The 72,089-nt window shown below is 46.7% G+C and overlaps 1 pseudogene; it reads right to left on the minus strand.

The window, feature by feature from the left end:
• Nucleotides 1-19,488: 19,488 nt before the first annotated feature.
• On the minus strand, nt 19,489-51,084 carry LOC139266203 (lactosylceramide 4-alpha-galactosyltransferase-like; annotated as a pseudogene).
• Between the last annotated feature and the right edge of the window lie 21,005 nt (nt 51,085-72,089).

The raw sequence follows: 72,089 nt of genomic DNA on the forward strand, positions 1-72,089 counted from the left end.
TTGTTCAAGGGACCGCCTATTAGGATGACATGCCCTACTTACCTTCTACATGTTAAAATAGACAGGGGAAATGGAAGGATTCTTGAAATTTTGAAATCTTGATCTGAAAATACTTGATAAAAGCCGACCAATTTAAAAAGAACTAAAACAGAAAATACTGGAAACAGGCAGCTGGTCAGGCAGCATTTGTGGAGAAAGAAAGAGAAATTGAGGGCTAAATTCGATAAGGCCCAAAATCGGGCACAGGGTTCGCGATCTGCCCATGCCCGCTGAAAGTGATGCAGACAGCACGTGAAATTGGTGCTGCCAGCTAATTAACATGATTGAATCACTGAGCCCAGCGCTGAACATGTAGCTGGTTGGCTCAGCACTCAGCAGGGGTCCCAATTTAATGGGAAGTATGATCGCTATTTAAAGGCAACCTGTAGTGTGAAATGCAGTCTGCACTTCTTAAAGGAGTGGTGCTTTCTGAAATAAGCACCTCATTGTTATTGTAACAAAGGAAAGTGGAAGGTAGCTGTGACTCAACAGGGCAGAGAAACGGCACCTGGGTTCTCCGATGCAGTACTGGTGGCCTTAGTGCAGGGGGTCGAGGTCCGCTACCCGCAGGTGGCCAGCAGACACACTAACACACTTCCTTTTACTCCGCAGGCCAAGAAGACGCATAAATGGCAGCAGCAGCAAACTGTCCTACTGGCAGGACTGACCCACTAGGGGTAGCGACACAGTGGTATACAATGGGGAGGGAGTGGTCCTGGGAGTCCTCAACAATGTCTCCGGACACCATGAAGTCTCATGGCTTCAGGTCAAGCATGTGTAAGACTACAGATCTGTAAGATTACAGCATTTTCACTGCTAATAACTGCTTTTTCACTATTTTTAATGACCCCCAGCAAAAATTGTCTGCAAACTGTGAAGAAAGCTACAAAAAGTGAAGAAAGCTTTGGTGAAAGATAAGAAATTACAAGACTTTTATTGTCTAAAGCTAGAAATGATAAGAAATTGTCGACAAACTGAAGAAAGCTGCAACGAAGGATTCATTTAAAGAATATTTCCTTTGTTTTAAAATGTACAGTTTACGTACACACCTTTGGGTTACTTCCAGGAAAAACGGTATAATTACGGGGCCTTGGGAAAGATAAGAACATAAGAAATAGGAACAGGAGTAGGCCATACGGCCCCTCGAACCTGCTCTGCCATTCAATAAGATCATGGCTGATCTGATCATGGACTCAGCTCCACTTCCCAGCCCGCTTCCCATAAACCCTTATCCCCTTGTCGTTTAAGAAACTGTCTATTTCTGTCTTAAATTTATTCAATGTCCCAGCTTCCACAGCTCTCTGAGGCAGCAAATACCACAAATTTACAACCCTCTGAGAGAAGAAATTTCTTTTCATTTCAGTTTTAAATGGGCAGCCCCTTATTCTAAGATCGTGCCCTCTAATTCCAGTCTCCCCCATCAGTGGAAACATCCTCTCTGCATCCATCTTGTCAAGCCCCCTCATAATCTTATATGTTTTGTTAAGATTACCTCTCAATCTTTTAAATTCCAATGAATAGAGGCCCAACCTACTCAACCTTTCCTCATAAGTCAACCTCCTCATCCCTGGAATCAACCTAGTGAACCTTCTCTGCACTGCCTCCAAAGCAAGTATATCCTTTCGTAAATATGGAAACCAAAACTGCACGCAGTATTCCAGGTGTGGCCTCACCAATACCTTATATAGCTGCAGTAAGACTTCCCTGCTTTTATACTCCATCCCCTTTGCAATAAAAGCCAAGATACCATTGGCCTTCCTGATCAATTGCTGTACCTGCATACTATCCTTTTATGTTTCATGCACAAGTACCCCCAGGTCCCGCTGTACTGCAGCACTTTGCAATCTTTTTCCATTTAAATAATAACTTGCCCTTTGATTTTTTTCTGCCAAAGTGCATGACCTCATACTTTCCAACATTATACTCCATCTGCTAAATTAAGGATGTCACAGCAGCGCATTTGGAAAGTGACATGATAGGTCCATGTCAGCATGGATTTGTGAAAGGGAAATCATGCTTGACAAATCTTCTGGAATTTTTTGAGGATGTTTCCAGTAGAGTGGAACCAGTTGATGTGGCGTATTTGGAGTTTCAGAAGGCTTTCGACAAGGTCCCACACAAGAGATTAATGTGCAAAGTTAAAGCACATGGGATTGGGGTAGTGTGCTGACGTGGATTGAGAACTGGTTGGCAGACAGGAAACAAACAGTAGGAGTAAATGAGTACTTTTCAGAATGTCAGGCAGTGACTAGTGGGATGCCGCAAGGTTCTGTGCTGTGGCCCCAGCTGTTTACAGTGTACATTAATGATTTAGACGAGGAGATTAAATGTAGTATCTCCAAATTTGCAGATGACACTAAGTTGGGTGGCAGTGTGAGCTGCGAGGAGGATGCTATGAGGCTGCAGAGTGACTTGGAGAGGTTAGGTGAGTGGGCAAATGCATGGCAGATGAAGTATAATGTGGATAAATGTGAGGTTATCCACTTTGGTGGTAAAAACAGAGAGACAGACTATTATTTGAATGGTGACAGATTAGGAAAAGGGGAGATGCAACGAGACCTGGGTGTCATAGTACATCAGTCATTGAAGGTTGGCATGCAGGTACAGCAGGCGGTTAAGAAAGCAAATGGCATGTTGGCCTTCATAGCGAGAGGATTTGAGTACAGGGGCAGGGAGGTGTTACTACAGTTGTACAGGGCCTTGGTGAGGCCACACCTGGAGTATTGTGTACAGTTTTGGTCTCCTAACTTGAGGAAGGACATTCTTGCTATTGAGGGAGTGCAGCGAAGGTTCACCAGACTGATTCCCGGGGTGGCAGGACTGACATATCAAGAAAGACTGGATCAACTGGGCTTGTATTCACTGGAGTTCAGAAGAATGAGAGGGGATCTCATAGAATACGTTTAAAATTCTGACGGGTTTAGACAGGATAGATGCAGGAAGAATGTTCCCAATGTTGGGGAAGTCCAGAACCAGGGGTCACAGTCTAAGGATAAGGAGTAAGCCATTTAGGACTGAGATAAGGAGAAACTGCTTCATCCAGAGAGTGGTGAATCTGTGGAATTCTCTACCACCAAAAGTTGTTGAGGCCAATTCACTAAATATATTCAAAAAGGAGTTAGTTGTAGTCCTTGCTACTAGGGGGATCAAGGGGTATAGCGAGAAAGCAGGAATGGGGTACTGAAGTTGCATGTTCAGCCATGAACTCATTGAATGGCAGTGCAGGCTTGAAAGGCCGAATGGCCTACTCCTGCACCTATTTTCGATGTTTCTATGTCCCGAGGCTCAGCGTCTGCATGCTGCTCAACAGTGTCCTGTGCCCTCTGGTGAGAAGTCTCCACTGCTGTCCTTGTACGCACCACCTGCTCTTGCTTACTTGTGAATTGTGAGATACCACGTGACAACTCTACTCTATGGTTCAAGTGACCCACTGAGGTGCGTATCTGCGCTGGTACTGGCTGTGCTTGGGGCTACTGATGCTGCATCCTCAGAGGCTGCAGGTTCCTCCGAGGAGTGATCTTCAGCCTTTGGCTGGACAGTCAAGGGGGCTGTTAATAGACCTGTGTGAGAATAAAGAGATGAATTAGAAGTGTTAAAAAAGAAAACGTAACTGTAATGTATTTGCTTCATGGATTTGTTGCTTAAGAATTCAGAGCAACACATTGCTAATAAGAACTAGTTGGTTTATTAGTAAAGGTGTAACCATCACACTACACATGACCAGTTTATCCACCTGGCTCAAAACCACCTGCCTCATCATGGATCCCATGAACCCAACTGGCTGGGGTTTTATTGTGTCACAACTCAACAGCTCTACAACTCTTTTGATTGGAGAAAAATAAACATTAACTCAAGTGCCCCCTGATCTGGGGGACATCCAAACACTTTCAAATTAGTGCCCTTTTTTTGGGTTTTTTTGTGTTTTTTTTTTCAACAGCTCTACAAAACTATGATCATACTCACAGGTGTAGACATTACAGTAACGTTGCCATTATGCACATTTTGACATTTCACTAGCTGCTAACATCAGTTAACATGAATGACTGTTGTATGCTTTGTGGCTTTATGAGATATAATTCTGTCACCAGGTTGCTGGGATGTCCCCCTCTCTCTGTCTCCCATCGCCAGCGTCTCTCGAAGTCCCGAGATCTCCAGAGCCCCCTCTTCTGCTGCTGTTAGATATGTGAAGACTTGCAGCGGGGTGTGGGGGGCGGGGGCATTTCTCTCCCTCTCTCTGGTGTTCTGAGCTCCTTTCTCCTGCAAGGAGGAAAATAAAAGTTTGAGTGAGACTGATGGAATGAGTGAAAGGAATGGATGGGTTACATCTGTAGCGAGTGATTATGAGGGAGTAGGGTGCCAGTGCCAAATGGTCTCATTCTGTGGTGTTACTTGCTATGATTGCATTACCATAAGGGTGAGTGTGAGGGGTGGTTAGTCAGATGGGGATGTGAGTATGTACATAGAGAGAGCGGGATGGGTGGACCTGGAAGTTATGTTGGTGTGAGTAATGGTGTGTGCAGAAGTGGGCTTCGGAAGGTAGAGTGATGGGGATGTGGTGACAGGCACATCAGGATGAAGGTAAGTGTGGCTTTGCACTCAATTTTCCTGATCTCATCAGATCATTGAATGTCTTCTTACACTGGGTCCAGGTCCTCTTCATGACCTTGCTGCTGCTGACCTCCTTTGCTATTTCCAGCTGGGCCATTTAGGTCTTTTGGGGAGGTCTCTTGCTGGGCGGAGGAATTCCCCGCATGGTCTTACTGCCTCGACCAGACTATGCAGCGATGCAGCGAGGCATCTGTAAAACGGGGTGCAGCCCTCTGCCTTTCGGTGTTCACAATTTTCACTTTGCACAACACCAATCTTTCCAAAGCTCCTTCCACACTCCTTTACCAATCTTCAAGTGAGTTGTGTGCCGGGTTGCTTTAAATATGGAAATTATAACTGCAAATGAGTCATCGATGATGTAATAGGGCCGCGAATCGTGCATGGCTGGTTTAATTGTGGCCATTACGCTAAACTCTGCAAAGTAAGCTGATCAAAGCATCGTGTTCCAGACCCTCTATGCGATCCACACGCACTCGACCCGACTCAGAAATAAAAATTCCCACCTATGTCTTGTTAAACTAATTTTTGTTTCAATAAAATGAATGGAAAGCTTCACTCCACTCAGTAGCTTGTTTAAGCTCTGAGGTCTCCTGGCATGCTCTCCTCCTTCCAGATGAGAGAGTTGAGGTCATGCATTCGTGCCAATAGTGCCTCTCCGCCATACTTTAGTGCCTCAGCGGGGATTCCATCTGCTCCCGATGCCTTGTTGTTCTTGAGCTGACAGGTGGCCTTTTCTACCTCATGCAGAGATGGGGTTTTGCTGAGATGGTGGCGGGTAGCATGCTGCGGGATGGAATCGAGGACACTCGTGTCAAAGGCAGAGTCTCGATTAACGCGGACGACGTTTGCGTCTGTGCACACTCAAAGGCTGAACTCCAAGTCATCGTCAACATCTTCACCGAGGTGTACGAAAGCATGGGCCTTACACTAAACATCCGTAAGACAAAGGTCCTCTACCAACCTGACCCCGCCACACAGCACTGCCCCTGGTCATCAAGATCCATGGCGCGGCCCTGGAAAACATGGACCACTTTCCATACCTCGGGAGCCTATTATCAGCAAGGGCAGACATCGACGACGAAGTTCAACACCGCCTCGAGTGCACCAGCACAGCCTGAGGAAGAGAGTGTTCGAAGATCAGGCCCTCAAATCTGGCACCAAGCTCATGGTCTACAGGGCTGTCAGGATACCCGCCCTCCTGTGTGACTCAGAGACGTGGACCATGTACAGTGGACACCTCAAATCGCTGGACAAATACCACCAACGATGTCTCCGCAAGATCCTGCAAATCCCTGGGAGGACAGACGCACCAACATCAGTGTTCTCGATCAGGCCAACATCCTCAGCATCGAGGCACTGACCACACTCGGCCAGCTCTGTTGGGTGAGCCACAAGACTCCCAATTCAAACGCTCTACTCGGAACTCCGACACAGCAAGCGAGCCCCAGGTGGGCAGAGAAAACTTTTCAAGGACACCCTCAAAGCCTTCTTGTTAAAGTGCAACATTCCCACCGACACCTGGGAGTTCCTGGCCAAAGACCGCCCCAAGTGGAGGAAGTGCATCCAGGAAGGCACTGAGCACCTCGAGTCTCGTCGCTGAGAGCGTGCAGAAATCAAGCGCAAGCAGCGGAAAAAGCGTGCGGCAAACTGGACTCCCCACCCACCCTTTCCTCCAACGACTGTCTGTCCCACCTGTGACAGAGACTGTAATTTCTGTATTGGACTGTTCAGTCACCTGAGAACTCACTTTTAGAGTGGAGGCGAGTCGATTTCGAGTGACTGCCTATGATGATGATGATGATGTTTAAGCTGAGCTTCACAACATCTGGGAGAAAACTCCACAATTCTCATCATTCCCACCTTTATATTATGTAGCAATACATTACCAGTAAAGCCAAATCTCACAAAATCGTCAGACGCGTAATTTCAACGAAATCTTAGCCCAACTCGCAATCTTGCGATTGAACAGCGAAATCACCTGTTTTTACACCTCGGGGAATGAGGCAGTGACGCTGGGCAGGAGTTCAGCAGCATGGCCGTACTCTGACTGGTCAGTGCGCGGCAGCATGGTCGCTCGGCATTGGCCAGGGCGATTGGAACGTTCCCCCGGGGCCGCGCGCACAGCGACTGGAACCTTCAGCAGCGGGAGTTGCATTCCTGGGCCTCGTGAAGCCAGTGCTCTCCTCACGCGCACCGAGCTATGGCTCGCGCTGCTGGGCACCCGGCCAGAGCCAGCTTTGGGCCGCATGGATCCCGCTCGGGGCTCTCTCTCGGTACACCCCCACCCACCCATCCCTGAGATCTCTCTCCGAGCTCACTCAACCGCCGCCCCCCCACCCCGCCCAGCTCTCCCCCACCCACCGAGCTCTCCCCCACCGCCCCCCCAGTTCTCCTATACCCACCGAGCTCTCCCCCACACCCCGCCCAGCTCTCCCCCACCCACCGAGCTCTCCCCCACTGCACCCCCCAGCTCTCCTCCACACACCGAGCTCTCCCCCACACCCCCCCAGCTCTCCTCCACCCACCGAGCTCGCCCCCACCGTCCCCCCAGCTCCCCCCCCACCCACTCCAGCTCTCCCCCACCCACTGAGTTCTCCCCCATCCCCCGGGCTCTCCCCCACCCACCGAGCTCTCCCCCAGCCACCGGCCTCTCCCCCCGCCGCCCCAAGCTCCCCCGCCCAGCTTTCCCCGCCCAGCACTCCGAATTCTCTGCCCTCAAGCTCTCTCCCCCACCCCCGAGCTCTCTTTCCCACCCCCAAGCTCTCTTCCTCCCCGCTGAGCTCTCTTCCCCACCCCCCAAGCTCTCTGCACCCCCCCCACACGGGCTCTTCCCCTCACCCACCCCGAGCTCCCCCCCGCACCAGCTCTCCCCTCCCAGCACTTCGAGCTCTCTGCCCTCGAGCTCTCGCCCCCCCGGCCGAGCTCTCTTCCCCCTCCCACCACGAGCTCTCTTCACCTATTTCCCGACCTCTCTTTGGCCCCCCACGAGTTCTCCCCCAGCCCTCGAGCTCTCTTTCCCCCCGCTTCGAGCTCTCTGCCCCACCATTCCCGAGCTCTCCACCCACCCACGAGCTCTCTCCCCTCCCCCTCGAGCTCTCTCTCTCCCCCCCAGTTCTATCCCCCTCGTCCTCCCCCCTCAAGCTCACTCCCACTCCCTCCCCCCCGAACTCTCTCCCTCCCCCGCATCCCACTCCCCAAGTTCGCTCCGCCCCCCGGAGCTCTCTTTGCCTCCCTCCCCCTTTTGTTCTCTCCCCCCACCCCAGCTCTTTGCTCTCCCCCCGCCGAGCTCTCTCCCCTCCTGCCCCCGAGCTCCGAGCTCTCTTCCCCCCCTGAACTCTCCCTCCCCCCGAGCTCTCCCCCACCCACTGAGCTCTCTCTGCCCCACCCCACCCGAGCATCCCCCCTGAGTTCTCTCCCCCCGGCCCCAAGCTTTCTAGTCCCCAGCACGGCCTCTTCCCCTCCCCGCCGCCCAGAGCTCTGCCCCCCGTCCCCACCAGCTCTACCCGCCCAGCACTCCGAGCTCTCTGCCCGCGAGCTCTCTCCCCCCCGCCGAGCTCTCTTCCGCCCCCCTCGAGCTCTCCCCCGCCCTCGAGTTCTCTTTGCCCCACTCCCGAGCTCTCCGCCCCCCAGGTCTCTTCCCATCGCCCTCCCCCATCGAGCTCACTCCTCCTCCCTCTCCCAAGCCCTCTTCCACTCCCCCATCCCGAGCTCTCTCCCTCCCCCTTGAGCTCTCCCCCCGCCCTCGAGCTCTCTCCCCGCCCTCGAGCTCTCTTCCCCACCCCTCCCGAGCTCTCTCCCCCCATCCCCAAGCTCTCCACCACGCCCCGAGCTCTCTCCCCTTCCCCTTGAGCTCTCTCCACACTCCCCTCGAGCTCTCTTAACCCCACTCCCGAGCTCTCCCCCCGCCCCACTCGCTCCCCCTCACCCTCCCCACTCAAGCTCACTTCCCACACCCCCTCCAGCTCTTTTTCCCCTTGAGCTCTCTCTCCCCCCACCCCCGAGCTCTCCCCCCGCCAGCTCTCTCCCCCTCGCCCTCTCCCCCGAACTCTCTCCCCCTTCCCCCCCGTGCTCTCTCCCCCTCCCCCCTCCCGAGCTCTCTCCCACTCCCTCCTCCCCGAACACTCTCCTCCCTCCCCTCCCGGAGCTCTCTCTCCTTCCCTCCCCCTTGAGCTCTCTTCCCCCCCACCCACCTCGAGCTCGTTCCTCCTCCTCCCCCCTCCCCGAGCTCTCTCTTCCCCACCCCCCGAGCTCTTCCACCCCCCCCAGCTCTCTCCGCGGCCCCCCCGAGCTCTTTCCCCCTGGCCGAGCTCTCTCTCCCCCTCCCCCGCCGAGCTTGCCACAGATGGAGCACTTGGTTTCCCTGCTCCACGAGCTGTTGCCTTTTCATAATTGGACAACGGAGCAAAGGTTCCGCTGGTCCCGTTCATTAATGTCAAAAGTGTAACTTTCCATTGCGCAGTGCGGACTCTGAACAGTAATGCTTTATATTTCGTTGGATTATTCCATATAGCTAGTATTGAATTTGTTCCTGCGTATCAAAGAAAGGACTCCCCTGAATTTCTCTTCATAAAAGATAAAGCTCAGCAAGTGGTAAGAAAAGTCGATGACACTGTAGGATATAGGACAAAATATGGAAAATATTCCCTGATAACTACATAATCCATGAACAAGAAGTTCCAGTTGGGTTACATCACTTGAATTATTATGAGATATTTCCACATATAACATGAAAGTATTGTGAAACTGGAGCTCTGTTGATATTTGTAAATAGCTAATAGTGGTATTTTTTGTGAGATACTCGTTTCTCTGAACACAGTTTTATCCGATATGACAATTGTTGGCTCAAATCTCTGCTGTGACAGCACATTGCGGATCCATTACAGCCTTCACGTTGGTAGATTCAGTGGCTCACTAGAAGTTTTAATGGCATAATCCATATTCTAAATTAATTGTACAGCTGCTTCATTCGTAAACTGCAGAAATTTATGTGATGCTGGTTATATTTTAGGAAACATAGACACATTGAAAATAGGTGCAGGAGTAGGCCATTCGGCTCTTCAAGCCTGCACCACCATTCAATATGATCATGGCTGATCATTTTTGCAACTTTAGTACCCTATTCCTGCTTTCTCTCCATATCCCTTGATCCCTTTAGCCATAAGGGCCACATCTAACTCCCTTTTGAATATATCTAACGAACTGGCCTTAACAACTTTCTGTGGTAGGGAATTCTCTGAGTGAAGAAGTTTCGCCTCATCTCGGTCCTAACTGGCTTATCCCTCACCTTTAGACTTTTTAGGAAACATAGAAACATAGAAAATGATGGTTCTGGACTTCCCCAACATCAGGAACATTTTTCCTGCTCCGAACCTGCCCAATCCCGTCAGAATTTTATTTGTTTCTATGAGATCCCCTCTCATTCTTCTAAATTCCAGTGAATATAAGCCTAGTCGATCCAGTCTTTCTTCATATGTCAGTCCTGCCATCCCGGGAATCAGTTTGGTGAATCTTCGCTGCACTCCTTCAAAACGGTACACAATATTCAAGGTTTGGTCTCACCAAGGCCCTGTACAACTGCAGTAAAACCTCCCTGCTCCTATACTCAAATCCTCTCTCTATGAAGGCCAACATGCCATTTGCCTTTTTCACCACCTGTTGTACCTGCACGCCAACTTTCAATGACTGATGTACTATGACACCCAGATCTCGTTGCACCTCCCCTTTTCCTAATCTGTCACCATTCAGATAATATTCTGCCTTCCAGTTTTTGCCACCAAAGTGAATAACCTCACACTTATCTACATTATACTGCATCTGCCATGCATTTACCCATTCACCTAGCCTGTCCAAGTCACTCTGCAGCCTCTTAACATCCTCCTCACACCTTACGCTGCCACCCAGCTTAGTGTCATCTGCAAACTTGGAGATATTACATTCAATTCCTTCGTCTAAATCATTAATGTATACTGTAAATAGCTGGGGTCCCAGCACTGAACCTTGCAGTACCCCACTGCCATTCTGAAAATGACCCGTTTATTCCTACTCTTTGCTTCTTGTCTGCTAACCAGTTCTCTATCCACGTCAATACATTACCCCAATACCATGTGCTTTAATTTTGCACACTAATCTCTTGTGTGGGACCTTGTCAAAAGCCTTTTCAAAGTCCAAATACACCACATCCACTGGTTCTCCCTTTTCCAATCTACAAGTTATATCCTCAAAAAATTCTAGAAGATTTGTCAAGCATGATTTCCCTTTCATAAATTATGCTGACTTGGACCGATCCTGTCCCTGCTTTCCAACTGCGCTGCTGTTACATCTTTAATGATTGATTCCAACATTTTCCTCACTACCAATGTCAGACTAACTGGTCTATAATTCCCTGTTTTCTCGCTCCCTCCTTTTTTAAAAAGTCGAATTACATTAGCTACCCTCTAATCCATAGGAACTGATCCAGAGTCTAAAGAATGTTGGATAATGGCCACCAATGCATTTCTCGGGCCACTTCCTTAAGTACTCTGGGAAGCAGACTATCAGGCCCTGGGGATTTATCGGCCTTCAGTCCCATCAATTTCCCTAACACAATTTCCTGACTAATAAGGATTTCTTTCAGTTCCTCCTTCTCGCTAGACTCTTGCTCCCCTAGTATTGCCGGAAGGTTATTTGTGTCTTCCTTCGTGAAGACAGAACCAAAGTATTTGGTCAATTGGTCTGCCATTTCTTTGTTCCCCATTATAAATTCACCTGATTCTGACTGCAAGGGACCTACATTTGTCTTCACTAATCTTTTTCTCTTCATATATCTATAGAAGCTTTTGCAGTCAGTTTTTATGTTCCCTGCAAGCTTACTCTCATACTCTATTTTCCCCCTCCTAATTAAACGTTTTGTCCTCCTCTGCTGAATTCTAAATTTCTCCCAGTCCTCAGATTTGCTGCTTTTTCTGGCTAATTTATATGCCTCTTTCTTGGATTTAACACTATCCCTAATTTCCCTTATTAGCCACGGTTGAGCCATCTTCCCTGTTTTATTTTTATGCCAGACAGGGATGTATAATTGTTGAAGGTTATTGATATGATCTTTAAATGTCTGCCATTGCCTATCCACCGTCAAGCCTTTGAGTATCATTCGCCAGTCTATCCTAGCCAATTCACGTCTCATACAATCGAAGATAACTTTCTTTAAGTTCAGGACCCTAGTCTCTGAATCAACTGTGTCTCTCTCCATCTTAATGAAGAATTCTACCATATTATGGTCAGTCTTCCGCAAGGGGTCTCTCACAACAAGATTGCTCATTAATCCTATCTCGTTACACAACACCCAGTCTAGGCTGGCCAGCTCTCTACTTGGTTCCTCAACGTATTTGTCTAGAAAACCATCCAGAACCAGGGGACACAGTCTAAGGATAAGGGGGAAGCCATTTAGGACCGAGATGAGGAGGAATTTCTTCACCCAGAGAGTGGTGAACCTGTGGAATTCTCTACCACAGAAAGTTGTTGAGGCCAATTCACTAAATATATTCAAAAAGGAGTTAGATGAAGTCCTTACTACTAGGGGAATCAAGGGGTATGGTGAGAAAGCAGGAATGGGGTACTGAAGTTGCATGTTCAGCCATGAACTCATTGAATGGCGGTGCAGGCTAGAAGGGCCAAATGGCCTACTCCTGCACCTATTTTCTATGTTTCTATGTTATACACTCCAGGAAATCCTCCTCCACCGTATTGCTACCAGTTTGGTTAGCCCAATCTATATGCAGATTAAAGTCACCCATGATAACTGTTGTACCTTTATTGCACGCACACAAAGCAGTCACCCAATCTATGCTTGGTCTCTCCAATGTGGAGGAGACCACATCGTGAGCAGCGAATACAGCATATTAAATTTAAAGAAGTACAAGTAAATTATTGTTTCACCTGGAAGGAGTATTTGGGACCCTGGATAGTGGGAAGGGAGGAGGTAAAATAGCAGGTGTTGCATCTCCTGCACTTGCACGGAAAGGTGTCGTGGGAAGGGGAGTGGCTGCTGGGGGTGACACCAGAATGGACCAGGTGTCACCGAGGGAGCGGTCCCTTCGGAACGCTGAGAGAGGAGGGGAGGCGAAGATGTGATTGGTGGTGGGAACACGCTGAAGGTGGCAGAAATGGTGGAGGATGATCCGTTGAACGTGGAGGCTGGTGGTTGAAAGGTGAGGACAAGGGGAACCCTGGCATGGTTCTGAGAGGGAGGGGAAGGGGTGAGAGCAGAGGTGCGGGAAATAGAACAGGCACGGTCGAGGGCCATGTTAACCACGGCGGAGGGGAATCACCTGTTGAGGAAAAAGGAAGTCATGTCAGAGGCACTAATGTGAAAGGTGGCGTCGTCGGAGCAGATGCAACAGATGGAGAAATTGAGAGAATGGAATGAAGTCCTTACAGGATGCGGGGTGGGAGGAAGTGTAGTCCAGGTAGCTGTGACAGTCAGTGGGCTTACAGTGGATACTGGTCGAAAGCCTATCCCCAGAGATAGAGATGGAGAAGTCGAGGAACATAAGAACATAAGAAATAGGAGCAGGACTAGGCCATACAGCCCCTCGAGCCTGCTCCACCATTTAATACAATCATGGCTGATCCAATCATGGACTCAGTTCCACTTTCTTGCCCGCTCCCCATAACCCCTCATTCCCTTATCGTTTAAGAAACTGTCTATTTCTGTCTTAAATTTATTCAATGTCCCAGCTTCCACAGTTCTCTGAGGCAGCGAATTCCACAGATTTACAACCTTCTGAGAGAAGAAATGACTCCTCATCTCAGTTTTAAATGGGCAGCCACTTATTCTAAGATTATGCCCTCTAGTCCAGTCCTAGTTTCCCCTATCAGTGGAAACATCCTCCCTGCATCCACCTTGTCAAGCCCCCTCATAATCTTATATGTTTCGATAAGATCACCCCTCATTCTTCTGAATTCCAATGAGTAGAGGCCCAACCTACTCAACCTATCCTCGTAAGTCAACCCCCTCATCTCCGGAATCAATCTAGTGAACCTTCTCTGAACTGCCTCCAATGAAAGCAAACTACCATGAAATGTAAAAACAGATAGTAAGAGTTTTTACAGGTACAAAAAAAGGAAGAGAGTGGCTAAAGTAAATGTTGGTCTCTTAAAGTATGATACTGGGGAATTAATACTGGGGAACAGGGAAATAGCAGAAACTTTGAACAAATATTTTGTATCGGTCTTCACAGTAGAAGACACTAAAAACATTCCAATAGTAGATAATCAAGGGGCTGTAGAGAGGGAGGAAATTAATACAATCACTATCACTAAAGAAGTAGTACTCGGTAAAATAAAACTAAAGCGGGCAAGGAGAGACCAATTGCTTTTGCTTCACGTGCTCTCAGTGCCAGTGAGTGGAATTATACGCAGATCAAAAAGGAAGCTTTGGCATTCATTTTTGGGGTCAAGAAGTTCCACAAATACTTGTTTGGTCCTAAGTTTACCATAGTCACTGACCATAAGTCCCTGACAGCAATCCTCCATCCAAAGTCCCAAATTCTGATCTTAGCTGCAACCCAAATGCAGAGTTGGTCTTTGTATTTGTCAGTATACACGTATGACAATATAAACGATCAGTGGATCACAGTAATGCTGATGATATATCCAGGTTGCCATCCCCATCACAAATTATACCCAATAGGGAAGAAGTGTTCTATTTTTCGTACATTGATGAGCTGCCAGTCACAGCTGCAGAGATTGGTAGCGCAACCTAGCGTGACCCAGTTATATCAAAGGTGTGATTACATAGCAATGGATCACCAAATCAGGTATCACTGCAAGATATTCATCCTTACTTCATTCATAGGAATGAATTGCCACTGGATAAAGATTGTATTATGTCGGGAGCAAGAGTAGTTATGCCAAATAAATTCAGGTCCAAATTGTTAGATCTTCATGACCAGCACCTGCAAATGTGCTTGACCAAGAATCTTGCATGCAGTTACTTATGGTGGGCAGGTTTAGATAAAAGAATAAATCGTCAGTCAGTTTATCACATGTCAAGAGGTAAGAAAGAAACCACCATCAGTACCATTACAGCCATGGAAATAGCCTCCCAGGGTGTGGCTAAGATTACATGCAGGTTTTGCTGAGCTAGAAGGACAGCAATTGTTCATTGTGATTGATAATCATTCGAAATGGATAGAGGTGTTTCCGATGCAGAAAATAACAAGAAAAACACTGGACAATGTGAAGATTGTTTTCTTCATATGGCCTTCCAGAAGAAATTGTGTCTGATAATGGGCTGCAATTTTGTTCAGAAGAATTTGCACAGTTCATGAGCAGAAATGGTGTGAAGCATATCAAAGTTTCACCATACCACCCTGCTTCAAATGGTGCAGCTGAGCACACAGTACAAATTGTAAAACGTGCCCTCATTTAACAAATATTGGATCCACGTCCAAGGAAACGGCAGTTGTCGTTGGACCACAAACTGGAAAATTTTCTAATTACTTATTGGAATATTCCTCATACAACTACTGGGTAGAACACCAGCGGAGTTTTTTTCTCAAATGACAGCGATGAACCAGGTTCTCATTGTTAAATCCAAACTTGGCACAGTCAGTAGAAGAGAAACAGTCAAGACAGAAATCAAGTCATGATAGAAGTAGAGTAAAAGACAGAAGTGCGAAATTGAATCAGAAAGTTAGAGTGAAGAATCAGCACCATAGTTGGTTAAAGTGGTTACCAGGAAGAGTAAAGAAGATATGTGGCCCTCGCACATACTTGTTCAAGATATTCAATTTGGCAGATGGAGTATAATGTTGGAAAGAGTGAGGTCATGCACTTTGGCAGAAAAAAATCAAAGAGCAAGTTATTATTTAAATGGAGAAAGATTGCAAAGTGCTGCAGTACAGCAGGACCTGGGGGTACTTGTGCATGAAACACAAAAGGATAGTATGCAGGTACAGCAAATGATCAGGAAAGCCATGGTATCTTGGCTTTTATTGCAAAAGGGATGGAGTATAAAAGCAGGGAAGTCTTGCTACAGCTATATAAGGTATTGCTGAGGCCACACCTGGAATATTGTGTGCAGTTTTGGTTTCCATATTTACAAAAGGATACACTGGCTTTGGAGGCAGTTCAGAGAAGGCTCACTAGGTTGATTCTGGGGATGAGGGAGTTGACTTATGAGGAAAGGTTGAGTAGGTTGGGCCTACAGAGATGAGGAGAAATTTCTTCTCATAGGGTTGTAAATCTGTGGAATTCGCTGCCTCAGAAACTGTGGAAGCTGGGACATTGAATAAATTTAAGACAGAAATAGACAGTTTTTTAAATGATAAGGGAATGAGGGGTTATGGGGAGTGGAACTGAGTCCATGATCGGATCAGCCATGATCATATTGAATGGCAGAGCAGGCTCGAGGGGCCACATGACCTACTCCTGTTCCTATTTCTTATGTTCTTATGTTTGATCATGGAAAAGTTAGGCTTGTTCACATTGATCATATTTTACCTACAGATGTGGAAGGAGTTGAAAGTTGGAATGATTCAATTTATTCTGATGAGTCAGATAGTCTTGCTGCAAGTACAGTACCAGTAGCAAATCCTAAATCAGATGTACTAGAAACAAGTCCAAGAGAAAGTTAGAATTTAAGTCTGAGTTGGAGTCAGGCAGACAAATAGTCGGATCGTATATAGAGTCCAAATGTAGATCAAGGTCAGCCCGGAGGAGAAAAACTCTAGTCGACTGATCCCTCTCGAGGACTACTGATGTAATAACTGCTAATGTATTAACAATAAAGCATATGATCTGACACAGTTCTGAAGGAGCCATCTTGTAAATCTGTCTGCTTATGGAGCTTGCAGGAGAAGAGCGCTAACAACAAAGAACTAGAGGTGGCCATTTAGTCTTCAGTCAATTAACTCTAGCAGAGGAGTAGGCCCGAGAGGTCTTTGGAGTTGCAGAGCTGCTGGCAATGGGAGATTTGAGAGCGGGGAAATTCTACCAACCTGGTGTCAGAATTGAATCTCATACAGCCACATGGCATGGCAAGCTTGAGGAACAGCATCTCATCTTTTGTTTAGGCACTTTACAGCCTTCTGGACTCAACATCGAGTTCAACACTTTCAGACCTTAACCTCTGCCCATACTTTGCCCTGTATATTTTCTCTTTCTTTGTTTCTCATGGCAGCTGATAATTATCCTGCCATTCACATGCTATTTAAACTAATCTTTTTCTAACTTCTGCTATTACCATCTCAAGTTGGCCCATCATCCCTTTTGTCTCTCTAATCTCACCTGCCTCCCCACCCTATCACAGACCTTCCCTTTTGTTCTTTCTTCCCCTCCCCCTTTCAATGCTCCTTAAAAATGTGTTCATTACCAACATTCACCAGTTCAGATGAAGGGTCATCGACCTGAAAAGTTAACTCTGCTTCTCTCCACAGATACTGTCTGACCCGCCGAGATTTGTATAATTTTCTGTTTTACTTAGAGAACAGGCTATTTTAGATCTGGTATTGTGCAATGAGAAAGGGTTTTTTAATAACCTTGTAGTAAAGGGGCCTTTAGGGAAGAGTGACCATAATAAGATAGAATTTTACACTCAGTTTGAAAGTGAATTATTTCAATCCAAAACTAGGGTCTGAAATCGAAACAAAGGAAACTACGTAGGTATGAGGGAAAAGTTGGCGAAGGTAGATTGGGGAACTACATTAAAAAGTATGATGGTGGAAAAGCAATGGCTAGCATTTATCAAATTAATACATAATTTACAACGAACACACAATCTTTTAAGACACCAAAGCCTCACGAGAAAAGTGATCCAACCATGGCTAACAAGAGAAGTTAAAGATAATGTTGCCAAAAAGATCAGTAAACCTGAGGATTGGGAGAATTTTAGAATTCAGCAAATGAGGACCAAAAATTGAGAAATAGTGGGAAAATAGAAAATGAGAGTAAACTGGAGAGAACCATAAAAACAGACTGTAAAAACTGCTATAGGTATGTAAAAAAGAAAAGATTAGCGAAAGTAAATGTGGGCCCCTACAGGCTGAGACAGGAGAAATTATAATTGGGATAAGGAAATGGCAGAAAAATTAAACAAACACTTTGTGTGTGTCTTCACGGAAGAAGACACGAAAAATCTCCTGAAATAGTGGAGTATCAGAGGTCAAGCGAGAATGAGAAACTGAAAGAAATTAGTATTCGTAAAACTATAGTACTGGAGAAAGCCAATAAATCATCTGGACCTGATGGCCTACATCCTTGGCGTTTTGAAAGAGGTAGCTATAGAGATAGTGGATGCATTGGTTGTCATCTTCCAAAATTCCATAGATTTTTGAACGGTTCCCACATATTTGAATAGCTAATATAACCCCGCTATTTAAGAAAGGAGGGAGAAAGAAAACTGGGAGCTACAGACCAATTTACCTGACATCGGCAGTAGGAAAAATGCTAGAATCTATTATTTAGAATGTGGTAACACTTAGAAAATAATAATAGGATTGGGCAGAGTCAACACGGATTTATGAATGGGAAATCATGTTTGACAAATCTGTTTGAGTTTTTTGAGGTTGTAAGTAGTAGAATAGTTAAGGGGGGGGGCAGTGGGAAACCAGTGGATGTGGCAGTTTTGGATTTTCAGAAGTTGTCACACAAGATGTTATTGAACAAAATTAGGGCTCATGGAATTGGGGTAATATATTAGCATGGATATAGGATTGGTTAATGGACAGAGAACAGAGTAGGAATAAACAGGCATTTTCAGGTTGGCAGGCAGTAACTAGTGGGATGCCGCAAGGATCGGTGCTTGGGCTCAGCCATTTTCAATCTATATCAATGATTTGGATGAGGGGTCCAAATGTAATATATCCAAGTTTGCTGATGATGCAAAGCTAGGTGGGAATGTAAGTTGTGAGGAGGATGCAGAGAGGCTTCAAGGGGATATAGACAGGCTAAGTGAGTGGGCAAGAACATGGAAAATGGAATATAATGTGGAGAAATGTGACGTTATCCACTTTGGTAGGAAAAATAGAAAAGCAGAGTATTTTTTAAATGGTGAGAGATTGGGAAGTGTTCATGTTCAGATGGATCTGGGTGTCCTTGTACACAAATCACTGAAAGTTAACCTGCAGGCACAGTAAGCAATTAAGAAAGCAAATGGTATGTTGGCCTTTATCACAAGAAGATTTGAGTATGAGGTATAGGTTCCTGTTGAGACTGCACCTGGAGTATTTGTGCACAGTTTTGGTCTCTTTACCTAAGGAAGGATATACTTGCCATTGAGGGAGTGCAATGAAGGTTCACCAGACTGATTCGTGGGCTAGGGGAATTGTCCTATGAAGAGAGATTGAGTATATATTCGCTAGAGTTTCGAAGAATGAGAGGTGAGATCATTGAAACATACAAAATTCTTACAGGGCTTGACAGTGTAGATGCAGGGATGATGTTTCCTCTGGCTGAGGAATCTAGAACCAGGCGTCATAGTCTCAGAATAAGGGGTCGAGCATTTAGGACTGAGATGAGGAGGAACCTCTACATTCAGAGGATGGTGAATCTCTGGAATTCTCTACGGAGAGAGCTGTGGAAGCTCATTCTATGAGTATATTCAAAACAAAGATCCCTAGATTTTTGGATAATAAGGGAGTCAAGGGATATGGGGATAGGGCAGGAAAGTGGAGTTGAGGTAGAAGATTAGCCATGATCTCAGTGAATGGCGGAACAGGCTCAAGGGGCCGAGTGGCCTACTCCTGCTCCTAATTCTTATGTTCTCATGAAAAGAGGGCGATCTTGATGAGGCAGCAATAATTTTGATGAGACTCTGACTGCTTATGCAGCCGCAACGTCTGAAAATGTACAAAGAATGGAGGATTACATCTCCAACATGATCACCACCATCTCCAACAGGCAATGGTGATGATGTGCTGTTCCATGGGAAGGATGGCCACCTGCATGAAGCAGCAAATGTACCAGCCACACGAGAATATGCTTGCTGTGGACAACAGATGGCAGATACTCATTGATATCATCTCTTGAAGGGAATTAGACGTAGATTTGGGCCTTCATCACCCCACTGATATACAGGAAGGGGCTCTCCAGCTCATTCCCATTACTGTGCAGAGGGAATATTGGTAGGGAGTTCCAGGTTTTTGACACAGCGACAATGAAGGAACGGCAATATACTCCAAGTAAGGCTGGCGTGTAACTTGGCGGGGAGCTGGAGAACCTGATGTTTCCATGTGCCTGCTTCCCTTGTCCTTCGAATTAGTAGAGGTCATGGGTTTGGGACGTGCTGTCAAATAAGCCTTGGCGAGTTGCTGCAATGCATCTTGTAGATTTATTTTTTATTCCTTCCAAGATGTGGGCATCACTGGCAAGGCCAGCATTTATTGCCCATCCCTAATTGCCGTTAAGAAGGTGGTGGTGAGTGCCTTCTTGAACTGCTGCGTCTTTGTGGCAAAGATACTCTCAGTGCTATCAGGGAGGGAGTTCCAGGATTTTGATCCAGCAATAATTACAGAATGGCGATATACTTCCAAGTCAGGATGGTGTGCAGCTTGGAAGGGAACTTGCAGGTGCTGTACTTTTCCTTGCAGGTGGTAGAGGTTGCAGGTTTGGAAGGTGCTGCTGAACAAGCCGTGGTAAGTTGCTGCAGTGCATCTTATAGATGGTAAACACTGCAGCCACGGTCTGCCAGTGGTGGAGGGAATGCATGTTGAAGGTAGTGGATGGGGTGCCAATCAGCGTCAAGCTTCTTGAGTGCTGTTGGAGTTCCATTCATTCAGGCAAGTGCAGAGTATTCCATCACACTCCTGATATGTGCCTTGTAGATGGTGGAGTCAGAAGGTGAGACACTCACCCGCTCTAGTTGTCACAGTATTTATGTGGCAGGTCTAGTTACGTTTCTGGTCAATGGTGAACCCCAGGATGTTGATGGGAGATGCGACGATGGTAATGCCATGGAATCTCAAGGGAAGGTGGTTAGACTCTCACTTATTGGAGATTGTCATTGCTTGGCACTTATGTGGGATGAATGTAACCTGCCACTTATCAGCCCTAGTCTGAATATCATGCAGGTCTTGCTTCATGCGGGCATGGACCGCTTCATTTTCTGAGGATTTGCAAATGGAACTGAACACTGTGCAACCATCAGCGGACATCCTGTAAGACTTGTCTTAATAAATAGGTTTTAGCCTATATGATTTATGTATTTTCTTTCCACTTTACAAAGTTTGGACTCCTGAGACAGAACAACACAGACAAAGGATGTTTCTTCACTCATCCCTATCCCCATCCCTATATACTTAGAATAATCAAAAGAGATATAAGCAATCACAATAGCATCACATGCACAATAATTTCTAATTATTAGCCCGCACCAAACAATCCCAGTAAAGTACTTCTTAATAGTTAAAACTGCCTATTCCCTAAATGATGACTAGAAAGCAAGACTCTCACACAAGACTTAACTCCAGTCGTGGTCAACAATCAGAAATTAGTTCCCTGATTCTCTTGGTAACTGACCAGGTCACCACTCACTTGACTGCAATGTTGACCTCATGTGTTACAGCCATTTTAAACTGTTTTATTGGATGGTTGCCCACCGTGTACATAATTGTCTAGGTTTAAAACAAAGGGATAGTTTTTCACAATGAACAGGTCTTTCATTCTCTTAGCTCCTTGTTGCAGCTCATTCACAGCTCCCAGACAATGTCTTTTTGTAGTTGTGAGATGTTAAAACTCATGAGAAAGTCTTTTGAATTCACAAATCTTTCTGGGTCACTAAATAATAGTCAAGCCATGTTTTAGCCACCTTGGAGCAGTTTGCTAGCACATTTATTAGCAGAAAATGAGATGAAAAAATGCTGGCCTACCCCTTATCTTAAGACTGTGTCCCCTGGTTCTGGACTTCCCCAACATCGGGATCATTCTACCCGCATCGAACCTGTCCCATCCCGTCAGAATCTTATATGTTTCTATGAGATCCCCTCTCATCCTTCTAAACTCCAATGTATAAAGGCCCAGTTGATCCAGTCTATCCTCATATGACAGTCCAGCCATCCCGGGAATTAGTCTGGTGAACCTTCGCTGCACTCCCTCAATAGCAAGAACATCCTTCCTCCGATTAGGAGACCAAAACTGAACACAATGTTCCAGGTGAGGCCTCACCAAGGCCCTGTACAACTGCAGTAAGACCTCCCTGCTCCTATACTCAAATCCCCTAGCTATGAAGGCCAACATACCATTTGCCTTCTTCACCACCTGCTGTACCTGTATGCCAACTTTCAATAACTGATGAACCATGACACACAGGTCTCGTTGCACCTCCCCTTTTCCTAATCTGCCGCCATTCAGATAATATTCTGTCTTCGCATTTTTGCCCCCAAAGTGGATAACCTCACGTTTATCCACATTATACAGCATCTGTATGCATTTGCCCACTCACCTAACCTGTCCAAGTCAACCTGCAGCCTCCTAGCGTCCTCCTCACAGCTCACACCGCCACCCAGTTGAGTGTCATTTGCAAACTTGGAGATATTACACTCAATTTCTTCATCCAAATCATTGATGTATATTGTAAAGAGCTGGGGTCCCAGCACTGAGCCCTGCGGCACTCCACTCGTCATTGTCTGCCATTCTGAAAAGGACCCGTTAATCCCGACTCTCTGCTTCCTGTCTGCCAACCAGTTTTCTATCCACGTCAGTATATTACCCTCAATACCATGTGCTTTGATTTTGCACACCAATCTCTTGTGTGGGACCTTGTCAAAAGCCTTTTGAAAGTCAAATACACCACATCCACTGGTTCTCCCTTCTCCACTCTACTAGTTACATCCTCCAAAAATTCCAGAAGAATTGTCAAGCATGATTTCCCTTGTATAAATCCATGCTGACTTGGACTGATCCTGTCATTGCTTTCCAAATATGTTGCTATTTCATCTTTAATAATTGATTCCAACATTTTCCCCACTTCTGATGTCAGGCTAACCGGTCTATAATTACCCACTTTCTCTCCCTCGCTTTTTAAAAAGTGGTGTTACATTAGCTGCCCTCCAGTCCATAGGAACTGATCCAGAGTCGATAGACTGTTGGAAAATGATCACTAATGCAACCACTATTTCTAGGGCCACTTCCTTAAGTACTCTGGGATGCAGACTATCAGGCCCCGGGGATTTATCGGCCTTTAATCCCATCAATTTCCCTAACAAAATTTCCCGCCTAATAAGGATATCCTTCAGTTCCTCCATCTCACTAGACCCTCGGTCCCCTAGTACTTTCGGAAGATTATTTGTGTCTTCCTTCATGAAGACAGAACCAAAGTATTTGTTCAATTGGTCTGCCATTTCTTTGTTCACCATTATAAATTCACCTGAATCTGACTGCAAGGGACCTACGTTTGTCTTCATTAATCTTTTTCTCTTCACATATCTAGAGAAGCTTTTGCAGTCAGTTTTTATGTTCCCGGCAAGATTCTTCTCGTACTCTATTTTAATTAAACCATTTGTTCTCCTCTGCTGAATTCTAAATTTCTCCCAGTCCTCAGATTTGTTGCTTTTTCTGGCCAATTTATATGCCTCTTCCTTGGGTTGAACACTCTCCTTAATTTCCCTTGTTAGCCACGGTTGAGCCACCTTCCCCATTTTATTTTTACTCCAGACAGGGATGTACAATTGCTGAAGTTCATCCATGTGATTTTTAAATGTTTGCCATTGCCTATCCACCGTCAAGCCTTTAAGTATCATTTGCCAGTCTATTCTAGCCAATTCACGCATCAAACCATCGAAGTTACCTTTCCTTAAGTTCAGGACCCTAGTTTCTGAATTAACGATGTTACTCTCCATCTTAATAAAGAATTCTACCATGTTATGTTCACTCTTCCCCAAGGGGCCTCGCACAACAAGATTGCTCATTAGTCCTTTCTCATTACACATCACCCAGTCTAGAATGGCCAGCTCCCTAGTTGGTTCCTCATCATATTGGTCTAGAAAACCATCCCTAATACACTCCAGGAAATCCTCCTCCACTGCATTGCTACCAGTTTGGTTGGCCCAATCAATATGTAGATTAAAGTCACCCATGATAACTGCTGTACCTTTATTGCATGCATCACTAATTTCTTGTTTGATGCTGTCCCCAACCTCACTACTACTGTTTGGTGGTCTGTACACAACTCCCACTCGCATTTTCTGCCCCTTGGTATTCCGTAGCTCCAACCATACCGATTCCACATCATCCAAGCTAGTGTCCTTTCTTACTATTGCATTAATTTCCTCTTTAACCAGCAATGCCACCCCGCCTCCTTTTCCTTTCTGTCTATCCTTCCTAAATGTTGAATACCCCTGGATGTTGAGTTCCCAGCCTTGGTCACCCTGGAGCCATGTCTCCGTGATGCCAATTACATACCCGTCAACTGCTATCTGTGCAGTTAATTCGTCGACCCTATTTCGAATACTCCTCACATTGAGGCACAGAGCCTTCAGGCTTGTCTTCTGAACACACTTTGCTCCTTTAGAATTTTGCTGTAATGTGGCCTTTTTGTTTTTTGCCTTAGGTTTCTCTGCCCTCCACTTTTACATTTTTCTTTCTATCTTTTGCTTCGACCCCCATTCTACTTCCCTCTGTCTCCCTGCATAGGTTCCCATCCCCCTGCCATATTAGTTTAACTCCTCCCCAACAGCACTCGCAAACACTCCCCCTCGGACATTGGTTCTGGTCCTGCCCAGGTGCAGACTGTCCGGTTTGTACTGCTCCCACCTCCCCAAGAACTGGTTCCAATGTCCCAGGAACTTGAATCCCTCCCTTCTGCACCACTCCTCAAGCCACCTATTCATCTGAGCTATCCTGCGATTCCTACTCTGACCAGCACGTGGCACTGGTAGCAATCCTGAGATTACTACTTTTGAGGTCCTACTTTTTAATTTAGCTACTAGCTCCCTAAATTTGTCTCGTGGGACCTCATCCTGTTTTTTTAACCTTTTTCGCTGGTATCTATATGTACCACGACAACTGGCTGTTCACCCTCCCTTTTCAGAATGCCCTGCACCCACTCCGAGACATCCTTGATCCTTGCACTAGGGAGGCAACATACAATCCTGGAGTCTCGGTTGCGGCCGCAGAAAATTCTATCTATTCCCCTTACAATTGAATCCCCTATCACTATAGTTCTCCCATTCTTTTTCCTGTCCTCCTGTGCAGCAGAGCCACCCATGATGCCATGAACTTGGCTGCTGCTGCCCTCCCCTGATGAGTCATCCCCCTCAACAGTACCCAAAGCGGTGTATCTGTTTTGCAGAGTGATGACCGCAGGGGACCCCTGTACTACCTTCCTTGCTCTTCCTGTTGGTCATCCATTCCCTATCTGACTGTGTACCCTTTACCTGCGGTAAGACCAGCGCACTAAACGTGCTATTCATGTCATTCTCAGCAATGCGGTCCGTCAGGAGCTGCAGGCGGATGCACTTCCTGCACACATAGTCGTCAGGGACATCGGCGGCGTCCCTGATTTCCCACATAGTACAGGAGGAGCATAACACGTGTCTGAGCTGTCCTGCCATAACTTAACTCTAGATACACTTAAATTGGCAACAGCAATGCTAAAGGTTACTTACTGATATAGAAAAGAAAAAGAAAAACTACTTGCCAATCAATTACCCCCTTGGCTGTGACGTCACCTTTCGATTTCTTTCTACTTTTTTGCCTTCTCACCCTGCTGCAGCTGCAACAACGTTGGGCCTTTATAGGCCTCCCATGCTCGCCTCTCCAACACTGCTCGGACTCCTGATTTCCATTCAGTTTTACTATGGCTCCTTGATGCCACACTCAGTCAAATGCTGCCTTGATGTCAAGTGCAGTTACTCTCATCTCACCTCTGTAGAAACATAGAAACATAGAAATTAGGTGCAGGAGTAGGCCATTCGGCCCTCCGAGCCTGCACCACCATTCAATAAGAGCTTGGCTCATCATTCATCTCTGTACCCCTTTCCTGATTTCTCTCCATTTCCCTTTATCCCTTTAGCCGTAATGGCCATATTTAACTCCCTCTTGAATATATCCAATGAATTGGCATCAACAACTCTCTGCGGTAGGGAATTCCACAGGTTAACAACTCTGAGTGAAGAAGTTTCTCCTCATCTCAGTTCTAAATGGCTTACCCCTTAACCTTAGACTATTATCCCTGGTTCTGGACTTCCCCAACATCGGGAACATTGTTCCTGTATCTAACCTGTCCAGTCCCGTCAGAATTTTATATGTTTCTATGAGATTCCCTCTCATCCTTCTGAACTCCAGTGAATAAAGGCCCAGTCGATCCAGTCTCTCCTCATATGTCAGTCCTGCCATCCCGCGAATCAGTCTGATGAACCTTCGCTGCACTCCCTCAATAGCAAGAATGTCCTTCTTCAGATTAGGAGACCAAAACTGAACACAATATTCCAGGTGAGGCCTCACTAAGGCCCTGTACAACTGCAGTAAGACCTCCCTGCTCCTATACTCAAATCCCCTAGCTATGAAGACCAACATATCATTTGCCTTCTTCACTGCCTGCTGTACCTGCATGCCAACTTTCAATGACTGATGTACCATGACACCCAGGTCTCATTGCACCTCCCCTTTTCTTAATCTGGCGCCATTCAGATAATATTCTGTCTTTGTGTTTTTGCCACCAAAGTGGATAACCTCACATTTATCCACATTATACTGCATCTGTCATGCGTTTGCCCACTCACCTAACCTGTACAAGTCACCCCGCAGCCACTTAGCGTCCTCACAGCTCACAACGCCGCCCAGCTTAGTGTCATCTGCAAACTTGGAGATAGTACACTCAATTCCTTCATCTAATTCATTAATGTATATTGTAAATAGCTGGGGTCCCAGCATTGAGCCCTGCGACACCCCACTAGTTACTGCCTGCCATTCTGAAAAGGACCCGTTTATCCCGACTCTCTGCTTCCTGTCTGCCAAGCAGTTCTCTATCCACGTCAGTACATTACCCCAATACCACGTGCTTTAATTTTGCACACTAATCATCTGCGTGAGACCTTGTCAAAAGCCTTTTGAAAGTCCAAATACACCACATCCACTGGTTTTTCCTTGTCCACTCCACTAGTTACATCCTCAAAAAATTCTAGAAGATTTGTCAAGCATGATTTCCCTTTTATAAATCCATGCTGACTTGGACTGATCCTGTCACTACTTTCCAAATGCGCTGCTATTTCATTTTTAATAATTGATTCCAACATTTTCCCCACTACTGATGTCAGGCTAACCGGTCTATAATTACTTGTTTTCTCTCTTCCTCCTTTCTTAAAAAGTGGTGTTACATTAGCTACCCTCCAGTCTATAGGAATTGATCCAGAGTCAATAGACGGTTGGAAAATGATCACCAATGCATCCACTATTTCTAGGGCCACTTCTTTAAGTACTCTGGGATGCAGACTATCAGGCCCCAAGGATTTATCGGCCTTCAATCCCATCAATTTCCCTAACACAATTTCCCACATAATAAGGATTTCCTTCAGTTCCTCAGTTCCTCCCTCGGTCCCCTATTATTTCCGGAAGGTTATTTGTGTCTTCCTTCGTGAAGACAGAACCAACGTATTTGTTTCACTGGTCCACCATTTCTTTGTTCCCCATTATAAATTCACCTGAATCTGACTGCAAGGGACCGACGTTTGTCTTCACTAATCTTTTTCCCTTCACATATCTATAGAAGCTTTTGCAGTCAGTTTTTATGTTCCCAGCAAGCTTCCTCCCATACTCTATTTCCCCCCTCCTAATTAAACCCTTTGTTCTCCTCTGCTGAATTATAAAATCCTCCCAATCCTCGAGTTTGCTGCTTTTTCTGGCCAATTTATATGCCTCTTACTTGGATTTAACACTATCCTTAATTTCCCTTGTTAGCCACGGTTGAGCCACCTTCCCCATTTTATTTTTACTCCAGACAGGGATGTACAATTATTGAAGTTCATCCATTTGATCTTTAAATGTTTGCCATTGCCTATCCACCATCAACACTTTAAGTATCACTCGCCAGTCTATTCTAGCCAATTCACGTCTCATATTATCGAAGTTACCTTTCCTTAAGTTCAGGATCTGAGTCTCTGAATTATTTATGTCACTCTCCATCTTAATAAAGAACTCTATCTATTATGGTCACTCTTGCCCAAGGGGCCTCGCACAACAAGATTGCTAATTAGTCCTTTCTCATTACACATCACCCAGTCTAGGATGGCCAGCCCTCTAGTTGGTTCCTCGACATATTAGTCTAGAAAATCATCCCTAATACATTCTCCTCCACCGCATTGCTACCAGTTTGGTTATCCCAATCTATGTGTAGATTAAAGTCGGCCATGATAACTGCTGTACCTTTATTGCACGCATCCCGAATTTCTTGTTTGATGCTGTCCCCAATCTCACTACTACTGTTTGGTGGTCTGTACACAACTCCCAATATCTTCAATTGAGCTCTTTTGTCCATGTTTGGACCAAAGCTGTAATGAGATCTGGAGCCCAGTGGTCCTGGCAGAACTCAAACTGGGCATCAGTAAGCAGGTTATTTGTATGTAAGTGCCGCTTCATAGCACTGTCGACGACAGCTTCCATCACTTTGCTGATGATTGAGAATAATTGGTCGTGTTGAATTTTTATTACTTTTTGTGGACAGGACATACCTGGGCAGTTTTCCACATTGTCGGTTAGATGCCAGTGTTGTGTCTGTACTGGGAAAGCTTGGCTTCAAGCGCAGCCAATTCTGGATCACAAGTCTTCAGCTCGATAGCCGGGATGTTGTTGGAGCCAATTTCCTTTGCTGTATGTGCGCTCAGTCATTTCTTGATGGAATGAATTGAATTGGCTGAAGACTATCTTCTGTGATGGTTGGAACCTCAGGAGGAGGCCGCTAGGTTACATATTGTGGTGGAATACAATTCTGCAGCTGTTGGTGGCCACAACGCCTCATGGATGCCCAGTTTTGAGCATCTGTTCTGAATCTATCCCATTTCTTCTCTTCTTCTTAGGCAGTCCCCCGGAGTCACGGATGACTTGCTTCCACACTAATATGAGTTCTAAGGTAACTGATGAAATCAATGCAGGATCTACAGTCTCTGTCACAGGTGGGCACATGGTGGTTGAAGGAACGGCTGAATGGGATACTTGATTTGTCATACACTCCTTCTGTTGTTTGTGCTTGGCTTCCGCGTGCTTCCGACAAAGAGACTCGAAGTGTTCGGTACCTTCTCAGATGATTCTCCTCCACTTTGAGCCACCTTGGGCCAGGGATTCCCAAGAGTCTGTTGGGATGTTACATTTTTTCAAGGAGGCTTTGAGGGTGTCCTTGAAGCGTTTTCTCTACCCTCCTGGGACTCGCTTGCTGTGAGGGAGCTCGGAGTAGAGTGGAGTACTTGATTTGGGAGTCTAGCATCGGGCATGCGGACAATGTGACCCATCCATCAGAGCTTACCGAGCCTGGTCAATGCTTCGATGCTGAGGACGTTGGCCTGAGAGAGAACTGACATTGGTGCGCCTATCTTGCCAGTGGATTTGCACCATTTAGCACGGTGGATGTGCCACACAACACGATGGAGAGTGACCTCAGTGTGAAGATGGGACTTTGTCTCCACAATGACTGTGCGATGGTCACTACTATCATGGACAGATGCATCCATGACAGGTAGATTGGTGAGGACGAGGTCAAGTAGTTTTTCCCTCGTGTTGGTTCTCTCACCACCTGTCGCAGGCTGAGTGTGGCAGCTATGTCCTTCAGGACTCTGTCAGCTCTGTCAGTAGTGCTGCTACCAAGCCACTTTTGGTGATGGACATTTAAGTCCGCCACCCAGAGTACAGTCTGTGACCTTGCAACTCTCAATGCTTCTTTCAAGTGGTGTTCAATATGGAGGGGTACTGGTTCATCAACCGAGGTAGGGCAGTAGATGGTAATCAGCAGCAGATTTCCTTGCCCATGCTTGACCTGAATCCATGAGACTTCAAGGTGTCCAGAGACAATGTTGAGAACGCCCAGGGCCACTCCATCCCCATTGAATACCACTATGCCGCCACCCCTGGTAGGTCTGCCCTGCTGGTGGGACAGGTTGCTGCTGCCTCCAGTTATATGCCACCTTGGCCTGCAGGAAAAAGAGGGTGTATCAGTGAGGGTGGTGCTATGTGTTCGGGTGATGTGCCTGTCATGGTTGAATAGCTGGGAGTGTGTGCAATATCTGAGCTGTGGGTGTGAGTCTTGCAACAATGGTAAGTGTGTGAGGGTGAGATGAAGCAATGATTCTGAAATATAAATTGTGATTGATAGAGATTCTTGGTAGGTGAGTGATGAGGGTGTGGTGCATTGAGCAGTGTGTGAGGCTAGTGATGCACTTGGTTGGATATGGCATTTGAAGATGCATTCACTGACCTTGACCACTCGGGTGAGGTCATTAAATTTCTTTCGGCACTGGATCCAGGTCCTGGGGAAAGACTGGTGGCACTGACCACTTCAGCAATCTGCTCATACTACCTTCTTACAGTCAGACTGGAGGGTCTGCTGGCCACCTGCGGGTAGCAGACCTCGACCCCCTGCACTAAGGCCACCAGTGCTACACAAAGAACCCAGGTGCCCTTTCTCTACCCTGTTGAGCCACAGCTACCTTCCACTTTCCTTTGCTACAATAACAATGAGGTGCTTATTTCAGAAAGCACCACCCCTTTAAGAAGTGCAGACCGCATTTCACACTCCAGATGTCCTTTAAATAGCAATAACACTTCCCATTAAACTAGGCCCCCTGCTGAGCGCTGAGCCAACCAGCTACATGTTCAGCACTGGGCTCAGCGATTCAATCATGTTAATTAGCTGGCAGCACCAATTTCATGTGTTGTCTGCATCACTTTCAGTGGGCACGAGCAAATCGCGATCCCTGCGCCTGTATTTAGGCGTAATAGAATTTAGCCCTCAATTTTGCTTTTTTTCTCCACAAATGCCTGACCAGCTGCCTGTTTCCAGTATTTTCCATTTTAGCTCTTTTAAATTGTCGGTTTTTATCAAGTATTTTCAGATCAAGTTTTCAAAATTTCAAGTACCCCTCAATTTTCTCCCCCTATTCTATTTTAACTTATAAAAGGTAACTGGGGTATGTACTATGTGTGAATGCTGCCTTCCTGTGTTCATTTAGAGAATAAAAAAAATATTCTTTGCCTCCTCCTCTTTCTTGACTTGTCTGCAGACATTGACACGGTTGAGCACTCTATCCTTCTCCAATGCCTCTCCACCGTCGTCAGCTGGGTTGTACTGCACTCGCCTGGTTCCATTCTAATAATAGCCAGAGAATCACCTGCAATGGCTACTATTCCCGCTCTGCATCGTTAGCTATGATGTCCCCCAAGGATCTATCCTTGGCCCCCTCCTATTTCTCATCTACATGTTGCCCCCTTGGTGACATCATCTGAAAACACAGGGTAAGTTTCCACATGTATACTGCTGATACCCAGCTCTACCTCTCTACCACTTCTCTCGACCCCTCCACAGTCTCTAAATTGTCAGATTGCTTGTCTGACATCCAGTTCAGAGCAGAAATTTTCTCGAATTGAAAATCGGGAAGACCGAAGCCATTGATTTTGACTCCCGCCATGAACTCCGTTCCCTAGCCATTGACTCCATCCCTCTCCCCAACTTCTGTCTGAGGCTGAACCGGACTATTCACAACCTTGATGTCATATTTGATCCTGAAATAAATAAATCTTACCTATTTCCACCTCCATAACATTGCCCATCACTGCCCCTGTCTCAGCACATCTGCTGCTGAAACCCTCATCCGTGCTGTTGTTACCTCTAGACTTTACTAATCCAAAACACTTCTGGTTGGCATCGCACTTTGTAACCTATGTAAACTTGAGGTCATCTAAAACTTGGCATCCCGTATCCTAACTTGCACCAAATCCTGTTCAGCCATCACCCCTGTGCTCACTGACCTACATTGGCTCCTGGTTAAGCAACGCCTAATTTCAAAATTCTCATCCTTGTTTACAAATCCCTCCATGGCCTCGCCCCTCTCTATCTCTGGAATCTCCTTCAGCCTCACAACCCCCCGAGATATCTGCATTCCTCAAATAATGCCCTATGCAGTATCCCTGATTATAATTTCTCAAGCATTGGTGGCTGTGCCTTCTGTTGCATAGGCCCCAAGCTCTGGAACTCCATCCCTACACCTCTCCGCCTCTCTACCTCTTTTTCTCTAAGACACTCCTCAAAACCCACCTCTTCGAACAAACTTTTTGTCATCTGCCGTAATTTCTTCATATGTGGCTAGATGAGGCAGATAAGGTGATTAAGACAGCATATAGGATACTTTCCTTTATTAAGAGCAGGGAGGTTATCGTTCAAATTTATACAGGTGCAGTGTCGAGAATGCGGAGTTCTGGAATCCGGAATGTTCTGTAATCCATAATCCAGACCGATCGGTGGCAGGGTCATCCGGAATCCTTAAAATGTTCTGGAATCCGGACCCAATGACCCTGACGACCTCAGGGCCCCGCCGTTGCCTAACCTTGGGCCTTGCCTCACCGCCGCACGCCTCGCCTCACTGCCGCTGCCCTTACCTCGGGGCCTGCTCGCCGGCCCATCCAACGATCTCCATGGCAGGGCCGGACGGCCCAAACAACTCGTCGGCGGAAATCCCCTCCCCACTGCGCCCCTTTCTGATGTTCCGAAATCCAGAAATACTCAAACTTGGCTCCGGTGTTTCCGGATTCGTGATGACAGAAAGCAAATCGAAAGTCCGGAAAAGCCCAGAATCCTGAATGGCATTGGCCCCGAGTGTTCCGGATTTTAGACGCTGCGTCTGTAAAACACCAGTTAGGCCACAGTTAGAGCACTGCATACAGTTCTGGTCACCACATTACAAGAAAGATATAATTTCACTAGAGAGGGTACAAAGGAGATTGATGAGGATGTTGCTAGGACTGGGGAATTTTAGCTATGAGGAAAGATTGGATAGGCTGGGGTTTTATTCTTTGGAACAGGGAGGCTTGGAGACTTAATTGAGGTGTATAAAATTATGAGGGGGCCTAGATAGAGTGGATAGGAAGGACCTATTTCCCTTAGCAGAGAGGTCAATAACCAGGGGGCATAGATTTAAAGTAATTGGTGGAAGGATTAGAGAGGAGTTGAGAAGAACTTTTTTCGCCCAGAGGGTGGTAGGGGTCGGGACCTCACTATCCTCTGGGTGGTAGAGTCAGAAACTCTCATCAAATTTAAAAGTACTTGGATATGCACTCGAAGTGCTGCAACCTACAAGGTTACGGACCAAGAGCTGGAAAGTGGGATTAGGCTGGATAGCTCTTTTTCGGTTGGCACAGACATGATGTGTCGTAAATTTCTATGGTTGATTCAACAAATAGCAGATAAATTAGAAATAGAAATTAGAATTTGAAATCCCTCATTAAGACAACCATTTTGTAGGAAATATATATCAGGATTTACCTTGTTATGACTTGTGTTTATTAGCCAATGCACTAATTACTTTGGTTCAAATTGCCCAATATAAACCAAGTCAATTCACATTAAACATTTACATTAACGCTTTATTCTGGTTTCACAACTTTGCCTAGGAAGCTTCTAAATGGCACTGCTTAATTTGTTCAAGGGTAGTGTGCATCTTTCCCAACTTCAGAATTGCTTCAATTTCATTATGCTTCATTTTAGTTATCAATGACACATTATCAGTTACACAATAGAAGGTCCTGCCTAGGCACAATTCTGGTGGAAATACTGTGATAGCTCTGGCTTTTTACAGCGGTCCATCATTGGTAAACAGAGGAGAATACACGTGTGATATATTCCAGCAGTAAGTATACAGAGTAAGAGTGCTCTGGAATAATCCCTGTGTTATGCTATGATTTATTTAAATTTTGAGCAAAGAAGGTGCACTCCAGACAATGTAAGATTTGAAGTCTGCTCATGGGAATGATTGGTGACACTGATCCCAAGAAAATATCTAGCTTAAAAACTCAAGAACTATGCCTTGAGAGATGAAAAATTTTATCAGGACATAGCTGAAGGGTGACTTTGATGTGAATGTGGAAGAAGATAGCAGATTTAAGGAAGGCATCAGCCTGTTTGTGCCAACATCGTGCTCCCCAGCTGTTTCCAGCAGCAATTATCTGCTCCAAGTAGGAATGCTGGAAAGTGTATTCTCAGAACCTCTTACATGACTCCCTTGTAAACAGGGAAATCCAGAAATGTGGTCAGATGGAGCAACTGTGCCTGGATCCCATTGCTGTCCAGTTGCAAAGGAGATAAAGGTCTTTGTTCTCATCTACAATATGTCAGTCACCCTGTCTGATACATCTGTGGGTTGCAAATTGGCTGATTTTGAAGATTTTGTCTGTTAACCTGAAAGAAGGTGCAAGAATAACATTGAGCTTGGAGATTGTTATGTGCAGAATAACTCCACAAGACTGTATATTGTAAGCTCAAACTGTTGTGACCTTGGTCTCTTTAATGTAACTCCAGAGTGAGGAAGCAGCATGGTAAACTGCCTTTTATGCCTGCTTGCCCAGGGTGTGCAGGTGACCCTTGGGTCTCCCACAGGTGCGCCGCCTGGTGGCAAGTCTTATACATTGGTAATGTTTATATACATAGCATCATCCCCCCTCTCCCCCCCCCCCACCGCACCAAAGTCTTAGATACAAGTTATTTACAAGTTGAGGCGATCCGGGGCTCTGCGTTCCTGGGTTGTTGATCGCCTGAGTTGAAGTCTTGGCATGGGTGAATCAGTTATTGCTGCACTGCGGTGTGGCTGGTCTGATTGAACTGTCAGACATGGTGGGTTCATCCTCGTGATTGACTGCGAGGTTGATTGCTGGTTGGATGTGTGTGGGTGGATCATTGATGGTAATGTTCTGTTCAAACTGTTCTTGGTTGTCAGTGAACCGCAGTTTGGTCTGATCCAAGTGCTTTCTGCACGTTTGTCCATTCAAAAGTTTGACAACAAACACTCTATTCCCTTCCTTGGCTAACACAGTGCCAGCAACCCATTTGGGACCATGACCGTAATTAAGAACAAACACAGGGTCATTAACCTCAATGTCACGCGATACAGTCGCGTGATCGTGGTACACGTTATGCCGGTGACGCCGGGTTTCTGCATGATCATTGAGATCCGGGTGGACTAAGGAGAGCCTGGTTTTGAGTGCTCTCCATTAGCAATTCTGCAGGGGAACTCCGGTAAGCGAGTGGGGTTGTGTGCGGTAACTGAGCAGAATCCGAGATAACCGGGTCTGCAGGGAACTGTCCGCCACATGTTTCAAGCTCTGCTTGATGATTTGGACTGCCCGTTCCGCTTGACCATTGGATGCGGGCTTAAACGGCACAGACCTGACATGCTTGATGCCATTGCGGGTCATGAACTCGTTGAATTCTGAGCTGGTGAAACATGGACCATTGTCACTAACAAGGCAGTCGGGCAACCCATGGGTGGCGAACATGGCCCAGAGCTTTCAATGGTGACAGTGACATACATGACGACATTATTATACATTCAATCCATTTAGAGTAAGCGTCGCCTCTACTAGGACCATCTTTACTAGAAAGGGGCCAGCGAAATCTACGTGGACCCTGGACCACGGTTTGGAGGGCCGTGGGGCCTCCCTTGGTGCATTGCTCAACTGTGAGCAAGTGTTACATTGGTGTACACGTGACTCCAATTCCGAGTCAATGCCGGGCCACCAAATGTGCGACCTGGCGATCGCCTTCATCATGACTATGCTGGGGTGGGTACTGTGAAGGTTGTGTATAAACATTTCCCTGCCTTTTTTTGACAAAATTACATGATTCCTCCATAGGAGACGGTCCGAATGGATGGACATTTCATCCTTGCGTCGGTGGAACAGCTTAATTTCGTCTTGCATTTCCCCGGGAACCGCCGACCAACTCCCATTGAGGACGCATCTTTTTACTAGTGATAGCACGGGGTCCTGGCTAGTCCAGGTCCTGATCTGGTGAGCCATGACGGGTGACCCCTCGTTCTCAAAAGCATCCATTACAAGAAGCATGTCTGCAGATTGCGCCATTTCCACCAATGGTAGCTGACTGAGAGCATCAGCACAGCTCTTAGTGTCTGGTCATACGCAGATAATGTTAGTGCCCATCTTTGGATGCGGGACAAAGCATTGGTGTTAATATCTTTGCTTTCGGAGAACAGCGAAATGAGTGGCTTGTGGTCGGTTTCGAGCTCGAACCAGCGTCCAAGTAGGTATTGGTGCATTTTCTTAACCCCGTATACGCATGCTAATGCTTCTTTCTAAACCATACTGTCGGCTCTTTCTGGACGCATATGCAACCGGTTGCAGTTTGCCTGACACATTGGCTTGCTGTAACACACAACCGACCCCGTATGAAGATGCATCACAAGCTAGCACTAAACGTTTACACGGGTCATACAATACAAGTAACTTGTTAGAACATAGCAGGTTTCTGGCCTTGTTAAAGGCTGTCTCTTGAGATTTACCCCTGACCCAGTCATCACCCTTGCGTAGCAATAAATGCAATGGCTCCAGCAAAGTGCTTAACCCCGGTAGAAAGTTACCAAAATAGTTGAGGAGTCCCAGGAACGAATGCAGCTCCATCACATTCTGTGGTCTGGGTGCATTCTTGATGGCCTCCATCTTGGAGTCCGTGGATCTGATGCCGTCCGCCACAATCTTTCTCCCCAGAAATTTGACCTCTGGCTTCAGGAAAACACACTTGGAACGTTTCAGCCTGAGTCCCACTCTGTCCAGTCGCTTGAGAACCTCTTCCAGGTTGTGCAAGTGTTCAGTGGTGTTGCAGTCAGTGATCAAGATGTCGTCTTGAAACACCACAGTGCGCGGAACCGATTTCAGTAGACTCTCCATGTTCCTCTCAAAGGTGGCCGCAGCCGAGCGAATCCCAAAGGGATATCTGTGGTGTATGAACAGTCCTCTGTGCGTGTTGATGCATGTCAGTTTTTTGAAGGTTCAGCCAGCTCCTGTGTCATGTAAGCAGAGATAGATCCAGTTTGGTGAATGACTTCCCCCCCCGCCCCGACTGGCGTTGCGAACAGGTCATCCGCTTTTGGTAGCGGGTACTGATCCTTTAACGAGACTCAGTTGATTGTTATCTTGTAGTCCCCGCAGATTCTGACCGTCCCATCGCTTTTCAACGGCGGAACAATTGGACTGGCGATATGATTCCCTCTCGTTGAAGTCTGTCCAACTCGATTTCGACTTTCTCTCGCATCACGTATGGAACCGCTCGGCCCTTGTGATGACTGGGTCATGCATCAGGGACTAGATGGATCTGCACTTTGGCACCTGTGAAGTCGCCAATGCCTGGCTCGAATAACGACGGAAACTTGCTCAGCACTTGGGCGCACGAGGCGTCATCCACCGAAGATAGTGCTTTGATGTCATCCCAGTTCCATCGGATCTTTTCTAGCCAGCATCTGCCGAACAGCGTTGGGCCATCGCCTGGTACAATCCATAGTGGTAAATCATGCACAGCTCCATCGTACGATACCTTCACTGCCACACTGCCAATGACTGGTATGAGCTCTTTGGTGTAAGTGCGCAGCTTGGTATGGATCGGGCTTAATTTTGGCCTTTGTGCCTTGTTGCCCCACAGTTTCTCAAGTCTTCTGGCTCATAATTGACTGGCTCGCCCCCGTGACCAATTCCATGGAAACTGGAATGCCGTTTAATTTGACTTTTAACATTATCGGAGGTCTTTTGGTGGTGAAGGTGTGTACCCCATACACTTCCTCTTCAGCCTCTCTTACTCGTTCAGTGTGATCCATGCTGAATCGGTCATCTTCTGCTGACTCTGCCACGTGGTGAGTCGCAGCATGTCGGCACATTCGCTGGAGGTGCCCCTTTGTTCCACAGCCCTTGCACACTTAGTGCTTGAATCGACATTGATGGGTTCGATGATTATCCCCGCAGTGCCAACATGGTGTTAATGGATTCACATTCATGCCCCACAGCGGACTCTGAGTCATCCTAGGTCTGGCCTCTGCAGGCGTGTAGGCCCTGCCATGTACAGTTCTGCCTGCTGAAGGCGTTATTTTATGCATAGTACTTGCCAGTGCTGCAATGATATCTGTTTAGTGTTATCATTCGTGGACATGAAAGCCTGGGCTATCGTGATGGCCTTGCTCAGATCTAGGGATTCGGCAGAAAGCAGTTTGTGAAGAATGACCTCATGGCCGATTCCAAGCACGAAAAAGTCCTGCAACACTTCCCCCAAAAATCCAGCAAATACGCACGGTCCCGCAAGGCGTCTTAGGTCGGCAACATAGCTCACCACATCCTGACCCTTGGAGCGGTGGTGCGTGTAAAAGCGATACCTGGCCATCAGGATGCTCTCCTTCGGCTTGAGATGTTTCCGAACCAATGTGCACAACTCTTCATATGTCTTCTCCGTTGGTTTTGTTAGTGCTAGCAGATTTTTGATGAGGCCATATATCGTGGACCCGCAAATGGTGAGGAGAATCGCTTTGCACTTGACCGCGGTTTCTTCCTTTTCCAGCTCGTTGGCCACGAAGTACTTGTCAAGACGCTCAACGAAGGCTTCCCAATCATATCCCTCAATAAATCTCTCAAGAATACCAATGGCAGTCATAACTGCGTGAAAGTTCATGATCTGTTACTCGTTGCCAATTGTTATGTTCAGAATAACTCCACAAGATTGTATATTGTAAGCTCAAACTATTGTGACCTTGGTCTCTTTAATGTAACTCCAGAGTGAGGAAGCAGCATGGTAGACTGCCTTTTATACCTGCTTGCCCAGGGTGTGCAGGTGACCCTTGATAATGTTTACATACATAACAGAGATGACGTTGACTGCCGCTGGTACTGAAGTCTCAGTGATGAATGTTGACTGAAGGTCTCCCTGCAGCATACAGCACAACTGGCTAGGTTATTAGACTTGCACCATCGCTTCAGAACACGGGTTACCAGTCGAGGGCCTTGTTGACCCCAAATGTGTCCAACATAATGGACCACAAAACCTTCCATGCAGTCCCACGTAAAATAATGGTGGCTGTAAGTAAGTCCCATGCTCCATTACTGAAAAGTGCTCCTCTTTCTGTACAAATAAAATTGGCAAATGGCAAAGGCTTCATTGATATAATGTCAGTATCCAGGTAGATGCCACCGTATTTCCCTAACAGTGTTAACCTGCAACCGTCAGCCAGCACATGGATCCAATATCTTTCCAAATCTGGATTTACCTGTGGTATAATGGACAGAGTAAAATATAATCCATCATGTTCATTTTCACCATATTTAAACATTTCTTCTCGAATTTTTGGAACTCCTCCTTAAGCTAAAAACCATTCTCTGCCAACAAACCCAGTTTGCAGGGGCTCCAGGTATCATCGGAAGCCACTCTACAACCAAGATTTTAAGAGAGTGTTTGAATTAGTTTCCTCCCCAATGATGGGCCTGAAGCTGCACCCTTCCAATACCTAACGTGTTGTTAAGGAAGTCGAGAAAGAAAGAACCTGGCCATTGAGAGGATGCTGGGAATTGGAAGTAGGATGCCATCTGCCAGCCGAGAACATTCTGCTATCTCCTGTTATTGTCCCCTTCATTAATTGTCAATGATCGGAGCAGACCGGGAAGTGGAAGGAGCAGCAATGGTGGCCTGGCTTAGCAGGCTGAGCGGCCCCCGGCCTGCGAGCACCATCGGAGCCGGCTGGGAAGTGGAAGGAGCAGCGTGACAGCGTACCACACCAAGGAGCAGCACGTGCTGGAGCAGGAGAGCAACGGCAGTGAAGAGTGACATCACCAAGATCCAGATCGATGATTGGAGCATGGGCAGGTACAGTAGCAGTGGTGAGAGAATGTAGAGGGATGTGATTGGGACCTGGGAGAGATACGAGTCGGGGCCCAGAAGAGCCTACGGTCCAGGGGCAGCACGGGCCAACCCACACTGCAATATGTGTGTGCACTAGATTTTACACTTTTGTGCAGATCGCCCAAAAATGGGCGTTATTTCCGGCGTGAGTGGTAAAAATGGGTTTTCAGATCGCCGGCCTGTCATCTATTCTCAAAGCCCCTAATCTCCATTTTTGAAATTGGGCGTTAACACGAGCGATATGAAATGGGCGTTTGCGTTAAATCTCGCTGACCTTCTGTTGTAAAGTATCACCGTCCTTAGCAACAGCATTGAAACGCTCATTTCCCGCGATTCAGGAGGGCAGGGGTCATCATTAATTGCGCAGAAGAGGAGACAGAGAGAGAGGGAGCAGAGAGGGACTGAAAGCATGTGCGGGTGTGGTATGTGCTTGTTTGGCTGTTGAGGGAGATTCACCAGCAGCAAAAAGCCTACTAAGCACCAAGAACATAGTTGGCACCGAGTTTTTGTCCAACAAATAATATATAACATGGAAGGGATGGAGGAGGCCCTGGAGCTGGTAGCCAGGAACTCTGGTGGCAAAGGGCTCCCAATGGTCCCGGAGCGTGACACTGCACCCCAAAGTGCCGCACCCCCTTTGCCAATGACACGAGAGCCAGGAGCAACATCTTGCTTCTGGCTTGGAGCATATTCCCACCACGGAACCATCCTATCCTGTATACATCCAAGCAGTGGTCCGGCCATCATCACCCCCGCAATGAAGCATCGCCTGAGGAGCTCGTTGGCCAGGTGGCTTGGAGTCAGGAGGGGAAGGGATAGAAGTGGGGATGAGAAGCGGGGTGCAGGTGGGGAAGGGTTGGTTTTTACAGATATGCTTATAATTTCAGACAAATGTTCAGTTAAAATTTTTTTGCGCATTGGCTCAGATAACTGCACCGTTACACACTGGTGATTCCTGAACATCAAAGGGTATAATTACACTTAACTTCAATCAACTTAAATTTTAACTATCACCAAGATGATGCCCACCATTGATGTATGATCTGCACACCTAGCAGTGTGTCAGCCTTGTAAATACCACCAATGTTCTTTCAGGCAAAGCGTTAATTGATGAGTTCCTGACGTAAGAGTCTTGCAGCTATCATGTCACCACGGGCCCTTTCATGTGGTCTACAGGGGGGCGGGGGCATGGCTTCAGCGTCAGCCTCATTGTCTGGCCTGATGTCAGCGTCCACCTCCTCATCCTCCTCTTCCTCTCTCTGCTGAGGTGGACTGTCAGAATCTTCTGGCGATTCTTGTCCCCTCCTGATAGCCAAGTTGTGCAGCATGGAGCACACCACCATGGATTGAGCTACCTGCTCAGGGTGGTATTGGAGCTCGTCTCCTGAGTGGTCCAGGCATCTAAAGCGCTGCTTAAGCACTCCAATCATTTTTTCCACGATATTGCGAGTGGCTCTATGGCTCTCGTTGTATCACCTCTCATCTTCAGTGTGGGTGTCACGCATGGGGGCTCATCAGCCAGGTGGTGAGGCCATATCCTTTGTCACCAAGCATCCAGCATTGACCTTGTGACTGATTGTTAAACAAGTCAGATACAGTGCTCTCACGCAGTATGTGAGCATCATGGATGCTGCTCAGAAATGTAACTTTCACTGCCATAATAATTTGCTGATGGTTGACACTGAGTTGCACATTCAGGGAGTGGAATCTCTTGCGTTTCCTGAAAACCTCTGCATCCTGAAAAGGTACCCGAATCACGATGTGCGTACAGTCTATTGCTCCCTGCACCCTAGAACTCTCTCAGTCTGAGCCTCCCTGGTCATAGGGAAGCTGATAAAGTCCATTCTGCATGCGTACAGGGCTTCAGTTACCTGTCTAATGTAGCAATATGTGACATGCTGAGACATACCGCAAATGTTGCCAGCTGAGGCCTGAAAAGAACCCGACGTGTAGAACGATAGTGCCGCAGTAACTTTGACCTCGACGGACAGTGCAGAACTGATGGTGCTGGCAGGCTGCAGATCTCCCCTTATGAGCTGGCATACCTCAGTGATAACCACTTTGTGGAAATGCAGTCTCTGAAGGCAAGTGGCGTCAGGCAAGTTGAGGTAAGACTGCTTCTTCCTGTACTTGCGGGGGATGTAACATCTGGTCCTCCTCATCAGTCTGGCACGTCTTACATTGGGCACATAATGCTGTGGAGCATACCTTCTTCCATCTCGAGTCTGCAGCATGTAATTGGTCATCAACAGAGGATGAGAAAGGACAGGTTCCATTCGAATAGCTATCAATTTTTCCACTGATTGGTCATAAAGAACGAAAGTCCCAACGAAGACACCTATTAAATTCTAATCGTCCACAGTATGATAAAGATGTTTGTTAAGATGTTCACATCACCTCCAAAGACCTCCAGAGTACATCCGAATTCCCCGAGGTTGAAGCAGAGCAGCCTTTTAAATGATGCAACATGTGATTTAGAACATGGCGTCTATACCGCTGTGAGCAGTTCCGATTAATTCCACTTTTTCCTGGCGGTTTTTTGGGCGAGCGATATTGTGGGCGAGATGTGTGCGAGGTGGTGAAAGTGATGCTGGGCGTTATTTTCTGCAAATGTGATCTTTACGACAAAATAAAGTGGGCAGTAGGTATTAATAAATCTCAGAGTTAATTATGTGCCAAAAGGAACGCTGGGCGATATTATGGGCGTTGGTTTCACCCATTCTGATGATTCCGCCCAAAAAAAGTGGGCGGGCGGTATTATTTTTTCCTGGCGTTACGCACATGAGGAAAGTAACGCTCGGCAATAAGTGTCCGAAATATGGACGTCAGTTTTCATTTTGTGGCAAAATGGGTGATATCTGGACGTGATACGTCCTTTCAGTGGTAAAATGGACATTACATGCAAAAAAAGGTGTAAAATCTAGCCCTAGGCCCATGCAGCAGAGCTGGTCTCCAGTTGTCCTGGTTAATCCTTGCCACTGCACCAAGACCGAGCTCTGTCAAGCCCGTGTGGTGGTTGGTGTGCAACGGCCACCACACGTTAAAAAAATCCACACACAGGCATCTTCCACCCTTCAAAATTTAGTTTGGGACCTGGAATTTTAGGTCCTATATTGAAACACCTGTGAACTTTTTGACGTGGAAGCAAGTCATCCTCGATTCGAGGGACTGCCTGTGATGATGATGAATTGTCAATGACCCATATCATGAAACTCGCGCACCACAACTTAAAATGACCAGTCAGTTGCACTCATTGGAAAACAATTCTAACCTCTCTTCCTCTTTTCCCCTCCAAATGTGGTGCACAGTGAAGAACTAACTGGGTGAGGCTAGGTAAACAAAGTCAGCAAAACACTAATAAGCATGTCTACCACTTGTAGTGACTTCCCCTCACACACCACCAAAGTGCTGGAATTTCTTACCATCAATGACCAGGAGACAGCACAGCTCCCCTTGCTGCTCCCTCAGGATAGAGCAATGCCAGTAAATATTAGCTATCACCCTCACTCAATCTAAGGCTGTAATTTTCCCCAAAAAATAAACGGGTGGGTTTGGAGCGTGAGGACAGTTAAATTATTGAAAGTGAGATTCCCGACCAGATCCCACCTCCAACCCACCCAATTCCGGTTTTCTCAGAGGTGGGATGGGTGGCAGGCAGGTAACCCGCTCCCAGGGGCGGTATCTTAATTTAGTATTGTAAATGAGGCTGGAAGTCACTATTTACCCTGTCCATTTTAAATTTAACTGTCTGGGACGGGTCTTACCCAAGTTGTGAAACCTGGCAGTTAAACCATGGTGGGAAAAGTTATATCCAGGAGGTAAGTGTCATTATACCTGTTGTGTAGAGAGAAAGAATCAGACTGAACACTGTAAGCTCAAAGTAAAGTGTGACCGTAGTCTTTTATTGAAGGTCTCCAGAGTGCCTTCCAACCTTTGAAGCCTCCTTAACTACCTATGCTCCCAAGGGATTATGTGTCCCATGGGACTCCAGGGGATGAGCCCTCTGGTGGCTGTACAAAGTAAATACAAGTCCACATATATAACAATACCTCGCTCCTGGATCCAGGGACCTGACCGTACCCACCCCCGCGATCGGAGACCGTGCCACGAGACCTCCAACCTCACCATGAGGCCGCCCCACCCCCCCATCGATAATGATGGGATCTTCCCTGATCCTCTGCTCCCCTTATGCCCCCCGATCGCTGAGCCTCGTAACCCTAATCGCTGACACCCTCCCCCCCTCCCCCACTCACGGCGATCCCGAACCTTGGGACCCCCCCGGACTTTCATTCAGTGATAATTTGCCTGCTGCTCATTCCAGTTCTTAAAGGGGATGTTGTTTCAGGTAGTACCTGGTCATTGCTGGAGTTGACCGAGAGCTGCAAGGAAGATCTACGATGGCTGCTCCAATACCTCTCAGAAGGGCCACTTTGTTCAATGACCTGGCATTGGAGACATTGGTGGGGGCAGTGGAGAGAAGGAGGAATGCACTGTTCCCTCCATCTGAGATAAGTCCACTGCCACAGGTTTTAGAGACATATGGGCAGAGGTGGACATGGAGGTGTCAGCCAGCACTGAGTGCAGAAGCCCAACACAGTGCCGCAAGAAATTCAACAACCTCAGTTGGGTGGTCAGGGTGAGCACATGTTTGCACAACACTTACATACCAGCCTCTGAGCCTCTATCTGTGCACACACTGCAAACCAGCAGGCAACCACCAACTATCTGAACCTACTCACAGTCACATCCTCATTTCCTGCCATGCCCACATTCACAGATATTTAACCACGGCAGGCATATGTTCCACATACATAACTGGACTCTTATTCACACAGGTTCCTTTCTTTTGCAGGCCAAGATGGCACACAACAGAATGGAGCAGCAATGGACTGGAGGGGGGGAAGCTGAACTGTGCTAGCTGACTGACCTAGAGGAGCGAGTGCTGCGATTCATTGGTGGCAGGTGGTGGGCGGTGTGTCCGGTGGAGACGTCGAGCCTGCTGGGGGCAACAATGGTAGCTTTATCCCCTCTTCTCATCCCACTAGAAGTATTTATTACTTTTCAGTTCCTCATACTATCTGCCTTCCTTGCTGCAGTCCTGACCCTGCCCTCACTTTAACGTGACTCATGTGCCATTTATGCTATCGGATAGCCATGCAGCAGATGAACACCTTGTCCCTGAGCACCCCCAACCGAGTCACGACGGAGAAGAAGAGAGGAACGAGGATGACTGGGGGAGGAGGAGCCAAGCACTGCCTTACTGCTTCTCTAACCTGCAGCCACCAGCTTAGATACTGGCACTACGTGGCACTGAGAGGTTAGCTTAGTACAGGGATCTGCATTGGGTGAGGCACTGGGGCCTAGCAGGCTGTAGCACGATCAAGGGGAAAGAGAACCTCCGGAGCCATCCCCCAGGTGGGTGAACTTGCATGCGGGTTGTGCTTTACAGGACTCAGATGAAGATTTCAATGGGGAGGGTGATGGCCATGAACTCCGACATGATAGGTGCAATGGCCAGGGTGCCCGAGAGCCTGCCAGAAGTGGAAAGGAGTGTGCAGGCCTCTGCCTCTTGCATTATACACAGTTCTGAGCAAAGCATGGAGCCCATCTTTGCCAGTGTGCATACGATGGTGGACTCCCAGAGAGACTGTGCGGATCCAGACCTTGTGATGTGTGAAATGGGTGATGTCATGTATGTAACCTTTATGTAACTGTAACCTTCATGTAACAACACTGTACACTGTATACACCTAAGAAATACACCACTTGACCACAGGGGGTGAACTTGTGGGAGACGCTCCTCACCTCGTCATCCAGGTATTTAAAGGGAGGTCCCACACAGGATCTGCACTTCTTGGTCCTGTGAATAAAGGTACAGGTCACAGAGTGACCTTGTCTCCAGTATGTGCCTCGTGTTGATTTACAGTAGAGTGTAAGGATACAACATTTGCCGACGAGAAACGGGAATCAACGACTCATGAGAATGGCCACCGGTAGCAGAGAGGAACGGTATTGTGTTGGTGAGGACTGGGATGATTTCGTTGAGAGGCTCCAGCAGAGCTTTGTCACGAAGGACTGGCTGGGAGCGGCAGCGGCCGACAAGCGAAGGACCTAAGACATACGCGCTGATGAAAGACCTGCTCGCACCCGAGAAGCCGACGGACAAGACCTTTGAGGAACTCAGCAAACTGATCGGTGAGCATCTCAAACCAGCGAGCATTATACACATGGCCCGACACCGATTATATACGCACCAACGTCGGGAAGGGCAGAGCATACCGGACTTCGTTGCGGACCTTCGGCGCTTGGCCAGCCTCTGTAAGTTCATGGACACCTGCAGGGGGGAGATGTTACGGGATTTCTTCATTGAAGGCATTGGTCATGCTGGGATTTTTGGGAAGCTAATTGAGACGAAGGACTTGACCTTGGAAGCAGTGGCGTTGATGGCTCAAACCTTCATGGCAGGGGAGGAGGAAACCAAGATCATATACGCGCGCAATCCTGCTCCCAACGTGGCAATGGAGCAGGGAGTGAACATGGTAAACGCGACTCAGATCCTCGCAGACAGGCAAGGGCAATTCGACACCAACCAGGCAGTAACAGGGTGGGTCCTCAACACAGATAATGGCAGGTTGAACGGACATTTACAGCATCACAAGGGACAATACGGCCCGGGATGGGGCCATTGACACCCACTAACAGAGTGCTCGAGAGTAATCAAAGGGACAATCAGAGAGGAATGCCTGGTACCAGCTCTTTTGTTCACAACAATCTCAGCTCCTGCTGGAGGTGCGGGGGCAGATATGCTGCAAAAACCTGCAGGTTTCAACAATTTATCTGCAGAAACTGTAACTTCAGTGGACATTTAGCCAGAATGTGCAGGAAGCCCGCAGTGAGGCTGGTTTACGAAGCGGATGAACCACGACGGGTCTGCAAGGCAGGGTTATGCTTGGGACACAGCAATGGACGCTGAAGTTCAGCGGGTTCAGGTGGCAAACATCCACAGCTCATATACAAAGACACCACCTATAATAATGAGAGTACTGTTAAACGGCATCCCAGTATGCATGGAGCTGGACACAGGAGCCAGCCAGTCACTTATGAGTGTCCAACAATTTGAGAAACTATGGCCACTCAGAGCTAGCAGACCCAAACTAGAACGCATTGACATGCAATTACGAATGTACACCAAAGAGATCATTCCAGTCCTAGGCAGTGCAATGTTGGTGGTCACACATAATGGATCAGAGAACCGACTGTCACTCTGGATTGTCCCAGGAAATGGTCCCGCGGGGCGCTGGGGCGCTGGCTAACCGAGATGAACTGGAAATGGGGGGATGTGCACGCTATTTCATCTGTGGAGCAAAGTTCATGCTCACAGGTCCTGCAGAAATTTGAATCACTATTTCAACGTGGTGTCGGGACTTTCAAAGGTACCAAAGTAGTGATACGCATCACCCCGGACGCCAGACCAGTGCACCATAAAGCCAGAGCTGTGCCGTATGTGATGCGGGAGAAAATTGAGAGTGAGTTGGACAGGTTGTTAAGAGAGGGCATAATTTCGCCTGTTGAATTCAGTGACTGGGCAAGCTCCATCGTCCCTGTCCTAAAAACGGATGGCTCAGTCAGGATCTGAGGCGACTACAAGGGCACTATCAACCAAGTGTCACTACAAGACCAATACCATCTTCTGAGAGCGGAGGATCTTTTTGCCACGCTGGCAGGTGGCAAGCTGTTCACCAAGTTGGACCTCACTTCAGCCTACATGACCCAGGAACTGGCTGAAGAATCCAAGCTACTGACCACTATCAACATGCACAAGGAGCTGTTTGTCAACAACAGGTGTCCATTTGGCATTCGTTCAGCAGCCGCTATCTTTCAAAGGAACATGGAAAGCCTGCTCAAATCCATCCCTGGAACAATCGTACTTAAGGATGTTATCCTTATCATGGGTCGAGACACCGGGGAACACCTCCACAACCTGGAGGAGGTGCTACGCCGACTGGACCGGGTAGGCCTGCGACTAAAGAAGTCCAAGTGTGTGCTTTTGGCCCCAGAAGTCGAGTTTTTGGGCAGGAGGGTTGCCGCAGACGGGATCCGGCCTACCGAATCCAAAATGGAGGTGATCCATCGCGCGCCCAGGCCCTGCATCACACCGGAGTTGCGTTCATTTCTGGGACTATTGGACTATTTCGGAAACTTTCTGCCGAACTTAAGCACATTGTTGGAGCCGCTACACGTGCTCCTGCGTAAGGGTTGCGATTGGTTTTGGGGGGACTGTCAGGAACGGGCTTTCAATTGGGCGCGGAACCTGCTTTGTTCTAATAAGCTATTGACCCTGTACAATCCCTGTAAGAAATTGGTTTTATCATGCGATGTATCATCCTATGGGGTTGGGTGCGTGTTGCAGCAGAGTAATGATGAAGGCCAACTCCAACCTGTGGTTTATGCTTCCAGGTTGCTTTCCCAAGCAGAAAGGGGATATGGGATGGTTGAAAAGGAAGCACTCGCATGTGTCTACGGGGTGAAAAAGATGCACCAGTGCCATTTTGGCAGAAGGTTCGAGTTAGAAACGGACCACATCCCTGTTGTCCGACAGCAAAGCTGTCAATGCCAATGCATCAGCTCGCATACAGCGATGGGCTCTCATGCTGGCTGCTTATGACAACACCATACAGCACCGGCCAGGCACCGAAAATTGCGCTGACGCATTGAGCAGGCTTCCACTGGCCACCACTGAGGGGGCAGCGGAGCAAAGCGCTGAGATGGTCATGGCTACTATGCTTTCAACAGCGCAGGCTCCCCCATCACAGCCCACCAGATCAAAACATGGACAAACAGAGATCCCCTCCTATCCTTGATTAAGAAATGTGTCCTTACTGGGGATTGGGCACCCGCACACGGAGCATGCCCTGAAGAGGTCAGACCGTTTCACAGACGGATGGATGAACTCGCCATCCAAGCCGATTGCCTACTATGGGGCAGCCGGGTAGTCATGCCCCAGAAGGGAAGGGAAGCATTCATCAGGGAACTCCACAGCGAGCACCCAGGCATTGTGCTAATGAAGGCCATTGCCCGGTCACATATATGGTGGCCGGGAATTGATTCAGACCTGGAACACTGTGTTCGCAGGTGCACGACGTGTGCCAAGCTGGGCAATGCCCCCAGGGAGGCCCCACTCAGCCCGTGGACCTGGCCCAACAAGTCATGGTGACGTATTCACATAGACTATGCGGGCCCGTTCATGGGGAAAATGTTCCTCATTGTTGTTGATGCGTACTCGAAATGGATCGAGTGCATCATATTGAATTCGTGCATGACATCCACCACAATGGACAGTCTGCGTGTGGTCTTTGCGACCCACGGCTTACCGGACATCCTGGTTAACGACAACGGCCCGTGCTTCACTAGCTGTGAATTCTGGGAGTTCATGTCGAGTAATGGCATCAAACATGTCAGGACAGCACCGTTCAAGCCGGCTTCCAATGGCCAGGCTGAACGTGCGGTCCAAATCATAAAACAAGGCATGCTCCGGATTCAAGGACCCTCCCTTCAATGCCGCCTATCGCGTCTCCTGCTGGCCTATAGGTCCCGACCGCATTCGCTCACGGGAGTCCCGCCAGCGGAACTACTCATGAAACGCACACTTAAAACTCAGCTGTCCCTCATTCATCCAGTCCTGTCAGACATTGTTGAGGGCAAGCACCAGTCCCAAAATGAGTGCCATGACCGTAACTCAAAGGGGCGATGTATAGAAATCGATGACCCTGCATTTCTTCTTAATCATGCATTGGGGCCCAAGTGGCTTGAGGGTACTGTAATTGATAAAAAGGGGAATAGGTTCATAGTGGTCAGACTTAACAATGGACAGATATGCCGCAAGCATCTGGACCAAGTAAAAAAAAGGTTCAGCATGGACACTCAGGAACCTGAGGAAAATCATGAGATGCTGCCCACATCACTGCCAGTGAACGAGCAACAAGAACCTTCAGCAACATGCACAGTCCCCACGGCCAGCCCGGACGAGCCGGAATCACCACAGGTGACAAAGACGCATGCCAAGGCTCAACAACCAGAGCCCCAACTGCGGCGCTCCAGGAGAGAGCGTCAACAGCTTGAAAGACTCAATCTTTGACCCAAAGACGTTTGGGGGGGTGGTGATGTCATGTATGTAATCTTTATGTTACTGTAACCTTCATGTAACAACACTGTACACTGTATACACCTTAGAAATGCACCACTTGACCACAGGGGGTGAACTTGTGGGAGACACTCCTCACCTGGTCATCCAGGTATATAAAGGGAGGTCCCACGCAGGGTCTGCACTTCTTGGTCCTGTGAATAAAGGTACAGGTCACAGAGTGACCTTGTCTCCAGTATGTGCCTCGTGTTGATTTCCAGTAGAGTGCAAGGATACAACAGGTGATGTGGCATTTTCCATTGTGGCAAAGGCGGAAACAACGCAACATCTTGGTGCTGCAATGGAGTCAGTGGTTGCTCGCATGGAAGCTCAGACTGCTCTCATGCAGCGTCAGCTTGATGCCATCACCGCTGGGTCCACCACAGTGGACCGGGGATCACACGGTGTCGCAGCAGCCCAGGAATCTGTCCTGCAGCAGATTGGTGGGGATGCTGAGGTGCTGCCCCAGGGAGTGACAGTGGGTCAGTAGAGCAGGAACCTACTGTCCTCTCTCAGGATGACAGCATCACTGCTACCACCGCCCCTGAGACACAGAAGTCTTCCACCGGTCATGCTGCAGCCACAGGGGACACACTGCAGAGGAGTATTAGAATAGGTCGCGCTAATGGGGCTATAAAAAAGGGCAATTTCACCTGCTTCATTTTTAAATGTAAACTTTCTTCGGCCGATAGGAACACGAATTTAACGTTTGATCATTATTTTCTCTTCCTAACGCGGCTCAGTTCGGCAGCAGCGATCTCTCTTCCCCCCTCCCCCGCCCCGCCCAGAGTCGATAAAAGTCAGCTTGACATATTCAGTTAATTGCTGGAAATGTTTTCTATGTGATGGCGACAATATTTTATTTTCAGTTAGCGAACAGCCAAAAAAACATTGGAACTGTGCATGCGCAGCTATTTCATTTCGTTGGCAGCATTTACGTACTTTAAAAAAGAAAATTACAGTCAAACAGGTAATTCTCTTATTTCTAATAATGGTTTACCTTTTGATACCACGCATTCAAAGGAGTGTCTTCAAACAGTTCAGTGAGATTCAAGGATAGAAGGACGACATTACTTATTGAGGAAAGCAAAGGGATGCCTGCATACTCAGGGTGTGGATACTGTGTTAAGTTGCCACTGAATCCCTTCATGAAGTAATAGATATGTTTGTCTGGGTTTAAACGAGCAGCAGACTCCACTGAACACACCGCCAATGGTGTCGGCTCCACTTTGTCAGTCGTCTCCACAAATATAATCCCACGTTTCATGGTTGGGATTGAAAGATTTGGGTCAACTTTATCTTTCATCTGGGATATTTTCAAGATGTAGTTTTGAATAGACTGATAGGTGTCCATCTTCCAGTATCTGCACAGCACGCCACAAATTGTAATCGTGAGAATACAGAGAAATGCCTTATACAGGGAAACCATGGTGTGGAGCTGAGATGTTCTTTAACAGACTCCTGTAAAACATAAAATTGAAGGATGTTTTTTTAGTAATGAAGCACATTACTATTGATGCTTGTACTGAAGTCAATCAGCATTTGTTTAATTGCATAAAATGCATATATAACAATCATGTCATTGACAACAGCAAAAATGCTGACAAATCATATTCTTCCAGCATGTGAGATGGATGTGAGAGAGAAACCAGGAAATGATAGACCTGTTAGTCTAACATCTGTTTTGCAGGTCCTTGTGAGACACCACAAAATTGCACAGATTCTTATGGAGAGAAAGAAAGGGAGAGAGGGAAGGGCGAGAGAGGGAGGAGAGGCAATTGGAGAGGGGGGAGAGAGATAGAGGGAGTGAGATGGAGAGAGGGGGAGAGAAGGGGAGAGGAAAGAGAGAAAGGGGAGAGGGAATCAGAGAAATAGGGAGAGAGTGAGTAGAGGAGAGAGAGAGGGAGAGAGAGTGGGGAGAGAGAGGGCGAGGAGGAGAGGGAGGGTGAAGAATGAGTGGGGGAGTGAGAGGCAATCATAAGGAATCCGAAGGGGAGAGGACAAAGAACGAGAGGGAATCAAAGACCGAGGTAGAGAGACTGGGGAGCAAGGGAGAGAGAGGAGGAGAGAGGGAAACAGAGAGTGGGAGAGTGAGGAGGAGAAAGGGGGATGAAAGAGAGTGGAAATTGGGGGGAGGGGGAAGAGGGAGAAAAAGAAAAAAAGAAATAGAGGGGATGAGAGAGATGGAGAGAGAGGGGGATAGAGGGAAGGAGAGGGAATTGGAGAGAGAAAAGGAGGAGTGAGGGAGGTGGGATTCAGAAATCAGAGAGAGCAAGGGAGAGACTGAGGGGAGTGAGTGGAGGAGGAGAGAGAGGGGGGAAGAATTGTAGGGAGAGCGGGGAGAGGAAGCGAGAGAAAGGAGGAATCGGAAGGAGAGGGAAGAGACAGAAAGGGAGGGAAAGAATGATTCAGAGGGGGAATTGGAGGGAGTGAATCAAAAGGAGAGAGAGAGGGGGGAGGGAATCTGGAGAGAGAGAGTAAAGGAAGAGAGACAGAGTTGTAATCGGAGGGAGAGGGGGGGAGAGGGAGGGATTCAGAAGGAAAGAGGACTGAGAGAGAGAGGTGGAAAGGGAATCGTGGAACGAGATGGAGAGAGCGGGAGGGGCGAGGAAGAGAGAGAGGGGAGATCAGGGAGAAATTGGGAGATGGGGAGAGAGAAAAGTGGAATCGAAGGGAGAGAGGGAATCAGGAGAGTGAAAAGCGAGTAGTAGAGAGGGAATCAGAGAGAGAGGGGGAGAAAGAAAAGGAAAAGAGTGAGGGGGAGGAGAGAGAGAGATGGGGAGAGGCCATTTAAAAGGAAAGCCGGAAGCACTTTTTCACAAAGAGTCGTGGAAACCGGAACTCTCCCAAAAGGCTGTGTATTTCCTGTCCTTCTTGACCTGCCTACAGCCTTTGACACGGTTGACCATACCATCCTCCTCCAACATCTCTCCACCATCGTCCAGCTGGGTGGGACTGCACTCGCCTGGTTCTATTCTTATCTATCCAGTCGTAGCCAGAGAGTCACCTGCACTGGCTTCTCTTCCCGTTACCTCTGGTGTCCCCCAAGGATCTATCCTTGGCCCCCTCGTATTTCTCATCCACATGTTGCCCCTTGGCAACATCACACGAAACCACAGCTGACAACCCCCAGCTCTACCTCATCACCACCTGTCTGGACCCCTACACGGTCCCTAAATTGTCAAACTGCTTGTCTGACAACCAGTACTGGATGAGCAGAAATTTCTCCTAGCTAAATATTGGGAAGCTCGAAGTCATTGCCTTTGGTCCCTGCCACAAACTCTGTTCCCTAGCCACTACCAGTATTTGGTGCATTTGGCCTTCCAAAAGGCATTTGAAAAGGTGCCACATAAAAGGTTACTGCACAAGATAAAAGGGGTTGGGAGTAATATATTGGCATGGATAGAGGATTGGCTAATGAACAGAAAACAGAGATTCGGGATAAATGGTTCATTCTCGGGTTGGCAATCAGTAACTAGTGGGGTGTCGCAGGCATCAGTGCTGGGACCCCAACTATTTACAATCGATATTAATGACTTGGAAGAAGGGACCGGGTGTAACGTAGCCAAGTTTGCTGATGATACAAAAATGGGAGGAAAAGCAATGTGTGAGGAGGACACAAAAAATCTACAAAAAGACATAGACAGGCTGTGAGTGGGCAAAAATTTGGCAGATGGAGTATAATGTTGGAAAGTATAAGGTTATGCACTTTGGCAGAAAAAAATCAAAGAGCAAGTTATTATTTAAATGGTGAAAAGTTGCAAAGTTCTGCAGTACAGCGGGACCTGGGGGTACATGTGCATGAAACATAAAAGGTTAGTATGCAGGGACAGCAAGTAATCAGGAAGATCAATGGAATCTTGGCCTTTTTTACAAAGTGGATGGAGTATAAAAGCAGGGAAGTCTTGCTACAGTTATACAGGGTATTGGTGAGACCACACCTGGAATACTGCATACAGCTTTGGTTTCCATATTTAAGAAAGGATATACTTGTTTTGGACGCTGTTCAGAGAAGGTTCACTAGGTTGATTCCAGAGATGAGGGGTTTGACTTATGAGGGAAGGTTGAGTAGGTTGGGCCTCTACTCATTGGAATTCAGAAGAATGAGAGGTGATCTTATCGAAACATAAGATTATGAGTGGGCTTGACAAGGTGGATGCAGAGAGGATGTTTCCACTGATTCCCGGGATGGCAGGACTGACATATGAGGAGAGATTGGATCAACTGGGCCTTTATACATTGAAGTTTAGAAGGATGAGAGGGGATCTCATAGAAACATAAAAGATTCTGACGCGACGGGATAGGTTAGATCTGGGTAGAATGTTCCCGATGTTGGGGAAGTCCACAACGAGGGGACACAGTCTTAGGATAAGGGGTAAGCCACTTAGGATTGAGATGAGGAGAAACTTCTTCACTCAGAGAGTTGTTGATGCCAGTTCATTGGATATATTCAAGAGGGAGTTAAATATGGCCCTTATGGCTAAGAGGATCAAGGGGTATGGAGAGAAAGCAGGAAAGGGGTACTGAGGGAATGATCAGCCATGATCTTATTAAATGGTGGTGCAGGCTCGAAGGGCAGAATGGCCTACTCCTGCACCTATTTTCTATGTTTCTATGATAGGGGAGACTAGAACTCGGGGGCATGATCTTAGAATAAGGGGCCGCCCATTTAAAACTGAGATGAGGAGGAATTCCTTCTCTCAGAGGGTTGTAAATCTGTGGAATTTGCTGCCTCAGAGAGCTATGGAGACTGGGACATTGAATAAATTTAAGACAGAGGGAGACAGTTTCTTAATCGATAAGGGAATAAGGGGTTATGGGAAGTGGGCAATGAAGTGGACCTGAGTCCATGATCAGATCCCCCATGATCATACTAAATGTTGGAGCAGGCTCAAGGGTCCGTTTGGCCTACTCCTGCTCCTATTTCTTATGTTTTTGTCTTGTATGTATGGTTGGAGTTACTAGCCACCAGGTGGCACCACTGTCAGAGGTCATTGGGCTGTACGCACATGTGTGTGGCCCAGGTATAAAAGACAAGCCATCGTGTGATGTAATCACTTTGGGCCCTAATAAAGCAGAGCCACGTTTGTACCTGTGTTAGTTTACAGTATTCAGTCTATCGAGTTATTACATACATAACATTTGGTGACGAGGTAACTTAAGAAACTTTGCATGCAAAAATGAGCACAATTGGAATTCTGGAGAGATTCGTGGAGGGAGAGGACTGGGCAGATTTTGTAGCTCGCCTGGACCAGTACTTCGTGGCCAACAAAATGGAGGAACCCACTGACGCAGTTAGGCGCAGGGCGGTCTTCCTCATGGTTTGCGGTCCGAAAATCTATGGACTCAAAAAGAATCTTCTCTCACCTGCAAGTCCAATGGACAAGGACTATGAGGAATTGTGTGCTCTGGTACTTGACCATCTCAAATCAGAAGAAGGCATCATCATCTCACGATATCGATTCTAGAAGCACGTTTGTTCTGAGGCCCAGGATGTGTTGGAATTCGTTGCTGACCTAAGACGTCGAGCTGGACTGCAAGTTCGAAAACGCGTTGGGAGACATGCTGCTGCACTTCTTTGTAATCGGCATCAACCACGAGGTGATCCTGCATAAGTTATTGATGGCAAAGACGCTGGATTTGAGCAAGGCCATCACGATTGCCCAGGCATGCATTACGATGGACAAAAACTTAAAGCAGATATCATCAAAAACTCGGCAAGTACTGTAAACAAGATTGTATCATCGTTTGGCAGAGCTGCATATGGCAGGTCCTACTCGACTGCTGTGGCTGCAAAAGCTGTGGCTGCCCAAAGTCCACCAACGGGAAAGAATCCGATTTCACCGTGTTGGCATTGTGAGGGCAATCATCGGCCTCATCAGTGTTGGTTTAAACAGTACATTTCTAAAGACTGTTCGAGACTGCTCGAGACATCTCCAGCGCATGTGTCCGCAACTGAGCAAACGTGCTGCGACACACTATGTGGAGGATGATGACCAGTATAGCACGGATCTGGATATGCAATCCGAGATACCAGGGGAGGAAGTGTATGGATTTTATTCGTTCCTAACAAAGAGCCAACCGATAATGATTAATGTGAAACTTAATGATGTGCCGGTACTGATGGAATTGGACGCGGGTGTGAGTCAATCAATAATGAGCCAGAGGAATTTGACAAGCTGTGTGAAAATAAGGCTGTGAGGCCTAAGCTGAGTCCAGTCAGTGCCAGGTTGCGCATGTACATTAAAGAACTCATAACGGTGATTGGCAGTGCAGTAGTCAAGGTGTTGTACGATGGTGCGGTTCATGATTTACTATTCTGGATTGTTCCAGGCAACGGTCCGACATTGTTCGGCAGGAATTGGCTAGAAAAAATCAAATGGAGTTGGAACGATATCAAAGCGTTGTCATCGGAGGATAATAGTCCATGTGCTCAAGTGCTGAGCAAATTCCCCTCGCTGTTTGAACCAGGCGTCGGCAATTTCACAGGAGCCAAGGTGCAGATTCATGTGGACTCGGATGCAAGACCCGTCCATCATAAATCTCGGGCGGTTCCGTACATGACGAGGGAGAAGGTCAAAATTGAACAGGACAGACTCCAGCGTGAAGGGGTCATATCACCGGTCGGATTTAATGAATGGCCAGCCCCATTTGTCCTTTGTTGAAGAGCAATGGCACTGTCAGGATTTGTGGAGACTACAAGGTTACAATCAACCAAATTTCAAAACAGGATCAATACCCGTTACCGAAGGCTGATGACCTGTTTGCAACGCTAGCCAGTGGGAAGTCGTTCACTAAACTGGATCTGACATTGGCTTACATGTCACAGGAGTTGGTCGAGACGTCAAAGAAACTTAAGTGCATCAACACTCATAAAGGACTATTTATCTACAACAGGTGTCCTTTCGGAATTCACTCAGCTGCAGCCATATTTCAGAGCAACATGGAGAGTCTACTGAAGTCCGTTCCAAGAACCGTTGTGTTCCAAGATGACATCCTGGTCACAGGTTGTGACACCGCCGAACAACTGAACAACCTGGAAGAGGCTCTACACCGTCTGGACAGAGTGGGACTCAGACTGAAACGTTCAAAGTGTGTCTTCATGGCACTGGAAGTCGAATTCCTGGGGAGGAAAATTGCTGCTGACAATATCAGGCTTATGGACTCGAAAAACAAGGCCATCAAAAATGCACCCAAGCCTCAGATTGTGACGGAGCTGCGTTCATTTCTTGGTCTACTCAACTACTTCGGTAATTTCCTACCTAGATTGAGCACTTCATTAGAGCCACTGAACATGCTGCTAAGAAAAGGCGACAACTGGGTTTGAGGTGCATCTCAAGATAGAGCTTTTGAGAAAACCACTAATCTGCTTTGCTCTAACAAGCTGCTGGTACATTATGATCCGTGTAAGCGTCTAGTATTGGCCTGTGATGCTTCGTCATATGGAGTTGGTTGCGTGCTCCAACATGCTAATGTCGGGTAAACTACAACCTGTTGTGTAAGCTTCTAAAAGTTTGTCAAAGGTGGAAAGAGCCTACAGCATGGTAGAAAAAGAAGCATAGCCTGTGTTTATGGGGTTAAAAAGATGCATCAGTATCTGTTTGGTCTTCACTTTGAACTGGAAACACGTGACAAGCCACTCATTTCATTGTTTTCGGAAAACAAAGGTATAAATACCAATGCATCATCCCGCATCCAGGTGTGGACACTGACATTATCTGCCTATGATTATGTCATTCGCCATAGACCTGGTACCGAGAATTGTGCCGATGCACTGAGCCGAATTCCGTTACCCACACCAGAGGTGGAGACGCCACAACCTGCAGACTTACTTAGTTATGGATGCTTTTCAAAGTGGAAGAACCCCTGACACGGCTCAACACGTTAAGACCTGGACCAGCCAGGACCCGATATCGGTTGTAAAACATTGTATCCCTAGTGGTGATTGGTCTGCCATACCCAAGCAAATGGGTGATGAGACCAAACCTTACAGCCATCACAAAGATGAACTATCCAATCAGTCAGATTGTTTACTGTGGGGTAATCGTGTTGTTATGCCTAAGAAAGGCACAGAGTAATTTGTACATGATCTACATAGCACTCATCCCAGTATTGTCATGATGAAAGCCATTACCAGGTCTCATGTATGGTGGCCTGGAATTGACTCTGATCTGGAATCATGTATGTATCAGTGCAACACTTGCATGCAGCTAAGTAAAGCACCAGCGGAATCGCCGCTGAGTCTGTGGTCATGGCCATCTAAACCATGGTCCAGGATCCACATCGACTTTGCAGGTTCCTTCTTGGGAAAGATGTTTTAAGTTGTGGTGGATGCATATTACAATTGGATAGAGTGTATAATCATGTCATCCAGTAGATCCACAGCTACCATTGAGACCCTTCATGTCATGTTTGCCACTCATGGTCTGACTGACATCGTTGTAAGTGACAACGGACCTTGCTTCACTAGTCTGGAGTTTCAAGAGTTCATGAAACTCAATGTATCAAACATGTGAGGGCAGTACCATTCAAACCCGCATCTAATGGTCAAGCAGAATGTGCTGTCCAAACCATCAAGCAGAGTATGAAATGTGTAACTCAAGGTTCACTGCAGACTCGCTTGTCGTGCATACTGCTTAGTTACAGGACAAGACCCCACATGCTTACCGGGGTTCCCCCCTGCTGAACTATTGATGAAGAGAGGTCTCAAGACCAAGCTCTTTCTTGTCCACCCTGATTTGAACGATCATCTTGAATACAGATGTCAAAGTCGGCAGTGGTGTCATGATCACGCTGCCGTGTCACGCGACATTTTCTGTTAACGATCCAGTGTATATATTAAATTATGGTCAAGATCCCAAGTGGATCACCGGTCTTGTTACGGCCAAGGAGGATAACCGAGTGTTTATCGTCAAACTCAAGCATGGGCAAACATGCAGGAAACATGTTGATCAGATAAAGCTGCAGCACACGGATGAACCGAAACAGTCTGAAGAAGACACAATCAGTGACCAACCAACCTACCCTCAGTCATCAGAGGACTCTGCTGTCATCACTGAATCTAGACTTTCAATCCCTGACCTGGTCATTGCCACTCCCATCAGATCTGGTACCCAGCCCCCAGTCATAACAGACTCAGAACGCTCACCCAAGCTGGAGTTGAACTGAGACGATCAACTCGGGAGTGGACAGACCCGGACCGTCTCAATTTGTAAAAAGACTGTTACTAATATCTTAAAGTGGGATATTGTCACGTATGTATGCTTGGGGTTACTAGCCACCAGATGGCGCCACTGTCAGAGGTCATTGGGCTGTACGCACGTGTGTGCGACCCAGGTATAAAAGACAAGCCATCATGTAATGTAATCACTTTGGGCCCAAATAAAGCAGAGCCAGGTTTGTACCTGTGTTAATTTACAGTATTCAGTCTATCGAGTTATTACATACATAACAGCTCTTATGACACCATCCCTCTCTCTGGCAGCTGGCTGACGCTGAAAAAGACTGTTCGCAACCTTGCTGTTATATTTGGCCCTGAGATGAGCTTCTGACCACATAGTTACAAATTACAAACTTTATTTCACTGAGCTTCAACATATATTATTATTTTATGATTAGTGCAAATCAGTTCGATTGCTTCACTATTGATACCTGAGAAACACTGAAGGAACAAGTTGAGACCGGACTGAGGGGGTGGAGAGTGAAGGAGAGGTAATCAGAGGGAGAGAGGGGGCACGAGTGAGGGGGAGGAAATAGAGAGAGAGAGGAAAGAGTGAGGGGGAGAGAGAGGGGGAGAGGCCATTTAGGAAGGAAATCAGGAATTTGTTTCACAAAAGAGTTGTGGAAATCTGGAACTCTCCCAAAAGGCTGTGTATTTCTTGTCTTTGTTGATATGTCTTGCAGCCTTTGACACAGTTGACCACACCATCCTCCTCCAACGCCTCTCCACCATCGTCCAGCTGGGTGGGACTGCACTCGCCTGGTTCTGTTCTTATCTATCCAGTTGTAGCTAGAGAATCACCTGCACTGGCTTCTCTTCCCATTACCTCTGGTGTCCCCAAGAATCTATCCTTGGCCCGCTCGTATTTCTGATCTACATGTTGCCCCTTGGCGACATCACACGAAAACACAGCTGACAATCCCCAGCTCTACCTCACCACCACCTCTCCGGACATCTCCACTCTCCCTAAATTATCAAACTGCTTGTCTGACAACCAGTACTGGATGGGCAGAAATTTCTTTCATCTAAATATTGGGAAGATCGAAGTCATTGCCTTCGGTCCCTGCCACAATCTTTGATCCCTGGCCACCGACTCCATCCCTCTCCCTTGCAGCTGCCTGAGGCTGAAAAAGACTGTTTGCAACCTTGCTGTTATATTTGGCCCTGAGATGAGCTTCTGACCACATATCAATGCCTTCACTAAGTTACACATTTCAAACTTTATTTCACTGTGCTTCAACATATTATTTTATGATTAGTGCAGATTAGTCCGATTGCTTCACTATTGATATCTGAGAAACACTGAAAGAACAAGTTGAGACAGAACAGAGGGTGCATAAATCTTTTCACCTGTGTTGAACATGTCTATTTGGTACTATTCTAAATACTGCTCTCTGGTTAATAGTGTAAAAGCAAACAGTGGGATGTGACACAGCTAAAACTGTTTCCAATATGACAAAAAAATCCTAATAATGCTACAAAGATGTAATGACTCAAGAGTCTGGTTACTGTAAACTCACTCAGGTGCAACCTGATCCATCTTTATTCCAGCCTAAGAGTGCCAGCGTGATAAGGACACCCAGCTTATAAACAGTTGACCAAGCACACATGCGTACAGCCCGATGACCTCCGACCGCAGCGCCCTCTGGTATCTGGTGACCCCCAAGCATTAATACATAACAACATCCCCCTTTTAAAATCTTAACAGTCTTTTTACAAATTAAGACGGTCTGGGGCTTTCCTCTCATGAGTTGATCGTCCCAGTTCAACTCTGGCTCTGGGCGAGCGTTCTGAGTCCGTTGAAACTGAGGACTGAGTAGCTGATCTGATGGGAGTTGTCATGACCACATCAGAGACTGAAGGTTCAGAGTCAGTAATGTCAGCAGAGTCCTCTGATGAGTGAAAAATGGTTGGTTGGTGACTGACTGCATATTCCTCACTCGGTTCCAGTTAATCTGTGTGCCGCAGTTTAACCTGGTCAAGGTGTTTCCTGCATGTTTGTCCATTCTTGAGCATGACAATAAACACTCTGTTACCCTCCTTGACTGTAACAGTGCTGGCGATCAACTTTGGACCTTGACCATAATTCAGTACATAAACCAGATCGTTGACCGAGATGTCACGTGACACGGCAACACAATCATGACACCATTGCTGACTTTGACGTCTGTTTTCAACACGATCATTCAAATCAAGATGAAAAAGAGAAAGCCTGGTCTTGAGATTTCTCTTCATCAGTAGTTCAGCAGGAGGAATCCCAGTAAACGTATGAAGTTTTGACCTGTAATTGAGCAATATACATGGCAACCATCTCTGCAGTGAGCCCTGAGTTACAAATGTCATACTTTGCTTGATCGTTTGAACGGATCGCTGTGCTTGACCATTAGAAGCAGGCTTGAATGGAGCTGATCTCACATGTCTGATGCCATTGAGTTTCATCAACTCCTGGAACTCAAGACTTGTGAAGCAAGATCCGTTGTCGCTCACAACAATGTCAGGCAAACTATGAGTAGCAAACGTGATACGAAGGCTCTCAATCGTAGCTGCAGATGTGCTGGATGACATAATAACACACTCTATCCACTTAGAATATGCATCTACTATGACAAAAAACATCTTTCCTAGGAACGGGCCCGCAAAATCAATGTGGATCCTCGACCATGGTTAGGATGTCCATGACCAAAATCTTAGCGGAGATTCCACTGGTACTTTACTGAGCTGCATGCAAGTATTGCACTGATGCATGCATGATCCCAGATCAGAGTCAATTCCAGGCCACCATACATGAGACCTAGCAATGGACTTCATCATGACAATACCAGGATGAGTGCTATGAAGTTTACGTTCAAATTTTTCTCTACCTTAGGCATGATTACTCGATTACCCCACAGTAAACAGTCTGACTGAATGGACAGCTCATCCTTGCGAGGGTTGTAAGGTTTGTATAAGTATGGCAGACCAATCACCACTGAGTACATACCGTTTCACAACCGATAAAATAGGGTCATGGCTGGTCCAGATCCTAACTTGTTGAGCAGCGACAGGGGTTCCTTCACTCTCAGAAGCATCCATTACTAACAGTAGATCTGCAGGTTGAGGCGTCTCCATCTCAGTTGTGGGTAAGGGCAGACGACTCAGTGCATCGGCACAATTCTCAGTACCAGGTCTATGATGGATGATGTAATCATTGGCAGACAATGTCAGCACCTACCTTTGAATGCGGGACGATGCATTGGTATTAATACCTTTGTTTTCCGCAAACAATGAAATGAGTGGCTTGTGATCCGTTTCTAGTTCAAAACAAAGACCAAACAGGTACTGGTGCAATTTCTTTACCCCACAGGTCAAAGCTTCTTTCTCTACCGTACTGTAAGTTCTTTCCATTTTAGACAGACTTCTGGAAGCATACGCAACAGGTTGTAGCTTGCCCGATTCATTTGCTTGTTGGAGTACCATATGATGAAGCATCACAGGCCAATACAAGACACTTACGTGGATCATAATGAACAAGCAACTTGTTTGAACATAGCAGATTCTTGGCTTTCTCAAAGACTCTATCTTGAGATGCACCCCAGACCCAGTTGTCACCTTTTCTTAGTAACACATGCAGTGGCTCTAGTAAAGTGCTCAATCTGGGTAAGAAATTACCAAAGTAGTTGAGTAGCCCAAGGAATGAACACAGCTCTGTAACATTCTGAGGCCTGGATGCATTTTTGATGGCTTCAATTTTCAAATCAGTGGGCCAGATGCCATCAGCAGCACTCTTCCTCCCGAGGAATTCAACTTCAGGTGCCATGAATATACACTTCGAGCATTTCAGCCTGAGTCCCACTTTGTCCAGACGCTGTAGGACTTCTTCAAGATTGTTCAGATGTCCAGCAGTGTCACGACCTGTGACCAGAATGTCATCTTGAAACACGACAGTCCTAGGAACGGACTTCAGTAAACTCTCCATACTCCTCTGAAATATGGCTGCAGCCGAACGAATCCGAAAAGGACACCTGTTGTAGATGAATAGTCCTTTATGGGTGTTGATGCAGGTGAGTTTCTTTGAAGTGTCAACAAGCTCCTGGGTCATATAGGCCGACGTCAGATCCAGTTTCGTGAACGACTTTCCACCAGCAAGCATGACGAACGGGTCATCAGCCCTCGGTAACGGATACTGATCCTGTTTCGAAAATCGGTTAATCGTAACCGTCTCTACAAATCCTGACATTGCCATCACTCTTCAACACAGGAACAATTGGACTAGCCCACTCGTTAAACTCAACCAGTGATATGATCCCTTCATGCTGGAGTCTGTCAAGCTCAATTTCAACCTTCTCCCTCACCATGTACGGAACAGTCTGAGCTTTGTAATAGACAGGCCTTGTATTGGAGTCCAGGTAAATCTGCACTTGGCTCCCGTAACATTACCAATACCTGGTTCAAACAAAGAAGGAAACTTTTTTAATACTTTGAGCACACAAAGTATCATTCACCGAGGACAACATCTTGACATCATTCCAGTTCAGCTTGATTTTCTCGAGCCAATTCCTGCCGAACAGTGTTGGACCATTACCTGGGATGATCCATAATGGTAGCTTGTGAACCACACCGTCATATGACACCTCGATTGCTGCACTGCCGAGCACCGGTATGAGTTCCTTAGTGTAAGTACGCAACCTGGCATTGACTGGACTCAGCTTCGGTTTCGCAGCCTTAGTGTCCCACATCTTGTCGAATGTCCTTTGACTCATTATCGACTGGCTCGTACCCGTGTCCAGCTCCATTGTACAGGCACGTCGTTCAGCTTCTCATTAACGACTATCGACTGGCTGTTGCTCAGGATCAAATAGTCCATTCACTTCCTCCTTGGGTTGCATATCCAGGCCATCACTGAACTGGTCCTCATCAACCACGTAGTGAACCGCACCACATTTGCTCCGTTGTGGACAGATCCTGTGAGGATGCCCCACTTTCGAACATCCATTGCATAAGTATTGTCTAAACCGACACTGATGAGGCCGATGATTGCCCCCACAACACCAACAGGGTGAAATCTGGATCAAACTGGTTGGTGGGCTCTGAGCAGCAGCAGGTTTCGCGCAAGCAACTCTACCCGAAGATGACGCCATCTTGTTTACAGTACTTTCCGTGAAATTCCGACTTGTCGATGGTATCTGCCTCAAATTATCATCTGCCGTCATGCATGCCTGGGCAGTCGCAATGGCCTTTTTCAAATCCAACATCTCTACAGCCAACAGCTTCCCGAGGATCGCATCATAGCTGATGCCTATCATGAAGACATCACGCAGCTTGTCTTCCAGCATGTTCCCAAACTTACACGGCTCAGCAAGATGTCGCAGGTCGGTGACAAATCCTGACACGCCCTAGCCCTCTGCACGAACAGGCATGTAGAAATGGTAGCGTAATATGATGATCCCCTCTTTTGGCTTCAGATGGTTACCCATCAACTTATACAATTCCTCGTACCCTTTTTCCACCAGACGTACAGGGGAGAGAAGTTTCTTCATGAGGCCGTAAATTTTCGGACCATAAACGGTGAGGAGAACTGCCCTGCACTTAACTGCCTAGGCCTCTGCCTCCATGCCATTGGCCACAAAATACTGATCCAGGCGGTCGACCAAATCTGCCCAATCCTCACCCTCCAGGATAGCTCAGATGAATACGTGGCTTGAGCAATGGTGCAGCAGGGAGGGATTCAAATTCCTGGGGCATTGGAACCGGTTCTGGGGGAGGTGGGACCAGTACAATCCGGACGGTCTGCACCTGGGCAGAATCAGAACCAATGTCCTCGGGGGAGTGTTTGCTAGTGCTGTTGGGGAGGAGTTAAACTAATATGGCAGGGGGATGGGAACCAATGCAGGGAGATAGAGGGAAACAAAAAGGAGGCAAAAGCAAAAGACAGAAAGGAGATGAGGAAAAGTGGAGGGCAGAGAAACCCAAGGCAAAGAACAAAAAGGGCCATTGTACAGCAAAATTCTAAAAGGACAGAGGGTGTTAAAAAAACAAGCCTGAAGGCTTTGTGTCTTAATGCAAGGAGTATCCGCAATAAGGTGGATGAATTAACTGTGCAAATAGATGTTAACAAATATGATGTGATTGGGATTACGGAGACGTGGCTCCAGGATGATCAGGGCTGGGAACTCAACATCCAGGGGTATTCAACATTCAGGAAGGATAGAATAAAAGGAAAAGGAGGTGGGGTAGCATTGCTGGTTAAGGAGGAGATTAAGGCAATAGTTAGGAAGGACATTAGCTTGGATGATGTGGAATCTATATGGGTAGAGCTGCAGAACACCAAAGGGCAAAAAACGTTAGTGGGAGTTGTGTACAGACCTCCAAACAGTAGTAGTGATGCTGGGGAGGGCATCAAACATGAAATTAGGGGTGCGTGCAATAAAGGTGCAGCAGTTATAATGGGTGACTTTAATATGCACATAGATTGGGCTAACCAAACTGGAAGCAATACGGTGGAGGAGGATTTCCTGGAGTGCATAAGGGATGGTTTTTTAGACCAATATGTCGAGGAACCAACTAGGGGGGAGGCCATCTTAGAGTGGGTGTTGTGTAATGAGAGAGGATTAATTAGCAATCTCATTGTGCGAGGCCCCTTGGGGAAGAGTAACCATAATATGGTGGAATTCTGCATTGGGATGGAGAATGAAACAGTTAATTCAGAGACCATGGTCCAGAACTTAAAGAAGGCTAACTTTGAAGGTATGAGGCGTGAATTAGCTGGGATGGATTGGCGAATGATACTTAAGGGGTTGACTGTGGATGGGCAATGGCAGACATTTAGAGGTCGCATGGATGAACTACAACAATTGTACATTCCTGTCTGGCATAAAAATAAAAAAGGGAAGGTGACTCAACCGTGGCTATCAAGGGAAATCAGGGATAGTATTAAAGCCAAGGAAGTGGCATACAAATTGGCCAGAAATAGCAGTGAACCTGGGGACTGGGAGAAATTTAGAACTCAGCAGAGGAGGACAAAGGGTTTGATTAGGGCAGGAAAAATGGAGTATGAGAAGAAGCTTGCAGGGAACATTAAGACGGATTGCAAAAGTTTCTATAGATATGTAAAGAGAAAAAGGTTAGTAAAGACAAACGTAGGTCCCCTGCAGTCAGAATCAGGGGAAGTCATAACGGGGAACAAAGAAATGGCGGACCAATTGAACAAGTACTTTGGTTCGGTATTCACTAAGGAGGACACAAACAACCTTCCGGTTATAAAAGGGGTCGGGGGGTCTAGTAAGGAGGAGGAACTGAGGGAAATCATTATTAGCCGGGAAATTGTGTTGGGGAAATTGATGGGATTGAAGGCCGATAAATCCCCAGGGCCTGATGGACTGCATCCCAGGGTACTTAAAGAGGTGGCCTTGGAAATAGTGGATGCGTTGACAGTCATTTTCCAACATTCCATTGACTCTGGATCAGTTCCTATAGAGTGGAGGGTAGCCAATGTAACCCCACTTTTTAAAAAAGGAGGGAGAGAGAAAACAGGGAATTATAGACCGGTCAGCCTGACATCGGTAGTGGGTAAAATGATGGAATCAATTATTAAGGATGTCATAGCAGTGCATTTGGAAAGAGGTGACATGATAGGTCCAAGTCAGCATGGATTTGTGAAAGGGAAATCATGCTTGACAAATCTTCTGGAATTTTTTGAGGATGTTTCCAGTAGAGTGGACAAGGGAGAACCAGTTGATGTGGTATATTTGGACTTTCAGAAGGCGTTCGACAAGGTCCCACACAAGAGATTGATGTGCAAAGTTAGAGCACATGGGATTGGGGTTAGTGTACTGACATGGATTGAGAACTGGTTGTCAGACAGGAAGCAAAGAGTAGGAGTAAATGGGTACTTTTGAGAATGGCAGGCAGTGACTAGTGGGGTACCGCAAGGTTCTGTGCTGGGGCCCCAGCTGTTTACACTGTACATTAATGATTTAGATGAGGGGATTAAATGTAGTATCTCCAAATTTGCGGATGACACTAAGTTGGGTGGCAGTGTGAGCTGCGAGGAGGATGCTGTGAGGCTGCAGAGCGACTTGGATAGGTTAGGTGAGTGGGCAAACGCATGGCAGATGAAGTATAATGTGGATAAATGTGAGGTTATCCACTTTGGTGGTAAAAACAGAGAGACAGACTATTATCTGAATGGTGACAGATTAGGAAAAGGGGAGGTGTAAAGAGACCTGGGTGTCATGGTACATCAGTCATTGAAGGTTGGCATGCAGGTGCAGCAGGCGGTTAAGAAAGCAAATGGCATGTTGGCCTTCATAGCAAGGGGATTTGAGTACAGGGGCAGGGAGGTGTTGCTACAGTTGTACAGGGCCTTGGTGAGGCCACACCTGGAGTATTGTGTACAGTTTTGGTCTCCTAACCTGAGGAAGGACATTCTTGCTATTGAGGGAGTGCAGCGAAGGTTCACCAGACTGATTCCCGGGATGGCGGGACTGACCTATCAAGAAAGACTGGATCAACTGGGCTTGTATTCACTGGAGTTCAGAAGAATGAGAGGGGACCTCATAGAAACATTTAAAATTCTGATGGGGTTAGACAGGTTAGATGCAGGAAGAATGTTCCCAATGTTGGGGAAGTCCAGAACCAGAGGTCACAGTCTAAGGATAAGGGGTAAGCCATTTAGGACCGAGATGCAGAGGAACTTCTTCACCCAGAGAGTGGTGAACCTGTGGAATTCTCTATCACAGAAAGTTGTTGAGGCCAATTCACTAAATATATTCAAAAAGGAGTTAGATGAGGTCCTTACTACTAGGGGGATCAAGGGGTATGGCGAGAAAGCAGGAATGGGGTACTGAAGTTGAATGTTCAGCCATGAACTCATTGAATGGCGGTGCAGGCTAGAAGGGCCGAATGGCCTACTCCTGCACCTATTTTCTATGTTTCTATGTTTCCATGAATCTCTCCAGGATTCCAACGGTGCCCATTGTGCATGGGAAGGTTCTTAAATTACCTCATTGCCAATTCTAATGACTCAAGAGTCTGGTTACTGTAAACTCACTCAGGTGCAACCTGATCCATCTTTATTCCAGCCTAAGAATGCCAGCGTGACAAAAACACACAGATTATGTACAGGTGACCAGGCACACATGCCACTTGCGTACAGCCCGATGACCTCCGACCGCGGCACCATCTGGTGTCTGGTGACTCCCAAGCATTAATACATAACAAAAGGAAGGATTTTAAAAGTTGTCATCACTCACCTGTTCAAATGCGGCGATAATCCAGGGAGCCTGTGCTTCGTGTTTGGATGGCTGTGCAGGAATCATTTGTTTTACTTTTAGGAAACGCTGTGTCTGAATCACAGAATTAGGCTCTAACAAAGGAGGCTTATGTTCAGCAGCTGGTCACACAACTCCAGCCGGTTAATTATTTGCAGCAGTGAACATTGGACACTCCCAACGGGGAAATAAAATATATTTTGTATTTCGTGTGCGTGGACGATGGTGCAGTGCGTTACAGTTAAAAGTCCAGAGAAGGACCGTGGAACCTCTCCCTTTACTGGGTTGATAAAGATCCCGTGGCACCTCCCCACCTGTGGAGGAGGTGTAGTTTTTAACTACTTAGCAGCTATTTGCCGCTTTGCTAATTATAGCAATTCAACTATTTTCAGGGTTTATATTTAATTCAAACTAGGAGACTCTTGTTCAGATTATAACAAATGCTTTTAATACAGGTATATTGAGTAAAAAAAACAACAGAGATTTATCAAGTAAATTATGTTCTGTTACATAAAGTAATACTTAACAAATGATCGTCACAGCCTGTTCCGATGGCATCCTCTCGAGAGACCGAGGTGCCGACTCTTTATTCTGAAGATTCTTTCTTCCTGTTGTCTTGATTTGCACTGCCTTCCTGGTAAAAGAGCTGTTACTTTATACCCTTTTCCTCCCATTCAAAGGCTGTGAAAATCTGCAGCTGTTTCAGCCTCACAATAGATCATATTGAGTTTACTGTTTTTGACCTTCTATGTAATCTACAGACCATGTCACAGAATTATAATGAGCTTGGCTTTACAAAATTATGATAAGAAATGGTACATGCTGCATACCTTTATCTTATTAATAATTTTAGTCTTGATCATTCTATTTCTAAATGAAGCTGTATCAGCAGTTACAAAAATGGTTAACATAATAATGGTTCTATTTACCATGATGCTTTGCTTCTCAGCCTTTGACCATTTTAAAACCCATTTTATGTTATACGGCCATTTTCTATCATTTATAAGTGAGTTTTACATACAATCAATGCATATAAAGGAAGTTACAAACATATCGGTTATTAATTAAAAACATTTAAAATAAGCTTCTTAATTCTAACTTCTAACACCTCTCAATTGCCAATATCTTACAGTCCCTATCTTGAGGGGGGGAAACTTCCAACTCCTCACAACCTCCTAATACTGATAAGCCCTTTTAATCTGGACCATTTTACATGTCAGATCAATTTACTACCTTCAGTACCCACTCTAGTGACCATTTGTCTGTATTTTCCCTTAAAGTCTTGAATATCTAAAGTTTTCATTTTTACTCTTGTCTAATACACTTTGTGTGGTTATAACATTGTTGTGTTTGTGTCTGGTGTATTAGGTGCTTTAAATAGCAGGTGTGCACTATTAAATATATTAACACTGTGAGTTGAACTATTACCAATAAATGTGAAATTATTCTAATCCAGGGAGGAATTTCTATATTAATCCCTATATGCCACCAATGTGTTGATACTCCTATCCCTGGGATCTCTTTAGCTACGGCTTCATCTCTTTGTTCCAATGTATAGTAATGACGTTGGAAGTTGTTTATTTGATTCATTAAGGCCATTAAAGCTTCAGGCAATTCCGGGATATCATATCCAAATTTAGTAACGTAATCCTCTAGGTTAATGTCAAAACTATCCTCCACCTGCACTACTTGTTGTTCAGGTGCGGCCACTATAAGAAGAGTTCTTCCCCCAATAATGGTTGTTTTTGTAGGCATCAGACAGTAGGTACCAAGACTAATTGAGCATTTAGAGAATCCATAATGATAATGATCTGCTTTGGTGGTGAAACGATATTTTCCCGCCCATATGTAAGCAGTCCTAGTTCTCACATCTGATGGTCTTATCTGGCTACGTTCGCGAATGATTTGGTGTTTGGCAGAGCGGCACATGACAGGGCCTATCCGGCAGCGTGCGCAAAACCTGTGGCCAAATCCACCAGCGGGAATGTATCCGACTTCTCCGTGTTGGCGTTGTGAGGGAAATCATCGGCACCAGCAGTGCCGATTTAAGCAATATAGTTGCAAAGCTGTCTGAGAGTGGGGCATCTCCAGTGCAAGTGTCCGCAGATGAGCAAGCGAGCTGCTACACACCACGTGGAGGATGAGAGTCAGACTAGCGCGGATCCGGATACGCAATCCGAAATGCCAGAGGAGGAAGCGTATGGACTGTACTCTTTCATAACCAAGAGTAAACCAATTTTGATTAATGTGAAGTTTAACGGGATATCGGTATCGATGGAACTGGATACAGGGGCAAGTCAATCGATCATGAACGAGAGAAACATAGAAACATAAAAAATAGGTGCAGGCCCTTCAAACCTGCACCACCATTCAATATGATCATGGCTGATAATGCAACTTCAGTACCCCATTCCTGCTTTCTCTCCATACCCCTTAATCCCTTTAGCTGTAAGGGCCACATCTAACTCCCTTTTGAATATATCTAACGAACTGGCCCCAACAACTTTCTGTGGTAGAGAATTCCACAGCTTAACAATTCTCTGAGTGAAGAAGTTTCTTCTCATCTCGGTCCTAAATGGCTTGCTCCTTATTCTTAGTCTGTGACCCCTGTTTCTGGACATCCCCAATATCGGGAACATTCTTCCTGCATCTAACCTGTCCAGTACCGTCAGAATTTTATATGTATCCATGAGATCCCCTCTCATTCTTCTAAATTCCAGTGAATACAGGCCCAGTCGATCCAGTCTCTCCTCATATGTCAGTCCTGCCATCCAGGGAATCAGTGAACCTTCGCTGCACTCCCTCAATAGCAAGAACGTCCTTCCTCAGATTAGGAGACCAAAACTGAACACAATATTCCAGGTGGCAAATTGTTTTGTATGCAATAAAGGTACAAACGGAGTACTGTTAACTGAACAAGGTACACCCTTGACTCTGCTTTATTCTGGGCCAAAGTGCCTGACTCACAAAATGGCTGGCCTTTTATACCAGAGCAGCACTACGTGCATGCTGCTCAGTGGCCTCTAACAATGGCACCATCTGGTGGCTGCAAACAGCATGTACATACATGACAATACCCTCCTCTGAGATCTCATCACAGTCTTTCACAGGTTGAGACGGTCCGGTGCTTTACGCTCCCGGGTTGACCATCTCAGTTCGATTTCGACCTTGGGTGAACGTTCGGAGTCTGTTGTGGCTGGTGGCTGAGTGGCTGACTTGTTGGGAGGTGGCAGTGGCCATGTCAGGAATTGCAAAGTCCATTTTTATTGAACAAGTCCGTTCACTGAAATTCTAGGTTCACTGAAGGTTGCTGGTAGGTTGGTTGATCGTCAACGGTTTCTTTGTCCGACTGCTCTGGATCGTCTGTGTGCCTCAGCTTTGTTTGATCCATGTGTTTCCTGCAAGTTTGCCCATTCTTGAGCTTAATAACAAATTCTCTGTTGCCCTCCTTGGCCAGGACTGTAGCAGCGATCCAGTTGGGACCCTGATCATAAGTCAACACATATACAGGATCATTCACAGAAATCTTGCGTGACACAGTTACGCAATCGCGGTAGTGGATGTGGTGTATTTGGACTTTGAAAAGGCATTTGACAAGGTCCCACACAAGAGATTGGTGTGCAAAATCAAAGCGCATGGTATTGAGGGTAATGTATTGACGTGGATAGAGAACTGGTTGGCAGACAGGAAGCAGAGAGTCGGGATAAGCGGGTCCTTTTCAGAATGGCAGGCAGTGACTAGTGGAGTGCCGCAGGGCTCAGTGCTGGTACCCCAGATCTTTACAATATACATTAACGATTTAGATGAGAGAATTGAGTGTAATATCTCCAAGTTTGCAGATAACACCAAACTGGGTGGCAGTGTGAGTTGTGAGGCGGACGCTCAGAGGCTGCAGGGTGACTTGGACAGGTTAGGTGAGTGGGCAAATGCATGGCTGATGCAGTATAATGTGGATAAATGTGAGGT

Source organism: Pristiophorus japonicus, chromosome 6 (genome assembly GCF_044704955.1).
Source record: "Pristiophorus japonicus isolate sPriJap1 chromosome 6, sPriJap1.hap1, whole genome shotgun sequence".
NCBI classification, from domain to species: domain Eukaryota; kingdom Metazoa; phylum Chordata; class Chondrichthyes; family Pristiophoridae; genus Pristiophorus; species Pristiophorus japonicus.